Raw genomic sequence first — 71,815 nt, 5'->3', positions numbered from 1 at the left:
TGGTAAACAATGAAAAAGCAGTTTTTTTACATCTGATTCCCTATGATATTCTTCTAAGGTTCTTATCTTTCTCCTACAATCCTTCCTGTCTGTTATATGGCCATTGATGTTTATCCGACGAATAAGTGTGGATGTATTTGTGGAAACGTAGATTATATATATATATATATATGTGTGTGTGTGTGTATTATGCACAAACATACACACATACAGGGTGTCCCAGCTATCGCGCCAAGATTGAAAAAAAGAGCAATGGCGTAACTCGAAGTAAACCTAGTGCATAATGTTTGCAGTATGTGGAGAAGCGGACAGCATTTTTTTGTTAATTAGACGTAGCTAAGGAACTGTAATTATCTAACTCGAGAAGTACTGTCCTAATCACTAAAGTGTCACTGAGCCACTTGTAGATACCTACGAGGGGCATCTAACTGCGGTATTTCCAGCGACGAAATAATTGTGTACTCATTTATTCTGACTGATAAAGAAAACCAAAAAAATATGAAAAATGCCACGTGACGGCGCCTCCGCGCGCATTAGCACGCATCGTAAAGCAATGCCCTCAAACAGGCAGACTCTGAGAGCCTGAATGAAATAAACAAAAGAAAGAAAGAAGAAATCGCGACCTAGTTTGAGCCTCATCTGCACACGCGCCCCGTGAATCTTGCTGTTGCTGCTCCTTCCATGCATGCCTTGGTCAAGGTGATGCGCTGTCTACGCCGCTCCTCACATACGGTGAGATTCTAGCCTGGTACCGCGACACCAGACGAAAGTACCCACCGCCGCACCCCAACCTCCCACGAGCGGAGTCGAAGATACTCCGTCAACTCCAAACGGAAGCGATATGGACCCCCGTATTCGCCAAGCATATCTGCCCCACGGTTTACCCGACCGACCACTGTCAACACTGCAACGCAGCCAGGGCTACAACACCACATCTTTTATGGGACTGCAGGCCCCCAGAAGACACCCAAGACCCAATGCCACCAAGCATGGCACTCGCCATAAGAAGCGACGACATCGGCCATCAACGCGGCACGGTCCGGCAGGTGATGGACATTCTCGCGTGACAACGGCCGAAAACGCCGTCTCCGCTGAGACGCGCAGTGAGTAGGCGGCCGTAAAGGGGACTTTCACCACACACTTCACCGCCCCATCCCTTCTTTCCCCACCCCACTACTGCTGGACATGATGATAAATATTTTATCTCTCTCTCTCTTAGGGCAAGTGACAGGCGAAGCAGTTGCTGTCAATCAGCTTATTTGGGGACGCTGCTTCACAATGCGCGCGGAAGCGCCTTCACGTGGTATTTTTTATATTTCGCGGGTTTTCTTTATCAGTCAGAATAAATGAGTGCGTAACTAGTTCGTCGCTGAAAATACCGCAGTTAGATGCCCCTCGTGGGTACCTACCAGTGCCTCATTGACACTTCAGGGATTAGGACAGTAATCGTAGAGTTAGATAATTAATTACAATTAATTAGTTGGATATCATTAACAAAAAAAAATACTGCCCGCTTCACAACAGTACTGAAACCATTACGCACTACGTTTTCTTGGAGTAACGCGATTGCTCTTTTTTTTTAAATCTTGGTGAATGATAGCTGGGACACCCTGTATATGTGTATGTATATGCATATGTATGTGCATATAAATTATATACAGAAAGATAGGTCGGCAGTCTACAACGCCAAAGGAGGCATAGGGGTGTGGCTAGGCTCTTTTTTTTTTTACTACGGGTAATGAAGTTAACATTTTTTAATATACAGAAGAAAGAAAGAAAGAAAGAAAGAAAGAAAGAAAGAAAGAAAAACACGCGCCCAGAGTAGGGACCGAACCCACGCCTTTCGATTAGATCTCGAATGCCTTACCATAAGGCATAAGGTAGCATAAGAGGGCTTCCCGCCAGTTACCCGCTCATGACCGGCTGTAGACATATGAGTCACGCCCCGCGGGTTGAAAAGAAGGTCCCCTTCTCCCCGTGTAGTCTGAGTGGCGCTGGCCACCACCCTCAAGCGTCAGAAACCCTTCTAGTAAATATAAATAGCCCAGAAAGTGAAGGAGAACACAGTCGCCCAGATAGCCGAATTGGTAAGGCATTCGAGATCTAATCGAAAGGCGTGGGTTCGGTCCCCACTCTGGGGGCGTGTTTTTCTTTCTTTCTTTCTTCTGTATATTAAAAAAATGTGAACTTCATTAACCGTAGTAAAAAAAAAAAAGCCTAACCACACCCCTATACCTCCTTTGGCGTTGTAGACTGCCGACCTATCTTTCTGTATTTTCTCAACGAGTCCCTCATTTCTTTGCTATATTATTCTGCGAAAGCCTAGCGAGGGTCTCGGTTCTGGCAGCCTTGATGCCTAGGTAGCTTAAGAGGGCTTCCCGCCAGTTACCCGCTCATGACAGGCTGTAGACATTTGGGTCACGCCCTGGGGGTTGAAAAGAAGGTCCCCTTCTCCCCGTGTAGTCTGAGTGGCGCTGGCCACCATCCTCAAGCGTCAGATACACTTCTAGTAAATATAAATAGCCCAGAAAGTGAAGGAGAACACAGTCGCCCAGATAGCCGAATTGGTAAGGCATTCGAGATCTAATCGAAAGGCGTGGGTTCGGTCCCCACTCTGGGCGCGTGTTTTTCTTTCTTTCTTTCTTCTGTAAAATAAAAAAATGTTAACTTCATTAACCGTAGTAAAAAAAAAGAGCCTAAACACACCCCTATGCCTCCTTTGGCGTTGTAGACTGCCGACCTATCTTTCTGTATTTTCTCAACGAGCCCCTCATTTCCTTACTATATATTATATATGTATATATATATGTGTGTGTGTGTATATGCGTATACGTATATTGTATTCATTTGTTAGTACGTAGCCCATGTACCTCCGACGGAACAACCTCTATCAAACTATTATTGCAATGTCTGCTATGCGTACACCTGTTCCTTACGGCTCCGTAACCCCACGATTTTCATTATGTATGTGTGACTATATGTGTTATACTATTATTCGCATATTAAAAATGGTCTTTATTACATTTTCTGTTGCTAGTACTATGCCAATCGCTGTAGCCAGGAGGGGGAAGGGGACTTGTCAAGCTGTTCACACGCGTTACTGTGATCGGGGAATACGGCATTATCTCGCTCCATCCACCGGATTGATTTCATTGTAGCAAGAATAGCGATGTGTATTGTCCAAGGAGCGGCGATTTGTAATTAATTATTAGGCGCCTTATAAAAATCTCAGTGGGAGAAAAAATGCAGACGACAACGTATTCGTTGCCGCGCAAGGACCATGCAAATATTGTAACGGATAGCGGAATAGTGTGCCTCTATGAATCAAGAGGGTGGTTCTTCTGTACGAGATGGTAACCAGGCTGCTGCTATTCTTCCACTCTGGAGACGTGTTTGCCTACTTTTACAGTTCGAAACTCGTCTGGTAATGTCACTTTTATGTTGGTTCGCCGGTAACTCGAAAAAGCCACCAAGATGTAGTTTTTAAATTGAGGAATTACAAGAATAAACTTAAAATGTCTGGCTATTACAGGAGATAGAATGGGCAAACTTCTGAAATTCCGTGGAATAGAACGAAAATCAGCTTCGGCATGTTGTTCTAATGTCGTGGAATGAACGGGAAATGCAACGGGGCTTCGCATTGCTTAACACTCGTAGGAGATGCATATTTTCGAATTCGTTAATATATCCTTATCAATATTATTTTTTGTTTTTGTAATTCCCTTCGACAAAAATAGATCCATTAATGCTACCATGATGTTTAGATGTCCTCGATTCGCCTTCGCCAGTTGTGCATTTTTGCGCGAATGAAGGCGGTCTTCATGGCCCTATCATCTCAATATCCTCCCTTCCCATTCTTTCCCTACCCCCATTTTGGCCGCGTCGCCTTCCCTTCATTAATAAAGGACTACAACAACAACAGTAATCGTGTTTCCTTCGTTTTATTTAATTCTCTTAGACAAATTGTCCCCATTTCCACTTTTAAAACGATTAGATGGCTTAACTTTGCGAATTAGGCATTTTTGTGGAGATGCAGGGCCTCGCATTCTCTACAGCAGATTTCTAGACTATGAAAATCCACTTCATTGCGACTTTATGGCAGACACCATGACAAAGTGGTTCCCATTAAACAGGATCACGGAGGCGCTTCTCTTTGTTAGCGTTTGAAGTGCGGTGCCTTGTCGTATGGGTCTAATGATGATCACATGTTCATCCCCGTCTAGTCCCGGCCGCTAAAGATATACGGATTGACAGCGATTTCATCTTAAAGCGGTACATGCTCATTGATTGATTGATTGTAGGGTTTAAGGCGCCGACGCAACGCAGGCGATGACGCGCGCCGTGTTGACTCCGCATTTATTTTGACCACCAGAGGATCTTTAACGTGCGCCGAAATCTCCTACACACAGGCGTTTTTGGTTTTCGCCTTCATCAGAATAGCGGCCGCCATGGCCGGGAATTGAACCTGCGACCTCGTGCTCCTCAGAAGTGGTACATGCGGTGCGCAGATTATTATATTTAATGGCGATTACATTTGCTATAAGTCGCGGATCTTTGCCTATTATGGGTCGTTTGTTTTATAGAATCATTTAGTTACCAACCGTCTATGATCACAAGAACATTGTTAAAGTATCCGAGAGTAAAGAAAAATACTAACTGCCGGAATTAATCGCGGTGAATGCATTTAATCCGTGTTTTACTCACGAGAAAGACTGGCATTTCGGCTTCCACTATATAAAGTCCGATATTTTTCCTATCCCAATGCTGCACTCTCAACGAAAAACCGGAATCGGAAATCACGAACAAAAATAACTCCTGAAATAAAAATCTCTTTATACGGGTGGTAGAAATCATCGTGTACAGGACCATACAAACATATTACTTGTGCAGTCTTTTACGGGAAAGGCCACTGGAGCGAGCTATATTTTCTGCAGTCGCTCCAAAAGATGTCTATGAAAATAGGACCTACTTGGCTTCGTTCGTCCCCTTCTTTCACGTCCTCGTGGCTGCTTCGTTTGGTAAATGCAGCAATGATTCGCGGAGTGCGTGGTGTGTCCTGGTCAGCTTTTTCCTAAAGGTAACAAAATGATTACGGTCAAAATATGTCCCACAATCATAATCTGTTTGCGCATACTCTTGAGTATGCGAGCTATGAACGCAAACGGGCTACAAGCAGGGAAACGTCAACGAGTGAAAATAGAATAGCCTTCTTTCCGGAATCCTATTCTTCGGCCTACAACTAACGCTCACCAGCGCTCGTTGTATTGGCTTGCCACATCTGCTTGAATACTTACAAATATTTAGGTTAAAACCTGCCCTGGAAAGTGAAACGTCCCCTCGCTCCCCGACGCCCCCCCCCCCCCCCCCCCTTCGCCTGAATCGTTTCCCATACCATTCTGCCTCTAGGTCAGCTATCGAGCCAATATACAAATTTTCTTAGGAGAAGAGCCTTATTCTGCAAATAACGTGGCAGCTGTAACCCTCTGTAAAGACATATAGGGGGGGACGTCCGTTCCGTAATTCAGCCTAATTATCGCAATAATTCAAATAACCTGACGGTCTGTACGGGACAAAGGTGACGTAGAGGAGGACGAGGCATTTGTAAGAAATACCAAGTTTTTTAAAGCGAAAGCGTTCTTAGTAGTACCGATGGCATCGTCTGAAAAAACTGATGCGTTTTCCTATAGACCACCGCTTCGTGGAACGAAAAGCTCTTATAAAAACTCCAACCTCCCCTCGCGAGTACCCCTGTGTAGATGCGACGCATAGGCGGAGCGGCGAAGGGACCGCGTTTTATAGCGCGCATAACGTTGAGGGGACTGCGTAAGCCGGTCCCAGTCGATGACGTTGGCGTACTTGCAAAGCGGCGTAGGTGTTTGAGCCAAGCGTGGATGTTGCTTCGCCGGAGAACGGCACACCGGTTATATGCGCAGCGCGACCGAAGGAGAGGAAACCGCGGGAGAGAGAATACTGCACATGCGCCGGCCCCAGCGGTCTGCCGCGGCTATGACGCAACACAATTCAACACAATCCACTTTAATCCAATCCAATCCTAATCCAATCCAATCCAATTCAATCCAAACCAATCCAATCGAATCCAATCCAATGCCCCTCGCCAGAGAGTGTTCGCTAGCGGAGAGGAGAGGGGGTGAGCGGCGGAGAGCGCAGCTGGCGCGGCGAGGAGAATGGGGGAGGGGTGGACAACGCCGACGACGACGCCGGAGGGACAAGGCGAGTGAATGAGATGCTCTGCATCTAAAATCTTTGGACGCAGGGCACGTGCGTGAAACCGGACTTTCGTTGTGTCAAAGCGGTTACTTGAGAATCGCGATAAAAGAACGGTTCTTTAAAAGAAGGAGTGGAATAGTATACTTTTATCACACAAACTACGTATCGGTATAAGTTTAGATCGTTCGCAGATACGTTTACTTATTGCACCAAAAATCGTCAAATGGGTGCGTTCTCCTTTTGTCGTTTGGGACTTTGAATGATCGATGGCATGGACGCACTTTCAGAGAAGGTTGGGCGCACTTTTAGCGATGGTTTCGACGCACTTTTGACGCCGCTTTGATGTCAGAAAGCTTTTGCTCTTCTCTCAACTCTGGAAAGGAATGGTTAACTTTCTTACCAGGCCGGTATCCAGACGGCGTTAAATGCGGTCATACCCTCCACCGTAGCTACTCGCTCGAACCGAGTGGAAAACGTCGTTTTAACAAGGCGGTTGGTGCCTGGTATATTGCCTTCTCGTAAGATGCACATTAGTTTCTCGGATTTATAAACTGACCGTAACGCTTAAAAACACCAAAATAAAATATTTATGATCTCTGTAATGCAATAACAACATTGTAGCAAAAAGGTGCACAACTACAGGCAATCGTCTAGTGATGCGTAAGTATTCTTACGCCGCTTGTCTTCCTCGTGAGTTTTGTATAGGCAGCCAAATACGTCGGGCTGTTTTATTGTTTCATAATTTTTTTGTTTCCTTTCGCCAAGCATTTCCATTCACGTTACTGTCCCGCAATAGAATCTGCGCTGGTACAACAACGCAAGGCCAGCTTGTTTGCTTTCGTTACGGCGCGGATTCTATTTTTCACTATAATTGCATGCTGGCTGTCGGCACACGCCAGATGCGCACATTTCGTCTCGCTGATTGGTTGCTCCGGATCTTCGTCGTGAATCCCGCCTGTGGAAATTCCTTAGAGCGTATTTTTAACACCCTAAGTGCTTTCCGTAGTAGCGAGCGCAGAAATGCGACGAACCACAATTCTATATCTCAGAAATTACGCTGGAAAAGCACATAAAACGAGTTCTTCGCGTTCACTGGTGTCAGTACCAAAACGAAGGTCACACAGTTTTTAGCCAACGGGTACTTGGGATTTTTAGTACACTTGTTTCACCTCATCGGAGCTGTCCTTTGAGGCGGGAGGAGTCACGATCCGCGGCGGGCGGGGTTTGTCTCGGTCTTTTTTCTCCTGGAAGATTGAAAATGGAAACGGTTAACATTTCCTTAAGAGACCCTTCATGTTGTTATGTACGTATGGTACATGATGCATGCTATCGACGAATACCATAAGCCACGTGTAGAAGCATTAGGAAAAATTCAGAAATGCCTCTCTATCCCTAAGACCCCAGCCTTTACCTAAAGCCCCCACCCCACCCTTTAACCAAGTACAGTCAAAACTCGACATAATGAAACCAGATCTTATGAATTTCCCGATCTAACGAACAAATTCCTATCCCCCCGCAGGTGCCTATAGGGCTCAATGCTTTGATGAACTCGATTTAACGAAACGGATTAAGCGCCATTACCGATGTAACGAACTATTTAGAGGAACACGCATATAAACAAAGGAGGAGGTTCGAAAGCGTGCCGTGAGAACACCACCAACAATATTGCGCCGGGTCATCATGAACTGCTTCAAGCACGCTGTCTTTGTAGCCTGCCCTGCTGAGGCTCTATCGAGTTCCGCAAGATCTGAACACGAACGACGACAAATCCCAGCTATTTCCGGGAACAGCTTGGTAGGCTTAACGAGGTGGCCGCAGATCTCAGCTTCCACGATTATCTGAGCGCCGACAGAACAGAAGGTGTTGGGCGATAAAGAAATAGTAGTTAGTTTCGGGCGTACAAGAGGTGTCCGAGGTGGCTGACGACACAGAACACTGCTGAAGCTCCTGCGCCCGCTTCAGGCCAAGTGATGGACGCCATTGAATTGCTCAGGCGCTTTGTTGGTACTCAAAAGCCGAACATGCGTTGAACGCCCTTGCGTGCTATGAAACGTCTGTGCATTCAAGGCTAAGGAAGCGCCCGCAGGCGAAAAGCAGATGATTTTTTACCAGGAAGTAAATTCGTTTCCCCCAGAACTAGTGACGTTTTATTGGTATTATTTTCAGCGCGGACTACTAGTGCACTGATAAATTGTCGTCAAGCGTGCGCCGCACGCAATTACGATTTCATGGTAGGTGCCGGGATGGGCCTCCCTTTAGACATTGAATTTATGGAGTCAACTGCTTGTAAAATAACAGTCCCGACTTTTGAAAGCTCTCGAATTAACGAAATAATACGCGTTTTCGGGTGAGTTCGTTAGACTGGGTGTTAACTGTATCTGGACATGGAGTTCGGGCTTTTAATCATGAGAAGTTGGAACTCCAAAACTCCAGGAACGTCGGCCATATATCTTTCTCGTTCAAGCGTTGCTAGTTACCGAGCACCGTCATTTGGTCGATGTCGGAGTAATTTTAGTCGACCCCAAGCAATGCTGTTGTTACAGCCATCGGGAAGAGCGGATAGAGAATTGAATTGGTCCGTTGCAATATAATACGAATAAACGGACGACAGAAGCCGTCGCGTTGTTCGTGGAAGCTCTCAAAGACAACACGAGGCTTTCTAGCTAGGGAAAATGATTGGTTTTCAGACGACCGGCTAAAATCACTCCTGCGCTGCACTCCCTTGAGCATTTGTGAATAAACTCGTTTGTTCTCGTGCAAAACTACAGTGGGCGAGATATTAAACGCGAACAGGTCTGCCCGTGGATTGACTGATTGGTGTTTTTCTTATCCTCCTTATCGGGCGGAAGGCATGCGCTTATCCCACCATCGCTTGTAGTCAGCTCCCTTACACAACCCTTCGAATTTTAGCTTTGTGAAGAGTAGCGGGCTCGAGGGAATTAAATTTTGTGGTGGCGTTTCTACCACTAAGACGTGGTAGCTGTTCTATGTATTATTCTCCTCGCTGCTTTTACTTCACAACCAGATCTGCGGTACTTTGGTGACCTCCACGGCTTTGTAATTTACTTGCGCTGCGTTATCTCTAAGCCTTATGACACCCGGACTCAACCTATGCTATCAGACCCTTCCAAAATGTGCCGAACCGTGTGTTTCTTTTCTACAGACCGCACATACATCCACAATTTTGAATACACTTCCATAGAAAGTGTATTGTCTTCCCACAACCAACCATACTGGCTGCAAAAGGCGAAACAGCTAAGATTGCACTAATGATGGAAGTTTTCCTTTCTGAGGTCATTCCTTGCCTGGCGCATCACCAAAGTCCTGCTCCCTATTCATTTCTGTCTGTTTCGCCTATTCTTAGTCAGCTTGTGTGCTTTGGCCCTTGCCTCTTCGCACATTTCGCAGTCAACCTTCTAGTTATTTTTTTTGTAGCTAAGCAGCACCTTGGCTATCAGCCAAGCCGTAGTGAGACTGCAACGTAATTTGGACCACCTGTGATTTCAAACGTGCACTCGAGTACATATAAGGTGTGCACTGTTGTTTTCATATTTTGGGCTGAGCCCAAGGACGTGGGTTCGATCCTGGCCGCAGGAACTGTTTTTCTTATGCAGGCGAAAAGCGAATATGAACGTGCGTCGAGATTTCGGCGCACGTTGATGATCCGCAGGTGGTCGGAATTAATCCGGAGCCCTCCACCATGCCCGGTGCCCCTATAGCCCACTGGGCTATAGGGGCGCCGAGGTGGAAGGCTCCTGATTATTGGTTTATTGATTGGTTTATTGCGGGGTTTAACGCGCCGAAGCGTCAAACCCCGCAATAAAGCAATCAATCTGTTTTCATGTTGGGCATTCATCAGATACTCATTCTTCACTGACAGGAATGCAATTCGCGGAATCGGGTACACTGATGCGCTTAAACAGCCCAAAGTCAAAAAAGGTAAGAGACAGAAGAAAGAAATTAAAAAAAGAAATTTAAAGTCGGCTTGGTAGCGCTAGCATTTGAGGATCGTGCTAAAGCAGCGTACACTTCTGCTCATAACGCGCAGAGCAGCGCTAGCTGCACACTCGACAAAGTAAAACGTGGGAAGCTCATGGCAGCCTTAGGTTCAGGTGAATGCAGGACATCAACATCGCAACCTTCACCCTGTCTGGGCCCATCCTCCACTGAACAGTGTCATATCGTGCAGCTTGTACCATAAACCAAGGACTTGCATGCATAGGTTTCTGTTAAGGAAGCAGGCTGAAGCAAATAAAGCTGCGTACTTATTGTTCGTCGACTTTTTTTCTCTTATCGGTTGTCCCCAGCACTTTCCGCAAAGATAGCATCGACTGCGAGTAGCGTCTTCCCAATGAGAAAACTAGGAAGACCAAACTTATTAGAACAGGTGGCTTGCATGAACCGCCATATATCTCCAAAATGTGAGTGCTGTCATAAAACTGGTATACGATCATTAATTAATAATTTAATTTGTTCATAACGGTGCGCATAACTGACACGACAGCTACAACTTCAAGCCTCAAGCGACGCAGGACACGATCGAAAAATGTCTCAAGATTCGGGAAATTTCTCAGCCGAACATCAGAGTACTCTCCGCACATTATAATGATCGACGAGCCACCCTGTCGCACTTCTTGACGCCACTGGACGGCCAGGCGCCAGAAAAGCATGCGCCATGGAGCACACATTTTTGTTTTCGCTTTGCGGGCGCTGTTCATTATGGAATGTGTTAGCCACTAATCTTTCACTGCAGCAACAAAAAAGCGAATACTAGAACAAGAATAATGGTGGGCGCCGTCCCGCCCTGCGTGAGCGGACGTCCAGCGAAGCCGTTGTGAACCACTACAAATGCTGATGAAGGAGGGTATGAAACGTTTCTCGTCGTCTCTACGCGCTTGTCGCTTGCGCTAGGCTTCTCTGCGGCCAATGCTGGGCCTGCCTGTGTGACGCACGTGCTCCGCGTGTTGGTCATCCTGGGCAAGAACTGCTCGGTTTAGTGACACTAGTCCAGGCTAGCCCTCAAACATAATCTGCAAACAATCTTTCCCAGGAAAACTTTTGCGGGTGGGGGACCCCGTTGTTCACGGGTGCTTTATCTATTATGCGGCGTCAATGCTTGTTGAACACCCTCCCGGGGTAACGCATTAATTGGCACTTTAGCCCATGTGCCCTCGCATAAGGACAGAGGTAAACTAAGCTTCAGTGCTGTTTAGCTTAACTCACCTCAAGCTCTGCTTCGTTTCGGGTCTTCGTGGTCCGTAACGTCGTAGTCGAGGGGGTGTCAGAACTCGGGGAATCCGGCGAGGACGTTTTACTGGGCGTCGGTTGTTGACTCTGGGGGAGCCCCTTCATCGTGGCACCTTCAGGACGGGGAGCTTCTGCTTCTTCGAGTGCGGGAGCGTGGCACGTGCGCATTTAGCATTTTATGCTTAGGTTGGAGCATAGCTAATTGATCATATAGGCTGCAATGATTTCACCCTACTAACGGGGAATTATTCCAGCGTCTGGGTAAAACAGAAATATCGAAACAGCGAAGAAAAGTGGGCGAACACTTTGTAAATTCAGAGAGAGAGAGAAATCACTTCATTTTGCAAGCAAGTTATATGCAATGGAATCTGTCGAAATGGGGGAGGTTACTTGATGAAGACGATTGTTACAATGCTGATATTTCTCTGGGAACGACGCATACCCAGAGAGGTGATCGGCCAGCCACCGGGGATTTAACATTGTAGAGGCGGCTACTAGAGCCCAAAGGGCCCGGTGAGGAAAGGACGCCGTGCTGGGGTTGAGGACAAGCAAAGACTCGTTTATTCCACCCAGCGGCCGTCGACGCAGGCTCAGATGCAGCTCCTGACGGCGGGTACTTAAAATCTCCGGATCAGAAAGCCCCCAATTACGGGATACAATTTTAACAGCAGAGGTGTTTAGGACGACACAAATCCGTGCGGCGGATCGAGGCAGAAGAGCCCGAGAGCCCGTGAGCGCGAGCCTCACGGCACCTTCTCCGCGTCCCCGGCGCGAGGCGCCGCGCAAGATCTCCGTGCAGTGGCTTTGGTAAAAAAAATAATAAATACCGAGGGCACGTTAGCGTACCTCGCGGCACCTGCTTGGCGCTGTCCAGTCTTGCGCGGGGGCTGACAACCAATGAGAAGCTCCCGCCTTCGTCGTCGTCGTTGTGTAGCGAAGGACGCGCCAAGGGTTATTCCACCACGCCGAAGACGATGAATGAGTCTGCCAAGCCATTCCTTCACAATCCAGAACACTTTCTTTTAAATTGCTGCAGCTTTTCCTCTTGCATACGCGTTCAATCGGCTTAATCTCATATATCTCCCACCGTTGTTCTGACGCTGGGTGCTTCCATCCAAGAGGTTGCCACGGAGATGTTGCCATCGCATTTCACTCCACTGTTGCGGCGACGGGATGCGTATTTCCAAACGCTTCTCTGCACAGAGCACCCACCTGGGATGTCTGTTCGCGCGATGGAGAACGGGGGTTCAACAACGCCGTTAGCTGCGCCCAAACCTAAAATAACCTAAAGCATACGAAATCACCATTATTAAGAAAAAAGACACGTATATTTAGTGTAGGAAAAAAATGGGCCCATCTCCCCGCGAGGGGGACTCGAGTAAATGCGTCGCAAAGGGGGTGGGTGTATTGCGTTAACGTTTAGTGTTTGGGGGGTTGGTGCTATCACGTGTACACCACGCAGCTATCACGCCGCTAGCACGCCGCTGAGTCGCCAACGCACGCCGCTGACGACGTAGTTTGAATGAGTCAAGGATATAAGGCGCGTTCGTAGCCTTTGATTCTGTGTCGGTTTTGTGGTGCAGTGGGAAGAGCACCATGTACCTCGCGTTCCGCCCACAGGTAGTGAATGCGTTGTATCAGCAGCTTCTTGGCGTAGTTTGAATGAGTCAAGGATATGAGGCGCGTTCGTAGCCTTTCATTCTGTGTCGGCTTTGTGGCGCAGTGGGTAGAGCACCATGTACCTTGCGTTCCGCCCGCAGGGTCGTGGGATCGAAACCAGGCGCCGGTAACTGTTATTTTTTTTTATAGTGGAGGGGGAGGCTGGCTGCTGCGGGCGCCGACGCACGGGTGACATCGTGAGTTATACAAATGCTCTGCATTTAAAAAATTAAATTTAGAAAATTTATAGCAATAATAAAAAAACGAATTAAGAGATGGACCTGCTGGCGCTCTAACCCAAGCCGTCAGCACCTGTACTTAGTGCTTTACATCAAGGCTACAGAGCCAGAACGGTGCGTTCGTTTTAGCGGGTGCTCCAAGGAATAACGCTCGTAGTGACAGCACACATGCCACGTGGATGCTATGTGCAGCGAAGCGTTTGGAAACACGCAGGCCCCGGATGCCATGCTAGACATGTATGTCTTCCTTTGTGATTTTTTACCTGACAATTCTGTTACATCCGAAGATTTCTCTCCCTTCTATAAATATTTTTCTCTTACATTACTCTTGTTTGACTCTAAAATATACCGGGTCACACCGTCATTATTACAGGCAGCTTCTTGGCCATTCCCCCCGCTTGGGTAGGCGCCATAATTTATGGGTCCAACCAACCAACCAAGCAACCACACGTTGCGACGGCCACCGGACCAGCCGACGAAATGGAGGTCTACCTAGGAGTGGACACACTACAAGAGGGTTTGCCCTACGCGGCTGTTTCGTTGGAAGACGACGACGAAAGGGATGACACTATTGCTACTGAATAAAACACTGTACCTACTTTCTTGGTCTTTGCTTTAGAGTGCAGTCCAAAACGGCTTTGAACTGCTGGGTTCCAGCTGCTCTCTTTCTCCTTGGATCCTCTGTCAGTGCGGGGAAAAGCTGAGTCGACCTTCAGCTCTGCTTTTTCTCCAGCCTAGCACCGCTAGCACAAGCTGCGACATTTTTTTGTGCCTTTAGGGCATAACCTAATGGTAATTTAAAAAACGTATGCAAGGAATTGAGAAGTGATAACAGTAATACGCTGGAAAAGTAATACCCAAACACATGGCCAATTTAACATCATTCCCATCGAATGTAATCCGTTCGACTTTATGCCATTTCTTGATGCGCTGCTAGAGGGTAAAAATTAAAGTCCTTTGCAATTCATGGCAGTTTCGGTCGGTAAAAATTTACTTAGAGAAAAAATTTATTTAACGTTTCAATATTTGCGAAAACTGAGCGAAAAGAGCTTGAACACCTTCACTTCACTCTGGAGCAACTTACTGAACACGATTAAGCACTGCCGCCGCCCCAGCATGGAGTATATAAACAAACACGACCGCTGGTGCCAACCACACCGGCTGAGGCTGACCTAATAGCGAGACACGCAGTTTTCTTTTTTACAACCCGTGCTTAACATAAATAAACAAATGACTAGATATTATACGCGTGTAAATATATTATAATACGTGCTGACGCTTCAGTAAGCTGTTTCGGGTGGGCATTCTCACCGATTCTATGGTGACGAAATAAATACATTTTCTGGCGGAACGCAGTCGAATGGGTTCCGCAAACTCTGCAGTGCCCAAATGTCATTCTGTTCAAATTTTATTACATTTTCTTGTGTAGCAGCAAACAAATGTCACCTTGAAAAATTACATACCATGGGAATGACATATTTGCCGTCTGGCAAGGGTATAAAATGAGAATAACATTGTAAAGAATGAAGGACTGCGATTAGGTGAAAGACTGGTAGAGAAAATTTACTGCTGAAATCGTTTAGGATTTCAATTAAGCTTTCATAGTTGGTTCATCGTGTAGGAACATGAGCTGTACCATCGTGAGGAGTCGTTCAAGAAAACAGATATTATCATTTTTTTATCGGAACTGTATTTTGGGGGGGATATGACAAAAAGGATTTCATTAAAACGAACTGCAGGGCGAAAATATATATGTTCATCCTTCCTTCACCTGCCGCTGTGGTTCAGCAACTAAGGGGCTGTGCAGACTAGCCGGAGGACTTGGGTTCGATACCTGACCGCGGCGACCGTGCTAACGACGGTAGCGAAAAAATTGGGCCCATCTCCCCGCGAGGGGGACTCGAGTAAATGCGTCGCATAGGGGGTGGGTGTATTGCGTTAACGTTTAGTGTTTGGGGAGTTGGTGGTAGTGAATGCGTTGTATCAGCAGCTTCTTGACGTAGTTTGAATGAGTCAAGGATATATGGCGCGTTCGTAGCCTCCCATTCTGTGTCGGCTTTGTGGCGCAGTGGGTAGAGCACCATGTACATTGCGTTCCGCCCGCAGGGTCGAGGGATCGAAACCAGGCGCCGGATGGTATTATTTTTTTATATTGTGTAGGGGGAGGGGTGCGGACCTGTTGTTGAGAGCGAGGAGGGTAGCGTGATGCGGGAGAGGAGGAGTGGGGGAGAGGGCGCACCTGCGCGCTGAGCTGTTGCGGACGGACGGCGGACGCTACATGTGAGTTAAAGAAATGCTCAGCATTTCAAAAATTCACTCGGCTGCCGCCTGCTCTCGCCCGCGCCACTACAGCTTCTGGCGTCATTTTTAGAAATCAACCGGCAACAGTTACGAAAGGTTCCACTAGATAGGTTCCACGTTCGGCTTATAACGCACGTGGAGTAGGGCAACGTGGTTCTATCAACGCTGAAGTAGGGCGCGTCGATTAGCGCGTGTCTCCGCCAAACGGCAGCGTTGTTATCGAGACAACCGTCCTGGAGCAGTGGTACGCGGTAAATTTAAAATGAATAAAGCAAACCTTTGGGGTCTTAACCTTGCGAGGAGCGCGGCGCAAGAGGAACAACATAAGAGGTGAGCGGTAAAGCGAAGGGAGGCATTTACTCGGCAAAACGCGATAAAGACTATCGTGTTTTGTCGACATTTGCAACAAAAGGGGCAGATGCGCGGGCAATTTTTTGAAACACTGTCCTAGGACATAGAATTTCTGCATAACCTAGCGCAAACTCTTTTTGTTCATGGCTGTAAGGAGTGAGTGAGCCCTTGTTGATCGAACCGCACCCTTGGAATATACTTAACATTTTCGCGTGGTCTATATTCCTATAAAAGGCCGAAGTATTGTCAGGTATTGGGTAATCACATCCACGAATCAAATTTTTCTACGGCGTATATATTTGAAAGAAAGCTGCATTTGTTGTTCGCGCTCCAAAACGGAACCAACCTCTCACTGTTCCAGTATCAGGTCTAAACGAGACGACAATAGAATTCACTTGTTCGTAAAGTATTCTGAGGTGACAGTGGTTATGTGCTGCGGCCGCCACCGACGCCTGTAAAAGTGGCCTAGAAGCGCGCAGAACCGCGTCCCCGGATAGCTCTTGTTGGCGTTCGAACAGTCCACCAAGACGCAGGCGTTTTTTCAAGAGTCCTAAACGTACTATTTTCTTACAGGCATCACCATAACAAACTGTTTATGGCACGGAAAGGCAAAAATAGGCGCGAGGGAACCAAAACACTGCACGAGCCCCTATCTGCCCTGCAGCGCTCATCCCCTACGCGCCACGGAGAAGCGGCGGCAGGCGGCGCAGAGATCACGAAGCTCGAGGCGTATAGGGGCCCGGCATGTCCTCCGTCCGACGTCGTTGGGCGGAGTCAAATAACGCATACTACCTATGGGGGATTGTCCAAGGAGAACATTTTTAGTCGTAAAAAATTAAGACAAAATAGGGGAGCAGAAGAAATGTTTTAGTCTAAAGACAGGGAAAAATGAAAGAGGAGTTGGGATGAAAGTCAATATGATCCGAATAGTTCCAGCACGGTAGACGAACCGTCTCTGCAACCAATGAGTGGACAGCGTTGCAAGCATCTCTACATTAGTGTCCCAGCTGCTTCGTGCCCTCCGAAAGACAAAAGCACTGGAAGAGACAATGGCAGTCCCGGGCCTCGCAGACGAGTTTCCAGCAGCCTTCTCCGGCGATTGCTGTTCCTCTCTTCGTGGCGCATACCTGCGTGGGAGACCGGCCAGAAATCAGAAATTTGACGGGTTATTGTGCCCCGCTACTGCAGTAATCAAAAAATATAAATAAAAGAAAAACAGAAAAAGAAAACCTTAAAGGAAACGAAACGCAATACACACAAAAACAAAAGCAAAACACAGAAAAAGAACAGAAAACCACATAAAAGCAAAGGCAAAACACAGGCAAGATAAACTCCAGTTACAACAATGACACAAGGCCGACACAGGCGAAATCACTGCTCAGCACTTGCGACAGCTTTCACGTTGAGTGAACTCGTTAATTTTATTTGTCTATCTATGCTGTGCTGTCGGTATATACTCGCCGCTGTAATAGTAGTTGAGGTCCAGCGATCCTTATGTCACATTTGTCTCGTCCTTTGTTGTTTTTACATAAGCAACCACATCTTCACCGCACACCAACAACCCAAACTTTTATGCGTAAACCTCAGGTTATGTTTATGCAATTTTCAATTTCGGTGTTAACGACGCTTTGCACACACAAAAACCGGTTATGTATATTTGGAACACAACAATTACACTTAAATTGTTCTGATACAATTTAACAGAAATAGTGGCAGTATAAAAGGAACATGAAAGACATACCTAAGTCTGATTTAATTAAGCATGAATGTCTGTGTATCCTGGGCTGATTTGTACGAATGCATTTCCTCTCGTAACTTTCGCCGCGAAATAGGGCAAAATCAAGACCGCTTAGAGAGATTACTGACCACAAATTGACTAGCCAGTACCACTATGCGGCTTTAATCCCAAAGTGTACGTATTTCACGGGCGAATAAATATGCTCGTCTCCGTTAAGCAAAGCTGACGGAAATCTTACAAGCTAAGCCAGCCTTCCCAGATTTTTCGTCCCTCGGAAATTTTTCCAAAGCAACAAATTTTATCCAGAAAAAAATGAAAAACTGATATATCTAAAAGTCTCATAGCCAGCAACAGAAAATTGGGGTCGAAGTAAACGTACGCGGGGACTATATGTGTCGTTGAAGCCTTCCCATACCTTTTATATGTAATGAAATCCAAATAGCCACTGGCACATCCATTGCACAGACGCAAAATATTAAACGTAACAGTTCATTCTTGGAGACAGCCGACACCCCTGTATTAAAGAGGAATAAAAATGTGGATGTTTATAATAGGTCATAGCAAACATAAACTGCATTCTCCACTCCACGTTGGGCCGTCACATCAAAGAGCGAGCACTGGCATCAAAGAGCGAGCACTAGTGTCCTGTGGACAGGTGCGCTGCTTTCTGGCATTGAAATGTGTCAGCAAACCGGCCGAACACTATCGACGGTAGGTTGCAGGTTGAGCGCGCGTCGTCCGTACCACAACGATGGAGACACATAAAGTAGAAAAATAGGTGTCCCTCCGTTAGTTTCTCGTGATTGGGAAGGCCTAGAGGTTCTTCGCTTGGCCTCGCAAGCGTGAACGCCTCGTAAACCACGAGGATGGTGGACACTCTCCGCATAAAATCGAGGTCCTCGGCCTGTATCGGCCTCTTGGGTTCAAGCGGACCCTTGTTGTCGAGCGTGCATGGAACACTAAGCGCCGTCCCCGATAGGTCGGCGTCGAGCTCCGCGATTCGGTGAAAAACCATGGAAGACAGCGCCTCCGCGACTTGGCTTCCCACAGCTCCATACTTGATGCCTTTAAAAAATTCACCGGGTGGAAAAAACGGCATTTCGAGCATGAGAGGCAGAAGTTCCAGGCGCCAATCGTGGTTGACGCTGAGAAAGTCCCCTTGACGTTCGAACATGTAGCGCGGCATCCTTGTGTTAGCCTCAGTGAGGCGGCGCGCTCTGACAGCCAGTTCGATGTTCGTGAATATATCGTCCGTCATGTCGGGAAACTGCTCGTACATGGGATCCAGAAACTCGGGGTTCATTTCGCCGATGAGGTGGAGCGAATCATCCAGCCCATTTGTCGAGTTCGTGGAGTCGCGCACGGCGTCGGCGGCGGCACTCCAAGGTGTTTTGGCGACCTTTCTCATGACGGCGACTCGGACGTTATTCACTAGGGTAGAGAGTTCGGTGGTCCTCCTCCACTGATATTCATTTGCCGCGTAGGCAGCGTAAAAAGCCACTCCCATGTACGCGTCCGCCACCAAGACGCAATACCACGCGCGGCCTCGCTTCACGTCGTCGCCGGTATTGAAGAACCACGATATGTCATCCCTTCTGAGCATTGTTAAGCTTTGGGTAAGCACCCACCCGTAGTAGTACGCCATCAAAGCCTCGCCCTTTCTCTCAACGAGACCGAAAAACGCCTTGAACAAGTCGACATTCTCCAGTGCTAACACGCGTGTTTCGTCTACCGAGGCGTTCAGGTGTGAGCGAAGACTGTTGGACCAGGCGTCCATAGGTAGGGCTTGCACCACCGCGCTCAGTACTTCTTCCATGCTCACATTGCGAAGGATCTTTGGCCGTGGTTGCATGTAGGCACGGTGTAACACGGAGACCACTTCTGACTCGTTCTTGAAGAACTCCTCAAACGACAGTGGTTCATCACTTGCACTCTTGAATGTTTTGACCAATTCGTTGAAATAATTGCGGTACTGGTTAGAGTCGACATGCAGCATAAACAATCTTCCTCGCAGGAGCCCTTCAAACAAAGGCGACGGTACGATGGAGAGCAATCCGGGGCGATCCATCAAAAACTCGACCACAGCTCCCCAGTTGTATCGGGCCGTCATTGTGAACACGACGTCGAGGAGCCGGCTGTCATTTGTTAAGAGAGGCCAGCGGACGCCTACATTATGCAGAAGCATTTTCAGCGTGCTGTCGCTTCTCCCGTGTCTGAAGGCTGCCACGCAGGACTTGTAGAACTTGGCGGCCTTTTCTGCGGCATTCTGCCCCGTGGCAGGAATCGCCTTGCGTTCTTGCAGTGAAGAGACGTCCAGGACGAACCTGCAACATAGCAACGCCAATATGGTTATCCGCGGGCTATGAATGTCTAGATTCATGCGTGACCGCACATCAATAGAGCAAAACATAACAAATATCGCCTACCAAACATTAAGTTACAGAGTTCATAAAACCTCAGAATTATCAGGAATACCATTTGATTTAATGCGAAGCTTTGCATGATCAGGCGAAAGAAGAATTCGACCGGACCGTGCACAAAGAAAACACCGACCGCCAACATAGAAACCACATTCCAGCGTTAAATCTCTGGAGGGGAGAAGTATACATTGTATAAGTGTATTCTTGGCGTCTTAGCGCTTTTGCCCACGGGTATCAAACTGTTGGGGACGGACAGGTATACATCTTTACTGTAAGTGTTGTGTCTTTCAAGCACGAAGTGTTCTAGCGTAAGGTGCTGAAGAACGAGTGTCCCGCTGTGTTCTTTTTGGACGCGTTTTTCCACAGAGATTAAACGTTTTAGCACGAGGCGTTGGAAAACGAGTGTACCGGTGTGTTCTTTTAGTACGCTTACGTTCTAGCGCGAGGCGTTGGAAAACGAGTGTCCTGGTGTTTTAGAATCATCACTACATCACACTACGACGACCTGAGACGATGAAAGCCGTAGCACCTACGCGGCTTCGCCATTAAAAACTCCTCAACCGCAACCCTATGCGGCTGTGCGAAAAAGCCAGGTTGGGGGGGATTTAGAAGGGGAAAAAATTGGCCGCGTATCTGCTACTTCCGTTGCAAATGTCGTTAAAAGACGATAGTCTTTGTAGACATTTGCCAAGGAAATGTCCCCCTTTGTTTTCCCGCTCACCTCTCATGCTGTTCCTGTACCGACGCGCTGATTCCAATGTAAACACACTACAGGTTTGCGCAAGGCGATTTGAATTTTCCGCGTTCCACTGCTACAGGCCGGCTTCCTCGATGCCAGCGCTGCATTTCGGCGGAGACGCGCGTGAGTGGAGGCGGCCGACTAGAAGGTTTATAGAGCCGCGTGGCCGTGCTCCACGTGCGTTCCAAGCAGAACGTGGAATCTAACTAGTGGAACCTTTCGTTGCTCTTGTCGCGTGATTTTTCATATGCCGCCAGGAGGCGGCGGCTTTCTCCAGTAGATGTAGAATATCATTTGCTATCGAAAAACCAAGCATCCATAATTTTTTTGATAAAGGAACACTGTAAATATCCCTTCTGTAGTAGTTTCTTGTCTTATATTTGCGTAATGTCTTGTTCTCGTTCAACAAAGTTGACAAGTATGAACATATAAACCCGGCTTAGACGTCTACATGTGGCTTTGAGTATATAAGACTATTGCGCAGTAAGCATTTCACGTTGGCCGGGTGGCTGAATCGAGTCACAGACAGACAGACAGGCAGACAGACATACAGACAGACCAAAATTTCTGAGTTTAAGTAGCCCTAGAAAGACTATCGTCACTAAAAAATTGGCTGGGTTTATCATAGCACAGCGCCCGCGCGCAGCAAGGAAGGGGGCGGTAGCGAAAGCGGAAACGGCAGGAGGGGCCGGCGGTGCGGTCGGGGCAGCGGCAACGTAGCAGTGGCGAACACCCGCCGCAGGTTACTTAGAAATGAACAGGCTTCGCGTCATTCGGAAAATGCGGGTTGCATTTTACACATTCGCTGGTTAACCCAATCCATGGAATGCATGGACGTGTTTTAGATGCGACTGCATCTCATTCACTCGACTTGTCCCGGCATCCGGCGTCGTCGGCGTTGTTGTCGGCGTCCGCCCCTCCTCACCGCGTGAGCTGCGCTCTCCGCCGCTCACCCCCTGTCCTCTCCGATAGCGAACGCTCTCTCGCGAGGGTCATTGGATTGGATTCGAATGGATTGGCTTGGGTTGGATTAAAGTGGATTGTGTTGGATTGTGTTGCGTTATAGCCGCGGCAGACGCACTGGCGCCGGTGCGTCCCCTCACCGTTATGCGCGCTATAAAACGCGGTGCCTGCGCCGCTCCGCTCCATCGTTCCAGCGCCGTTCCTCCGCTGTCCAATGCTGCAACGTGCACCCCCTATGCGTCGCATCTACACAGGGGTTCGCGCAAGGGGAGGTGGTAGTTTTGTTAACTGCGGTGCACTTTAGGGTGTCCGGCTTGCCGTCGTATTTTGTTAGGGGTCCCGTTATCTAGCCACGGTAGTCAAGCGGGGTCGCGTACCCGAAGAGGAGACTCGAACAGGCACAACTAACTCATTGGCGAAGTGTTAAGGGTGATGTTCGCGCAGTGCCGTTGCCACGGAGGATAAGTCAGCAAATAAGTGCAAATTAATACTAAACAAGGAAAAAATCATGAATTAACGCATTAATTACCCCAAAATAATGAAAGTTTCAAAGGAGTCGAGAACTGGGGCCGTTATTACAGATTCACTGTGATGAAACTGCGCGCGAAACCAGGACACAAGAGAAGAAGATAGCGCTCGTGTTGTTTTCTTCTCTTGTGTCCTGGGCTTGTGGGCGGTTTCACCGCCATAAGGAATGTTTAATTCAATGTTTATTTGTATGCCTTTTCAGGGCTGGTGTTCCCCCTCTTGAGTATTTGCGGTGTCAACTATAGGCTGATACTGAAACTAGGCAAGAGAGGGCACTACACCCTTTTGGCGAATCACTGCTCCGTACTCGACAACTTTCCCGTTGAGTGCAAATGCTTAATTTTTTTTTAATTGGCCGCGGCAATTCTCGTGATTCAATCCCGGCAGCTGGCCAGAAGTAGAATCTGCAATACAGTTTTCCGAATGAATTCAGCGAAGGTGCATGCAGTTTCCTTTACGGATGTCGTCCTTCGAATCAAATTACTCCCACGACACAGCGTGCGCCACCTCGCCAGAAAAGAACGTATCTCATGTTCACCTCCAGTACACATCCAGTTTCAGAGAGCTCAGGTTCTTGGTGTCTCTCCGCGAGCAGACGTGTGCATGAAAGTCGTTACACGGGTCTGCCGATGCGTTCAGCGTCTCGTCCAGCAGCTTGCCATAGATAATGCAGTCGTTCGAGTCGCAAGTGGACCTGGGATGCTTGGGGAACGAGCTGATGTACCAGCCGAAGAGGATGAATAGCAGCAGCACGACGACTGGGCCCAGCAGTTGGGCGAGGCGCAGTTTCACCCAGCGCTGAGGCCCCGGGCTTCCAGCGCTATCGGGGATGCAGGGAGAGTTGGCACGCGATGAAGGTATGCTGTTGAGGAGCTCTTGAAGATCCAGCTTGCCGCTCGTGCGTCGAGACTTCTGCATATGAAAGAAAGGCAAGCGGAGTCCGGTGTTTGTGGCCAAACCTTTAGAAGGTTCTTTTGTGCTAAGTAAACGCAAAAAACTTTCGTCAGTGTGTCTGTTTCATTCGAACTACTGAAAAAGGCTACTGGTTGGTCTTCTTATTAGCGGGTGCCTGAATCTTTGACAACTTGTGGGCGATTGGTTAAACACCAGTGAGTCCCAAATAGCGACCAGCCCATGCGTCACGTGACCGGTGCGGGGAGGTAGCCTACCCGTAAGACGTAAACCACAAATTACTTCTGACTCGAAGAAGGGGAAGAAGCTCGGACGGAGCGGAGGTAAATGTAAAGGAAAGATGACGAAAGAAGTAGGTAGGTAGGTAGGTAGGTAGGTAGGTAGGTAGGTAGGTAGGTAGGTAGATAGGTAGGTAGGCAGGCAGGTAAGTAGGCAGGCAGGCAGGCAGGAAGGTAGGTAGGTAGGTAGGTAGGTAGGTAGGTAGGTAGGTAGGTGGGTAGGTAGGTAGGTAGGTAGGTAGGTAGGCAGGCAGGCAGGCAGGAAGGTAGACAGGGATGTGGGTCGGTAAGTGTGTTTGGGCGGAGCGGCGCCGGGTAGATAGATAGATAGATAGATAGATAGATAGATAGATAGATAGATAGATAGATAGATAGATAGATAGATAGATAGATAGATAGATAGATAGATAGATAGATAGATAGATAGATAGATAGATAGATAGATAGATAGATAGATAGATAGATAGATAGATAGATAGATAGATAGATAGATAGATAGATAGATAGATAGATAGATAGATAGATAGATAGACAGACAGACAGACAGACAGACAGACAGACAGACAGACAGACAGACAGACAGACAGATAGATAGATAGATAGATAGATAGATAGATAGATAGATAGATAGATAGATAGATAGATAGATAGATAGATAGATAGATAGATAGATAGATAGATAGAGAAAGAGAGAGAGAGAGAAAAGCTGTTTATTTGAAAATAGTGTTCAAATGGCGTACAAAATGGCGCTCATGCTACTAAGTTAGGCGATACTAATTCACAATAATCCCTAAAGGCCCCCGTGAACAGGCATTGCAATGTTGCATACATAACACACCTATTGTATTAGCGCAATGAAATTAAGGGTAAAGAAAAAAACAAAACGAAACACAAAGGTTCAAATCGAAAAACAAATAAATACACACTCTCAGACAGAAAAGATAGGTAATGCAAAATTCAATATATAATAACAATAAAAAAGGAATGTAACACAAATTGTTCATATTCCAACACTAACGCTATGCACAACCTATCAGCACAACAACAAAAAGAAAAAAAACAGAGCAAACAAGGGAAACAAGGGAAAGGAATACCCAAAATGAGAGCAGTTAGCTTAGCTATGTGTTAGGTTAGGTAGGAATAGATAGGATAGAAAATTATGCAGGTAGGATTAGCCAATTAGCCACAGTGGATAGGCATAGATGCAGTTAGGATTATGGATTCGATCTTTGGAATGGGGAAAGTTACGCACGTAGCAAAAAGGGAATGGGGATGTGAAGGAAGGTTATGAGAGGAGGATGGAGGAAGAGCTGAGGATAGGACTAGGGAATCAAAAGTAGAGAAAGAGTAGGAGAGTATGGGCATTGCCTGGAAGGGAAAGCGGCAACACTACCATCTTTCAAAGCATTTACTATCGAAGCAGACACAGACGCCGCTATTGCCTCAATTTACCTTTTGCTTTTTCACGCCAAAAGTTAGCTACTACCCCAACTCAAGATGTTTCGTGGACCGAAATACAATTTGCTCAATTAGTATGCCTACTGGCTCCGCCCCCCGGCTTTTATATGGCCTCCGTTCTGAACTGCGCGTGGGCAGGCCGCTTCAAAGTCATTCGACGAACAGCAAGTACATACAGGGTTTTAAAAAAGCGCCATGGAGACAAAATGCAAGTTGGTTTCATTAAAATACTGCCGCATAACAGTTACACCAAGCTGATACCAAACTTCAAGCGAATAATCGAGATGTCGAAGAAGACAGATAAAGGAGTGGCCACTTCCCGGCCACTTTCTGGCAATTTTTCTACGTCGTCAAAAAATTTTGTTCGTGCGATTGATGTCCACATGCCTAAGTCACTCCTAAGAAACATGACTGATAAATTGTAGTGGGGCCAGGCACAGGTCTACTACGGCAACGTTTCTCTGGCCAACGAGGCTGTCTTGGACTTACGATTTTTCCCTGACGGAATGGGAAACGCGTTTAGATGCTCGAGCGGCGGGTGTTCCCACATACACCGCCGTCCCAGACCCCATCGAGCCGGCTGCGAGCATTGATGGCTGCAGCGAAGCCGCATTTGAAGCAACAAGCACCGTTTCGAATATCAAGCGCAGCCTCCTGGCCTCGCGGCTGGCGCCGTTCAGGCTGGCGCCTTTACATCACCTTTTATGGCGATCACAGCCACCTCATATTATCTTCCCTCGCGCAACGCGAGCCTAGCGTGAAATGAACCCTCTCCACGGCATCCGTGCCCAGTAGCCGTCATGGCCCGCACAGAGTGGCGCACGCTTTACGGATCATCACTGGCGGCTCGATCTGAACTGGCGGATCGGTTAGCTAACCACTCGCAGTAAGCTAAGTTCATGGGCTATTATGTTCGAACCGGGCGCACGTTACTGACAGCAACATTCTAAATAAAGTGTTACTCCTCCTTCTACTCTTACTCCTTCGCGCGCGGAGGGAGATTAGAAGATCTAGCGGCTCGCTTAACCACCTGCAGTGCAACTTGTTTCTTTTTTTTTTTTGCTGCTTCTAATGAAGGAATGTTAGCTGCTTCCTGCCATATATATCGCTTTCACAATGTCGGGTGCTCACCGTCGTAGGTTATTCACCTCTCAAATTGCTCACCAAAGGCGTTTCAAAAACGAAGCTGAAAGCATAATGGCTGACAATAGTGAGGGGAGCAGACTGTTTCGCATGTGTGCAAAAGCTGTAGTCTGTTTTTTTATATAGGGTGAGCTCACGGAAGGCGTTGATTTATGTATATTTCACGGGCTCAACACCTTAGGAACTATTTATTTCAGGTAAACATTTATACAGGTTTCTAATGAGCTCTCGCCGTTGAGCACTGATGAGACGTCACAAACCGCGTTACCCAAAAGCGAACGGGGCGTCGTTCCCTGTTTTCACGTTTCTGGCATTTTCTCTTTTATTAGGGGTGAATGCCCTTAGGAGCTGGGGCTGTTGGCGTCTCCTGTCGCCGTCCGAAGCGTCGTCTCATGTAGTAATGGTGCTAAAACACCGGAACACTCGTTTATGCCTCGCGCTAGAACGTTTCGTAACGCGTACTAAAAAACACCGGAACACTCGTTTACGCCTCGCGTTGAAACGCTTCGTAACCCGCACTAAAAAAACACAGGTACACTTGTTTGCGCCTCACGCAAGAACGCTTCGTGCTTCGAAGACACAAGAATTTCTTCGAGACGCGAGTTATTGGGCAACGTTAATCCTTGCAAACTTAGCTGCAGCATCGCCTTCTGTAATGAAGTTTTCAGCATAGCCGTGGGTTTATATTATTTGCAAGAAGACCCTCAATGCTTTAGCTGGCACAATTTAGTAGAGCTGGAAGCACCTGCATACTCATGCCCGTTTGTTTGCTTTGATAATTTTGTCCTGTGTTTATGCTTTGCTTCTTGTGCCCTCTTAACCAAACGCTTGCTTCTCGAATGATTAAGGTTTTAGTTTTAAATGCAGAGCATTTCAGTAACTCACGATGTCACCCGCGTTGACGTCCATAGTCCGCACCGTCGTTGTCCCGACTATATAAAAAAAATACTATCCGGCGCCCGGTTTCGATCCCTCGACCCTGCGGGCGGAACGCAATGTACATGGTGCTCTACCCATTGCGCCACAAAGCCGACACAGAATGGGACGCTACGAACGCGCCTGATACCGTTGACTCATTCAAATTACTGCTGACAGGCGCTCTCTCTTCAGCAGTTGCCACAAGTGCAGCAACATTAACGTAACGCAAACTACTTAACGTCGTGCGCCCCCGGAAATGCTCTGCATTTGATCGTTCCCCTCGCGAGGGGGATGTTTCACTGCGTCTTCTCTCGGTCGCGGGACCCGTGGCGCCATCTGGCGGAGGCGCGGCACAACTCGTAGCACTCTGAAAAGATGCGGCGCCAGCCGGCTGTGTGTGTGCGTGCCGCACTTGTACAAATGGCGAGTGCAAAGCATTCGTGCAAGTAAGCCGTTGCAGTCAGTCAGTCAGTCAGTCAGTCAGTCAGTCAGTCAGTCAGTTAGTTAGTTAGTTAGTTAACAACTCCGCAAGCATTTGCGTTTCTTGCTTTGTAAACAAAGCGAAACACGCAAGAATGACGAAATTTCCTTGACTCATTCAAACTACGTCAAGAAGCTGCTGATACAACGCATTCACTACCACCAACTCCCCGAACACTAAACATTAACGCAATACACCCACCCCCTATGCGACGCATTTACTCGAGTCCCCCTCGCGGGGAGATGGGCCCAATTTGTCGTTCGCGCGCTCTCCGGTCGCTAACATCTGTGGCGTGATCGTGACGTCAACATCACGCGTGCGTGTGGTGGCGCGATTTCGGCGCTATAACACTCTCTCGCGAGGGGCTATGGATTGGATTCGATTGGATTGGATTGGATTGGCTTGGCTTGGCTTGGCTTGGCTTGGCTTGGCTTGGCTTGGATTGGATTGAATTGGTTTGGATTTAAATTGGATTGGATTAAAGTGGATTGTGTTGGATTGTGTTTTTTTTATTTGGGGACATTTTTACTCGCTTAAAAATTGAAATGACAAGTTGAACAATCATGACGCAAGCAAGAAATATATCGGTGGGTACCAGAGACGTGGCTATGAGCGCACTGCGAAGATAAACTTCATGAATATAACAAGAGAAGAGCAGACTGACTGCACTGATGGGTAGCATCAGTCGTGCAGACCGCTCTAAATTCCATGCTAGCTAAACGCCAATAACCGAGATGTTCCGATACCAAACTCTGAAACAAACATTCCATATTATCTTGATAAAATTTTCAACTACAACATCTAGACGGCCCACCGGTCAGCTTCTACTAGACATGAAAGCACAGCTCAACGCGTTTCTGCATGGAGTTCTTGACGTCGAAGTCGGTTGCGTCAAGTGTCAATTAAAACCGTAATCTAAAAAACGTTTGCTGCAATCTACTTCTCCCAATGCTCCGATATATATCGGGCGTTTCAGGGAAGACTAAGTAATTTTATAAAATAGGCTTCTGGAGGTTATATTGGCTTTCTTGCGGGAAGTGATCCGAGGCCGTGGCGGACGCAAAAACGCGATTCCAATTGCTATTTATGCCAACAATTACCTATAACTAATTACTTTACTTTTTATTTGTGTAAAATAGGCGTGTGGTTGTCTTTCGGATATTGTAGAGAATCTTTCGTCAATTCGATATCCACCGTTAGATTTGGGAAAATGTAAGTGTGCGCATACCTATCGGCAGTGTTCTTCAGTCCTCTCGACACGCGCATCTGAATCGCGGCGGCTGCAAAGCGCCATAAAACCATGCCTACATGGGTACGTCACTCGGAGCGCGACACCCTACTTTCCGTTCGAGGCTAGATGAGGCCACAGCCTCCCTAGAGCGGAGGTGCTCGCCCACTTTAGTTTGGTCGTGATAAGCACGGCGTGCGTGTGACGTGTGCGTGTGACGTGTGCAGTGATGTGAACACATGGGCGTGGCCTCGTGGCGCTTCGCAGCCGCCGCAATGCAGATACACGCGTCCGGATAACTTAAGTACTCCGCCCATAGGTCTCCGGGCCATTACATTTTCACATGTCCAACGCTGGATATCGGGTTGACTAATGATCCTCTACAATTTCCGCATGACAATCATATGCCTGAATGCGGTTAATAAAAAGTTAGTTAACGAGTAATACCTAATTTTTGGCCTAAATAGCAACTGGAATTCGTTTATTGCAGACAACAGGGCCTCCGATCACTTGCCGCAAGAAAAACAATTTTTCTCCGAAAGCTAATTTTTAAAAACTAAGTTTTCTTCGTCTACCAGCCAGCGGTTCTGTCGTGGCGTGCGGGACAATAAACTCCCAACGCAGAGGAGGAGAAGGCGGGAGGGGGGATGGTTTCACTCACGGAGCACATTGTAGATGGCGCGGGGAATTTACCCAGCGTTCCCCGCGCGGAGGTGCCTCCTCGGCGGCGGGCGCGTCGCTGGTACGACTTTGTCGTCTGCATTAACAACGGTTTTTTGGCCCGGTTTTGGCGCAGCTTCGCGTCTATTGTCCAATTCCTTCGCGCGGTTGATTAACTTGTTCGACACCTCCAGGCTTACCCGCACCCGACGGAATTAAGTGGTCGTGCGGCAGACATACGTTAAGGATTGGTTTGCAGGGCGGGAAAACAAAATGTACAAACCACATACAGACATCTGGCCGCTAGAGAAACGCTACATTTTGCGCAATGCTTGCCACAAATCGGACTCCGTTTTCTAAATTGTGAATACGAATTCGATTGTGTTTTAAGAGGTATTACAAGAGGGGAAATGAGCAAATGGTTTTGATAAAAACGATTATAAAAGTTCCCTCAGCTTTCCCGCAATTTCCAAACTCAGTAAACTAGTTTTAATCTGCATGAATGGGAATGACTAAGCTTACACGCCGAATTGTTTCGCTGTCTGCGCTTGCGTCGCGCGGTGGTGTAACCCTGAGCAAGAACATCAGGATGGGTAAGTTCCGCTGTCTAACCCTTCGATAGACGCTCCTCTCCGTTTTCTTTCTGCCGACGCACGGCTGGGCTACAGCGGCGGCGTCCGCCTGTCTAGCCCGGCCGCGGCCGACGCTGTTGCGTTCGGGACACCGCCCCCGCGAATTCGAGGTAACGGCTGGCAGAATGTCTGGTTTCACTCTTTGATGAGCCACAGCCGTGAATTCAAGTGACGTCGCATGGGCAATTGTTGTGGGCGTTATTTAAAGATTTGCCATACAAGCACCTTCACAGCCTGTATTGAAGCTATTTTTTAAAGGCATTTTTAAACACCCTTTATAGCGCCAAAGACAGGGTGCTTGACACGGATCGCGTTGGTCAAAGGAAGCGTTCACGTTGTGGTACTTACCTTATACTTCACCGAGCGTCGCTGCGGACTCTTGCTCTCCACGGCCGTCACAGTCAGTGTCACGGGAGTTGGAACTGGGGCCATAAAGTCCCAGAAAAACTAAAACACGGCAGTTAAGAAAATTATGATATAATATCTGCCACGAAGAGAAACCGCGCCAAGATCTCAAATCAAGAACCTCCAAGAGCAGAGAAAAACTTTTCATTCATTATTCTTAGTAACTAGAAATTTGTGAGTTTCTATCAAGTAACGTATACAATTTACCGCTGAAGATTTTCTGCCACCAACTCAGCTTTTTATCTCCATCACAGGCAGACCGTAAGATTGGTTCCTCATGCCATCAACGTAAGAAAAAACACGGAATCTCGCCGGCTCACATGTGGGATTCATTTTTTCTTTGACCGGCCTCATAAAACAGACTTGCATCATGCTAGTCAAATCTCGTCAACACTAGCCGCAACAAAGCATTTAATAGTAATTGGTATGCGAAGCTGCCATCTCGCAAAAGATAACTGAGAAATTGTGGCCCTTCTAACGTTGGAAGAAAAAACTTCCGTTTAATGAGCATTACAAACGCAGCGAGTAATTCGGGTGTTATCGTGACCAATTCCTTGTTAAAGAAATTTTAGACAAAATAGGTAGGAACAATGATTACGATGGCATAATGATCTGTGAATCAGTCACACATTACTGCATTAAATTATAACGGCGACGATGATCTTTTGTTGTGAGAAACGTTCGCCAGAACATACATTCCGACCATCATCATCACGGTTGTCAGCGTTAGTTTTTAGTACTAAATATGCTGATGATAGTTCGCAGTCTGTAGACTACGACAGGCATCGTTTTGCTTTAAGGGAGGCATGTACCGTATTCTGCAATGAAAAATATTGTGAAGCTTTGAACGTTTTCCCAGCAGAATGTTTTGTCAATTAGAGATGATTGTATGGACACAACCTCGTCCATTGACATAGCCGGTCAATCACAAACCCTAGTCTACCAAAGAACGCAAAATCCACAGTCATCAAAGAATAATTGGTTTCCACACCTGTTAAAACTTGGTACCTTCGAAACAGGCAGATGTCGTCCGCATAGATAACGCCTTAGCATGTGGCCGATTCACGTGCGGCATACGCCCCGTCAATGATCCTGGCTTAGGTGGGACCGTGGCTAACCCATAGGAATCATAAATTGACGCACGCATCGCGAAACTTACAGCTGGCCGCTATCGTGCCGAAGGGACATCTTTATTCCACTGCGGCAAAACATGACCCGGTCAAAAATTATTATACATACGTTTTAAAAACGCAGAAGCCATGAGCACGCTACACTTTCCTGAACCCCGAGATAACATTGTTATCTAATCAGACCAATTGGGAAGTTCACTATCCCTGCTCGCATTAATCGGGCCTCAAGTAGCCATTCCTGACCAGGAACGAGGCAGTTCATCATCAAGCGCTTCACGGCTCTCAAAACTCTCATGAGATGACTGAACCTCTACCCGTGCAAGTCCGTCAGCATCGCGGTTGAACCGCGCAATCGAAAAAGTTAAAGCCGTTCCACTTGAAGGCTGTCGGAAGTGCGGAACAGTCTAGAGGTGGGGCTCTAGAGCCCGTCATGGGCTCCAGCGCCGTTATTCGCTCACTGCAGCCACTTAATGACTTTCAAACTTTCTGCCTTCGCAGTGGTCGCGCGCCCCCTGCCTCAAACAGCGCCAGCCGGAGTTCTGTTCTTTTTGTGCTTGCCTTATTTTGTATGCTGGAGCTGTTTTGCGTAATTTCGAACGCGTAATTTTTTAAATGCAGAGCATTTCAGTAACTCACGATGTCACCCGCCTTGACGTCCGTAGTCGTAGTCCGCACCCTTCCCCCTACACTATATAAAATAAAATACTATCCGGCGCCAGGTTTCGATCCCTCGACCCTGCGGGTGGAACGCAATGTACGTGGTGCTCTACCCACAGCGCCACAAAGCCGACACAGAATGGGAGGCTACGAACGCGCCTTATATCGTTGACTCATTCAAATTACTGCTGACGAGCGCTCTCTCGTCAGCAGTTGCCACAAGTGCAACAACATTAACGTAACGCAAACTACTTAACGTCGTGCGCCCCCGGAAATGCTCTGCATTTGATCGTGCCCCTCGCGAGGGGGATGTTGCGCACTTGATCGCACTTCCACTGCTCTCTGCGCATGCGCCCCGTCGCTATAGCAACGGAGGCGCGTCGTCTGCTTCCAGGACGCCGCGGCGCCAAATTGAAACGGGTGGTGAGCGGCTGTGCCGCACGCCACTCGTCGAAACGCGCCGTCGGAAGCGAGAAACGTCGTCGCCACATCTACGATCGAGATAAATCAATGCAAACGTAAAGCGCCAGACATTCGGCGCATTTACCTCATCCTAGCCACGAACAGCTGATCCGACAATTCGTGTCTCGATATGCGCTGGCTTTGGCTAGGCTAATCGGCGCTAGCATGAGTTTTAAGTGCGACTTTATAAGCGACCCCAAACCATCCACCGCCGGCGGCGGCGGCGTTGGCGTCCGCAGTGCTCCTCTATATTTAAAAAAGAAACAGCATCCGGCGCCAGGTTTCGATCCGAGGACTTTGCGGCCGCAGCGCGACGCGCTACCGACTAAGCCACGGACGCCACGCTGATATCAGTGAGTAACGCGCCTTATATCTTTAACGCATTCAAACTACGTCGTCAGCGGCGTGCGTTGGCGACTCAGCGGCGTTATAGCGGCTTGATAACTGCGTGGTGTACACGTGATACTACAAACCCGATGGAAGAGATGGAAGAGAAGGCGGCGAGGCGGTGGGCTGCGGGGGCCGAGCGCAAGCGCCGCAAGCGGGCCGACAACCGTGCATTCGCACTTTCACATTCTCCCCCTCGGGGAAAAGCGCGGGAATTTTTTTTCTTCTTTCGCGCTTTGTAAAATAATTACCGATTTTTCAACCGGAAAAACGATTAAAAGTGTGCTAGTTTGAGCCAGTCTACGCAGTGCAAGCAAAAACGGGAGCTTGACAAATTCACTTCAGTGTCCCTTTAAACACAGACAAGAACTAGTAAGCGTTGTCGGAAACCGAATATAGAATAAAATAAAAATAGCGAGTAAGCTCTTTTTACTATGGCGTGTATACTTACGCACTCTTCTAATCAGTATGCATTTTTTGTGGAAATGCAGGGCGTAACACGCGATTGCTCCATTTTCACAATTTTTAGATGCAGAGCATCTGATTCACTCGCCTTGTCCCTCCGGCGTCGTCGTCGGCGTTGTCCGCCCCTCCCCATTCTCCTCGCCGCGCCAGCTGCGCTCTCCGCCGCTCACCCCTTCTCCTCTCCGATAGCGAACGCTCTCTCGCGAGGGGCATCGGATTGCATGGAGGAAGAAAAAGTTAGGAGACGGCATGACGTCACGCAGCTAGCCTTCGCAAGCCCAGCTCTGTTGAAGCCGCTCCCTCCGCCGTTTCCCTTTCTCAAGCCTCCGCAGTCGGCCCAGCACGTGACCTCCATGGTCGGGTGGGCCGGCGGCGGCGGCGGTCTGCGACTCCGGCGCATCTCTCGTGTTTCGTTTGCGGTAGCTTTTCCCCGTCCTTTGTTCATTTGTCTGCTCGGCGATCTCATGCCCGCGTGCGGGCAGGAGTGCCGCGTACGTGCGGAAGACAAAAGCCGTGGGGAAAAAAAAACAACATATAGCAGGCTTCATGACAACAGGCCGCAGAGCAGTTTCGAGCAGACGAAATTGAAGACTGCGCGGCGGCTCATACAGCGGCGGCGCGGTGGGGTCACGTGGTGCAGTGACGCCTGGGCCGACTTCGATTTCACTTTTTGTGTATAGGTTCACGTTTCTCCGGCGGCGCCGTCTCCTAACTTTTTCTTCCTCCATGTTGGATTGGATTCGATTGGATTGGATTGGCTTGGATTGACTTGGATTTGGATTGGATTGGATTAAAGTGGATTGTGTTGGATTTTGTTGCGTCATAGCCGCGGCAGACGGGCTGGGGCCGGCGCATGTGCAGTACTCTCTCTTCCGCGGTTTCTTCTTCTTCGGGCGCGCTGCGCATATAACCGGTGTGCCGTTCTCCGGCGAAGTAACATCCACGCTTGGCTCAAACACCTAGAGTCCACGCCGCTTTACAAGTACGTCAACGTCGTCATCGACTGGGACCGACTTACGCAGTCCCCTCAACGTTATGCGCGCTATAAAACGCGGTCCCTTCGCCGCTCCACCTATGCGTCGAATCTACACAGGGGTTCCCGCGAGGGGAGGTGGGAGTTTTTGCAACTAATTCCAGGATCATCGCGCCGGCGGCAACAATTTACTCAGCGCTGTGTGTTCACAGCGTATGAAAGTAGTATTAACTCTGAAAAAATTCATACAAAAAAATGCTTACGGCCTATATTCTTGCGCGGCTGGAGCCTTTCTGCATCATGCCGAACGCGGCTTTTCTTTTTTTTTTTTCTTGCGTGGCGTCTTTTTTCCTTTGCTATCGCAAAAACCATCCCAACGAGCGGTCTCAACTCAATAAACGCGGGGGCTGCCGGTTATACAGATAGATTTTGCCTGAAATCTACCTGCAGTTTTCTGTGCGCTAAACAACGCGGAGATGTATGACAGGTGCCTGTGGTTCACGAGTTTAGAACAGTTATGACTATTTATACCGCTTGGTTTTCGAAGCCTCTGCGGGAAGCACTATGTCGGTATGCCGGGCTCTACCATGGTCCGTTATCTCGCTGCGACGCCTGATTCCGGCAGTCACTTGACATAAGCGTTACAGCGAGCTACGACGACAAGGCGAGCCGCTAAAATGCTCTGCACCTAAAATGCGGTGACACCTTCTCACGAGCTGCCCCTCACGTAGAACCACCAGTGCTTGGGGACACCCCTGGTGCCGGTGGTCATTGGCAAAGGAGCCCACCTGCATTGTTGCTGACGTTGGTTAAGCCTATATAAGCTTCCGCCTAAACGAGAGAAGGCACTAGAAGAGGTCTCAGCACGCCAGTTTAGAAACCGACCATGCCTACTACATGTTGTCGCTGTCCCAAGTTTTACGCTTCTTTGCAAGTAAATGCCGGCATCAAATATCAAAACGGCAAGGCAAGCTCTCACCGAACTGGCTCTTCTGTATCTCTTATTTGGCTTTATCTCGCCGTCTTTCGCTGGTGCTGGCGTGGGGCCTTCGGTCGTTGAAGCTTTGGCGTCTTCATCCGCATGGCTCTCGACAAAGCGGACGGAGGAAGCCTCCTGCGTTCAGAAAACGTCACGAAATACTACGTTCATTTGGCCCCCACTGTAGCACGGCTGCAGTTCTGGTGGTTTGCGCTACGCTAAGCACTTTCACCCTGCACCAGAAGTTCACATGCCCTGTAAATGTGACGCACCTTCCGGAAAAGAGTAGCTCCGCTTGAACTATGGCCCTCTTAGTAACCACGAAAGGAAAGATTTAAATCTCCCGCCGTATATAAGCGAAAGGTGGATGAAAAATCCTCAGGCAATTGAAGAACAGACAAAGTTGGGTGAATTAGTGAAGGTGGATGACGCACAAGCACTGAACGAAAACAAAAAATTTAGCAGTGGCTTAGCTCGGCTATGCCAGGATACACGTAGCGTGAGCTATGGTTCAGTTGGTTATTCTCAGCTGTCCTCGTTGTCTAGGATTATCTTGATTATCATGCTTACGGCTGCTTCAATGACACACACACGCACACAGTACAGGCATTACGTGACATGTATTTTCATCAAGCGGCTCCGGAGGAGCGTCACCAATCGCCCCAGAGCTAAGCTGGTTCCACAGCCAACGCCGGTATTGCTGGGACGCACGAGCCATCGGTTCCACACACGGCCACCCCTCGCATGATCATGAAGTGGTCCGGGACGCCACGTGCGGAGCGGAGGTCGGCGAAGAAGCTGGGCGCGTTGGGTGAGTAAGAGACGCCGGGCAGCGAGCAACGTTCTGTGCGCCGTGTGACGTCACTGATCCCCGCACATGCGCAGCACTGCGCTCCAGCAGCCACGCGCAACTGCTCAACCTCGGCCAGTGTAGCTCACGCTATAAAAAGCGGGGAGAAGGGCTAAGCCATGTCCATTTTTGTTCTTGCTTAGGCTTTTCGTGCGCTGGTTGTTAATGTTGCGTCATAGGCATGTGTAACCACTAGAAGTTCCCTTGGAAGAAGTCATTGTTTGCGTTTCACTGAAGGGGACCCTTCATCAGCTCTTACACCAAACATCTGCAAGCAGGGACGCTATATTTTCAGTGGTGGTAGTGGTGGGGGGGGGGGGGGGGGGCTAATGGGAAATTTCTTTATTATTTTAAGGTATTTCAAAATTTTGACGCTGTTAAAATATGAGTTTTGCTCGAAAGAAGACATTTTTTCTTCTATAACCACATGAAAAAATGGTTTTTGTTACGCACTGCTTCTTCTTTCAACTTGTTATTCACTATCAGCGCTAACAAACCCAGAAAGTTCGTCGTTTGTAGCACGTTTGTGAAGTAACGAATTCTCTATTTCCAAACAAGCAAAACTTATAAATCTAGTAATAAGTAAAACAATACTACAGAAACGAACGCTTTCTGCCGGCCCGGTAGCTGCACCGGTCCCTTTCGTGCCTTCTCAGCGAAAAGACTAGCACAGCTTCGCACAATCTAAGCTTGGGTATTTATAATGTTTTTACAATTCAGGGTGAGAATAAAGTTGAGAACAAACTCGGCGAGCTGCATCACGGCCTTTATATGCTCGTTTCGTGGTCCGCTACGTCAGGAAGTGTCCTCAAACAAATGTGTCCAATCGGAAAAGGGATCGTTCTCCTCTCTTTAGCACAACGCTCAGAATGGGGACACGCAGAATGGGGACATATAAGCAACAACTAATGTTTACAGGGGTTATTCGACGTCACCGCGGCATCCTGTCCGCTCCAATCATTAACGCTCAAAGCCCTTGTCCATGCACGAACCTTCCCAACCACCACACCTGAAGTCCCCACGTGCACACGCATTTTACGTTGACCCACCCCGTTCCTAGTAAACTTTGGACAGCTCACATGCCTTGCGCGAACGTCAGGATGGCACACACTCTTAGGCAAAAAGGACTAAAAGTTCGTCCTTTCGGGGACTAACGGCCTCTGCCACAACCATTAGTCCCTTTGGGGACTAACTGCGAGGGGACGAACGGTTAGTCCCCCACCCGGATGGTCCGTTCCGATACTCCCCAAGGACGAACTGCGTAGAGTGCAGAAAAAAGAAAAAAACTTCGGCACCAGCAGGGATCGAACCCCTGACGCTAGGAAATATACACAAGGAACCCGACGCGCTATCCGCTCGACCATGCCGCCGGGTGGTACCTACGGCAGATAATATTCACGTGTACAGCGTGTAGTTCTGTGCATAACGCAACAGATCCATTGCAACTGGTGCCCGAATTTCTATCTGTGCAAGTGAACGTGACCGCGTTTTGCGCCTTGCGCTTAGCGCTTTGCTAGGTTTAGGGACTATTGCTCAGTTCGATTCGAAGTAGAGCCTCACAACCATAGTTTTTTCGTAAATAACAATCAACTCGTCGTCGCCTAGTTGAGATCGGTAGCTGGGCGATCGGACGAGTCATTTGTTTCCGCACAAATTAGCGCAAGCTAAGTGCTTTCTTAGTGTTCGATACATATGTTAAGTGCTCTATGTAAAGTATGTGAAAGGTGTCGTCTGTGTGAGTGTCAGAATAAGGAAACATGCCATATTTTCCTGCATCGGCGAAAGTGAATTCGGTGTTGCTTAGCCTGAATTATTCAAATTTGCGTCGCTAGACGATTGCGACTGGAAAATGCAAGCGGGTTTTACAGCATTTGCAGCAGTGTCATAGCTTTGGTGCCCAAGGCAATTATGTACCGAGTGTAAAAGATAACTTCGAGACGCTTACCTGTAGCGAGCATTTTTGTTTTGCAGTTGTCATCAGCAACGTTTTTTCTCGTCTGTTAAACATATACACATTCATTAGGCTCAGGAATCCACTTTTGCTATTATCAGTAATTTTTGCGTTACTGTTAAGGCGCTTGAAAGCTTTCATTGGCCGTTATTACCTCGCACGAATCGTATGCAGCACAGCTTATCAACAAAACCTCGCCGAGAAGCGTATGCCAATCGCGCTTCGCCGCTCCTTGCCATTACCCCCCGCTCTACTAACCCTAGGCGATTTTCTTGTAACTAACATCAATATTTTCTCCGGTGGCACCATCTAAAGCACCCAGTGACTGCAATGGCTTGTGTTTTGGAAATATAAAACTGTTCGCAGACATATGCGCGAAAGGGCAACGACGACGCCATTAGGGGATTAACGACGCAGCAAAGAGACTAACTGCATGCGTTTCGTCTTCCCGTTACTCCTTATAGATCGGCGGGGACGAACAGTTAGTCCGCATTTATGCACACGGCACGTACTCTGCCGCAGATACTCCCCTTGAAGATGAACGGTCGCCCGCGAAGACTAACGGCTGTATTTTAGTCCCTATTTTAGTCCTTTTTGCCTAAGAGTGCAGCTACAACTTACACACAACACCGCTTGCGGGTCCGACAAAGACATGCAAGAGAAGGTAAAAATGGGCGTCGCAGTGCAAAGTGTTGTTACTAGGCAGTGCGGCGTCTTTTGCTGTTCGCTACATTCATTAAAACTGGAGGACCCTGTCCACGCACATGTTGCCGCCAAACCACACATGCCGGTGGCAGCGCTTACCTAAATCTATTCACGCCGTTTTGACTTTCGAACTCCACATTCCTTGTCATCTTGGAGAACTAACTGGTCATGCATCGCGGCGGAGGTTTATCCAGAATTTCCATTTAGGAAGGGAGAGGGGAGGTCGAAATCCTCCTGGTAAGGGTGTTGGAGGGCTATAGTAGAGGGGTTATATAAAAATTCCTGGGCGGGGTTTTCAAGTTTGGGGAACTTTTTTTTTTTTCTTTGGGGGGGGGGGGGGGAGGGGGGTGTTGAAATCCTTCTGGAGTGTGTTGGGGAGGGGGGGGGGGGGGTGTATACATCCCTGCGTCGCAGGCATGTTCATTCGGTTGCCGCCGCCGTTTCTGGGCGTATACAATTGTCCCTTCCGTCGCCCCTTTCGGCAAAAGCACACAAACGAAATACTGGTCAGAATGTCAAAGCTCACCGATCCTCTTTCAGCCTCTACGCTAGCACACTTTGTCTCGTTGACCGCCTACTATTACTGACGACAAGCGCTTGCTTCAAGCGCCTTAGCGTGACGGGTAAATATCCTATACTGACTTGGAGACGCGGGCTCTGCATCTACCGCTTTGTCCTGCGGGGACAGCGACCTTAGCCAAGTTCAGACTGTTGCCGCAACTGTCGTAATAACTTTAAACAATGCGTCGTTTCACGTCTCAGCCAACCGAACTGCACGACACGTCCATAGATCACGATATGGCTTTTCCGGCGGTAGCCTCAACATAGCCCTACCCAGCAATTATCTACCCCGTCGCGACGCCGAGTTGCTACAATGCCTATAGTGGCCTCGCACAAGAAACTTCCCACGGAAATTGACAGACGGCACCTGCGTTCCCAAAACCGCCGCCATGAATATCAGCGTCAGCTTGTCGGTCCGGCAAAGTGTGGCTACCTTATCAAAGTAAAACTGGCTACAATCACGTCGTGTAGCAGCCAAATTTATAGGAACGCGTAGATCGTAAGCTGCGGAAAAAAATGTTAATGGTGCATGGAGTAGGGAGGGGGCCGAGCCGGCACGTAAAAATATTTAGAGCTGCTCTGCACCCCCCCCCCCCCCCCCCCCCACCCCACCTCTGCCTCCCGGTTTTGACATCACAGGCAGCAAGTTTAAGTAAACCCAAATGAACGAGTGCGTTTTCTCTTTCCATGAGCGGAAATTTATATTCGATAAGTCACACCTGCCTCCTCCTGTGATTTGCGTTTATACTGTGCCGCCATTGGCCTCCGCTAGAAACGGCATGGCTAATTAAGTGCGCCGTCGAAGAGTCACCAAGCCCGCCGCTTTGCAGCACAGGAGAGCAGAAGTAAACAAGCAGAAAAAAGGGGATAGTCAAACATGTGCTGGGAACTTGCCGTGGATCCAGGCGTATAGTCTTTTTCCAACGGTCCAATGGTATGGTCTAACTAACGTTTACCAATAAAACTGGTAAGTCAACGGGGAAGAAGGACATTCCACAAAGGTATGCACGAGAATTTAAGGACGCGAAGAATGGACTCACCGATAGTCTTTTCTCTGGGGTGGATTTTCCAGATATTGACCGACTAGTTGGCTTCAGGATACCGGTGTCTTCCCTCACGGTGCCTTTCGGAGAACGTTGGGTTCCGGAACGCTGCAAAACAGGGAAGCACCAATATAGCAGATAACAGCCGACGCTCCGGCCACGGTCACGCGATGACACGTACGTGACCGTGCACCGGCATTTTTGTTATAGAAAACAGAGGAAATTAAAAAAAAAGCGTTAAAATAACGGAGATTTCGTTCCCTGTTTTGTTTCATGCTGTGTTAATCCGGCGAACCTTTTAAAAGTAGCCATGTTGACGAGCACAACCAATATGCGTTTCAGAGGAACTTTAACTTATAATTACGGGTCTGAAACAGAGAACAGGCAATAGGGTTACGACAATTAGGGCTCGAGCAGCCAGTTCCAGCCCTGAGTGCACTACTGCATGCTCGTTCGTGCATGCGGTGCGGTGCCTTGTCGTATGGGACTACTGATGACCACATGTGAATCCACGCCCACCCCGGCCCCTCGGGATATATGGATCGACAATTATTTCATCTCCAAGCGGTACATGCGCTGCGCAGAGTATTATGAGGATGAAATCTCCAATAAGTCCCGGATCTTTGCTTATTATAAATTAATTTAGTTACCAACCTGATACCAGCACAACAACATTGATAAAATATCAAATAGTAAAGAAAAGGAATACGTGCAGCAGGTATCTAATGCTGTGAATACATTTCACCCCTGTTTTATTCACGACGGGGACCCTTATTTCGGCTTACGCCAGATAAAGTACGATATTTTTCCTATCCCAATGCTGCATTCTCTACAAAAAACCCGAATCGAAAATCACATACAAATTAAAAATCCCTTTATACGGCGGTAGAAATCATCGTGTACAGTATCGTACATACATATTACTTGTGCAGTCGTTTACCGGAAAGGCCACTGGAGCGAGCTACATTTTCTGCAGTCGCTCCAAAATATGTCTATGAAAATAGGACCTACTTGGCTTTGTTCGTCCCCTTCTTTCACGTCCTCGTCGCTGCTTCGTTTGGTAAATGCCGCAATGATTCGCGGAGAGCATGGTCTGTCCTGGTCAGCCTTTTTCTAGAAGAAATAAAATGAAAACGGTCAAAAGATATCGTACAGTCATAATCTGTTTGCTTATGCTCTTGAGTATGCGATTTATGAACGCAAACGGGCTATAATCACGGAAAGTTCAACATGTGAAAATAGAAGAACCCTCTCTCCGTAGTCATATTCTACAGCCTACAACTAAGGCTGGCCAGGTTCGAGTGACTACTGGAGTGCGCAGCTTGTCCGCTCACTGAGAACTGCTAAAACACCCAGGTTTTCTGTAGCGCTCATTGTCTTGGCTTTCCGCATCTGCTTGAATACTTAAAAATATTCAGGTTAAAACCTTCCGGGGAAACTCAAACGTTTTCTCACCCCCCCCCCCCCCCCTCCTTCGATGGACACGTTTACCATGCCATTGTACCGCTTCCTCTAGCACTGGTACCGGTACCTTAGAACCGTTTATAGTCGTGTAGATCCTTCGCTGCCGTTTCTAGGTCACCTATTGAGCCAATATGCAAACTTTCTAGGATACGAGCCTTATTCTGCAAATAACGTGGCAGCTGTAACCGTCTGTGTAGAAAGAAAGAAGGGGCGTGGGGGACGTAGTCAGCTTAATTGTCAGCGAAATGATTGAAATAACGCACGTGTGCTGGACACAGGTGAAGTAGAGGAGGCCACGGTCTTTGTGAGTGTCAACAGGATTTTTTAAAGCGAAAACTCTCAATAGGACCGATGGCGTCCTGTTAAAAAACTAATGCATTTTCCCATAGACCGATTCGTCGACCGAAAAGGTCTGATAAGATCTCTGGATACAATGAGTGGGCCTAAAACCTTGCTTCTATTGTTTGAAATCGGTTACTTGAATATCGTGATAAAGGAATGGTTCTAGATGAAGAAGGAGTAGAACAGTATATCTCTATCTCACAAACCGCGTATCGGTATACATTTAGACTGTTCGCATATGCGTTTACTTAAGTGCGCAAAAAATTGGCTCGTGGATGCGTTTTCCGTTTGCAATTTGGGTCTTTGAAGGTTTCATGATGGATTGGAGGCACTTGCAGCGAAGGTTGGATGCAGTTTTGATGCTTCTCAACTTTATTTAGGAAGGAATGGTTAAACGTTCTGTTAAATGGTATTATACCCCCGAAGTAGCTACTCGGTTGAACCGAGAGGAAAAGGTCGTTTTAGCAAGACGGGCGGTTCCTGGTATATTGTCTTCTCGTAAGATGCACATTATTTTTCCTCGAAATTCATTAAACTGGCCCTAACGCATAAACTAACTAAACTAAAACATTTATGGTCTCTTTGGTGTAACAACAACTTTGTAGCAAAAAGGTGCAAAAATACAGCCAATCGTCTTGTGATGCGTACGTATTCTTACGCCGCTTGTTCTCTTAAAAAAAATGTTCCCTAAAACAATTAAAAGAATATAAATGAAATGGGAACAAAACCTGTACCAGCGAAGCTATAACAGGTTACTGCCAATGAGAAAAATAAAAGAACTGGGAGCAATTCTCCAAAACCGGTTGGAAAGAAGAAGCCAATCAATAAAAAAAAAAAAGATAAAAAAAAAGGTTCTCGCTACGGTCGGCGGGAAACAGCACAACACAGAAAAGCCACATTTATTACAATCAAGTGGACAACCCCACAACCCACCAGATAAACACTAGCCCCATCCAATAAGAAGCACAACCAAGACATACCCAGGAATTCCCTACCCAAGTCCCAAAACTAAGTCCCACAACAAACAACCCGGAAACAAGTCACAGTCCCGACGACCCCCACCGGAGTCCCACAATAGCTGCATTTTGGGGGAGAGTTTTAGGCGTATAATCTAATTTCTTGCTGACTGGTTCTGTGGAGGTTTGCTGGGCGGGGAGTTGTTTTGTTTTGTTTTGTTCTTGAATTTTTCAGGGTGATATGCACAACACCGGATAGCTACGATGGAGGTGCTCTTGGCGTTCTTCGCTGGCCTACCACCTGTTCATGTCTGCACCCTTGGAGGTTATTTATAGCCAGGTTGGGCTATGGGCTGCCAAGTACATCGGGCTGTTTTATTGTGTTATAGTTTTCCTTTGTTTCCTTTCGCCAAGCATTTACATTTACGTTACTGTCCCGCAATAGAATCTGCGCTGGGACAACAACGCAAGGCGAGCTTGCGCTTTTTTGTCCCAGCGCAGATCCTATCTTTTACTATAATCGCATGCTGGGCGTTGTCACTCGCCAGATTCACACATTGTTCTGCCCTGATTGGTCGTTCTAAAGCGTTGTCGTGAATCCCACCCGTGAAAATTTCAAAGAGTGTATTTTAAAAGCTCCAAATGCTTTCGCTAGAAGTGGTTGTCCAAATGTGACGGCAATGCTATGTATCAGAAATTATACTGGAAAAGCACATGGAAAGAGTTATTCGTGTTCAGTGATGGTGGTACCAAAACCTAGGTCATACAGTTTTTAGCCGGCACTACTCAAAATTTTTCGGACTCTGTTTCACCTCATCGGGGCTGCCTTTTTTGGAGGGAGAAGGTACGATCCGCGTTGGGCGGCCTGTGGCTTGGTCCGTTTTGTCCTGGAAGATTGAAAATGGAAACGGTTAACATTTCAGTAAGTGACACTTTATGTTATATACGTATGATACACGATATACGAGAGTGACGAATACCAAAAGCCACATATGGAAGCATTAGGATAAATTCAGAAATGCCTCCCTATCCCTAAGACCCCAGCCTTGACGTAAAGCCCCCCCCCCCCCTCTCTCTCTCTATTTTACCCAAGTACATTCAAAACTCGACATAACGAAACCCGATCTTACGAGTTTCCCGATCTAACGAACAAGTTCTCATTTCCCCGCAGGTGTCTATACGGCTCAATGCTTTTAGGAACTCGATCTAACGAAATAGATTCAGCGCCATTCCGATGTGACGAAGTATTTAGAGAAACACATATTTAAAAAAGGAGGGATTTCGAATGCGTTTTTTCAGAACCTCACGAACATTACTGCGCCGAGTCATCATGAACTGCTTGAAGCACGCTGGCTTTGTAGCGTGCCGTGCTGAGGCTGTATCGTGTTCCACAACACCTCAACACGAACATGAAAAAATCCTGCAAATTTCCTGGAACAGCTCGGTAGGTTTAACGAGGTAGTAGCAGATGTGAGCTTCCACGGCTATCTGACGGCCCACACGACGGAGGTTTTACACGCGAGGTTTTAAGCGACGAACCAATAGTACGAGCGTACACGAGTTGTCCGAGGTTGCTGACGACACAGAATACTACTGAAGCTCCTGTTTCCGCTCCAGTCCAAGTGATAGACGCTATTGACGTGCTCAGGCGCTTTGCTGGTACTCACGGAGGAACCGAGCACGCTTTGAACGCGCTTGCGTGCTAAGAAAGGTAAGTGCACTAATTGCTAACTAAGCGCATTCAGGACCAAATCATAGGATTTTTACCAGGAAATAAATTCGTTTCCCACAGAACCAGAGGAGTTTTATTTGTATTATTTCAGCCCGGAATTCTAGCGCATTCCTAAATTATCGTCAAGCGAGCGCCGCACGCAATTACGTTATCATGGTAGATGCCGGGATGCACCTTCCTTTAGAGATCGAATTTATGGAGTCAGCTGGTTGTAAAATAACAGTCCCGATTTTAGGAAGTTTTTGATTTAGTGAAACAATACGCGGTTTACGGCGACTTCGTTAGATTGGGTTATACAGTACCTGAACGTGGAGTTGGTGCTTTTAATCATAAGGGGTTGGAACTCCAAAACTGCAGGAACCACAACCAGATATGTTTCCCGTGAAAGTGTTGCTAGTTACCAAGCACCATCTTTTGGTTGATGTCATAGTAATATTAGTCCTCCCCTAGCGATGCTGTTTTTACGGACTTCGGGAAGAGCAGGATGGAGAATTTAAAGGGTTCGTTGCAATCTCCTACGAGTAAAATGACGACGGAAGCTGTCGCGTTGTTCGTGCAGGCTCTCAAAGACAACGGGATGCGGTCTAGCTAGGGCAAATGATTAGTTTTCAGACGACCTGCTAAAATCACATCCTTTGCTGCAATCCCGAGAGCATTCGTGAATAAACAAACTCGTTTGTTCCCGCGCAAACGTATAGAGTAGGCGAAAAGTTAAACACGAACAAGAACAAGAATGATGATGGACTCCATCCCGCCCCGCGAAAGCGGATGTCCAGCGAAGCTGTTGTAAACCACTACAAATGCTGGTGGGGGAGGGTAGAAAATGTTTCTCGCCGTCTCGGTGGGCTTGTCGCTTGCGCTAGGCTTCTCTGGCGGCGAATGCTTGGTCCTGCCTAGCCTGACGCATGCGCTCGGTGCCATGGGCAAAAACTACTCTATTTAGTGACACTAGTCCCGGCTGGCCTACAAACATAATCTGCAAACAACCTTTCCCAGGGAAACACCTGAAGGAGGGGGAGGCCCCGTTGCTCATAGGTGCCTTATCATCTATAATGCGGCTTCAAAGCTTGTTTGTGGTTTCTTTAAAGGGACCTTGCAACACTTGCCATCGACTACTAGTAATGTATTTTGGGATAAAGTCTATTGTCCCAGAAATATCCTCCCGCAAGAATTATGAAAATCCGTTCACAATTAACGAAACTACGCGCGATGAGAAATCGCGTATAATCGTTCCCTCTCAACTATAATCGTTCCCTCTCGCGACGAAAGCGACCGCGGACAACACGACGAAAGCTGCGCGCTCTCTCCCGGAGAGGGGGGCGGCTCGCGGCGTTCTCTTCGGCGGCCTTCGATATACCACATGCCGGGTAGTTTTCTCCTTTTCTCCGCAACGCGGAGGGGCCTATTTCCGGTCTGGTGCCACAAAAAAGCAGGCATGGGTGCCTGCTCGCAAGTCGCGCCCGGGCTGGTAGGGCGTTTTTGAAGCAATAAACGTTTGTAGTCGAGTGGTCCCGTTGAAAGGGAAGTATTGAGCTCATCACTCAAACTCCGCGCGCACTCAAAACACAAAAGAAACGGCAAAACTGTGCCTACAGGTTCAGGCATAGAAGAGGTTCGTACCCAGCGATGACGACGACGGAAATGGGAGAATCTAGCCGCGAAGTTGACCAGTGACAGCCGATCGGACAGCCATGGCCTATGTGACGTCCCTTAGGCCATGCCAGGGGTTGCATAATGAGGACAACTGAAGAGAGAGCAGTTAGTTTTTCGCGTCTTTCACATCGATTTGCGTGCTCACCGCTTCACGTGCACGTGTAATATTTGGCTCAGGTATTCCTGGCAGTGTAATCTAAACGTCGCGCAGGTTTACTTGCACTGCTCACAGAGTGTTGCAGGGTCCCTTTAAACGAATTCGGAGCTCTATGCTGTATGCCAGATTAGCCTGACGCATGCGCTCATCGTTTTAGGCGAGAACTGCTGGGTCCTGTCTGGGTTTTGTTTAGGACGCAAAATTTTCCGACCAACTTCGCTGTAAAAATCACAAGCCAGTCAACTTTTTGAAGGTGGATGACCACTAAACCTTTTTAGCAAACTACATAAAGGTGACACAAAATTTAGGTGGAATGCATAAGCAAGTTTAAATTTCTCTTGAGGGTCGCGGCAGTCATCTTTAAAGGAAGACACGTATACAGTATACTCGCACACACTGTTAATTTGAGTCTACTGATCTCGAAAACTGGACCTATTGATAACTTCTCTACTGAAAATACATATACATGTGATGAGACGTATAAGCATAATGTCTAAGGCATGTTCTGATCTGGAAAATGATGCCTATTAAACTAATCAAGTGAACATGCACATACAAGTACTGAGATGTATAATCTTCAACTTAACATCCCGTTGTTAATGACGTGCAATTTAGGCGGTGATCGCGTGCTATTAGCACGCGGTTGAACACACAGGAACATTCGTTTTCAAACGTCTCAAGGTATAGCATGCCTGGAACTTAAGGGGTACATGGAGTGTCGGGAGCTTTTTTTTTCGCAGGCATGAAAAATACACAGCACCCTACGCGTATAAGCTTCGCTTGAACATCGGTATTCCTAGGTCGAGCTGTTTGGAGACACAATTCTCCCTACCAATGTAAACGCTCCTATTTCTCTTCCAACATTAGGTATGGATGAGCCACGAAGCTCTCAAAACGGTGTCTCCAGGTCAAGGGACACGCAGTACGAATTGACAAAATAAAGCTGAACCCTGCACGTGCCCAGGGCCTCCTGGACTGAGGACGCCCCCCAGAAGAGAGGAACGGCTCAACTAACTCTGTTCCAGCTCAATAAAACGTTTTCACCACCACCACCCTCCCAGCGTTCCGCATCAACTGCCACTTTAGCCAATGTGCCCCGTGTTAGGGACGAAGGAAAAGGAAGCTTCAGTGATGTTTAGCTTAACTCACCTCAAGCTCTGCTTCGTTTCGGGTCTTCGCGGTCCGTAACGTCGCAGTCGAGGGCGTGTCGCGACTCGGGCAACCTTGCGATTCCGTGTTGCTGGGCGTCGGTTGTGGACTCCGGGGGACCTCGTTCATCGTTGGTTGGTTGGTTGGTTGGATCCGGAACGAGAATGGCGCGTACCCACTCTGGGGGATTGGCCAAGTCTTATTGTGATTTCACTGCTAAAGAAGCTTAGTAATTAGTTTCAAACGAAGGGAAAATAGGGTACAGTGATGCTAACAATTTTGGAACCAAAAGAAATTCAATACTACTGTACCAACAGGTATTTCAATAAACGATTAAAAATGGGTTGAAGCTATTGATTAACAAGGCAAGCGACCTGTTTCGGCAATAAATGAGTGAAGAGCGCGAAAAACATCCCCGTTGCACCGACCAAGCCCGACTGCCCCAAATGACAATAAATTAGGCACCGACAAGGCGAGACCCAGGCGCCGGAGGGGAGCCTCCAGGTAACGATTTCGGAGGGAAGAGAACCGCCGGCAAGACAACAGGAAGTGGTCAAGTGTTTCCTCCTCTTGACAGAAGCTGCAGGTGGCCGATGGCGCTATGCGTGCACGGTGCAGATAAAAATTCAAATTAGGTGTTCGACATCGCAAGCAAGTCAGTGTGACCTCGCACAGCCGAGACTGCGCAAAGTCACACTTCCAAGAGTACCGGAGATGCTCAATGTCTGGGCAGCCAGCGATGCTGTCTGGTGGGAAGCTGTCCAGTGAACTGTACCTTCGAAACCTAGTTCCAACAACATAGGCTACCGGGGGCACAGTATCAACGAGAGGACCATTCAGTGCTACTCCTGCCAGGTAATCAGCAGTTTCGTTAAGTTCAACTCCTCTGTGCCCTGGGACCCAGACCAGCCGGATTTCCCTGACATGTACTGGTATAAGCATCGACAGCGATCGGCGAAGTGGAGAAACGGTTGGGGAAGATAAAGCGGAGCAAACCGAAAAAGAATCCGTCACAATGATCACCTGGGAATGCTCTTCGCTGAGCTTTCGAAGAGCGAGCGCGATTCCCAAAAATTCTGCCAAATATATTGACGTGAAATTCGGAAGACGAAGAGGAAATGCCCAGTCAAGCGCAGGTGAAAAGATACCTACACCAGCTTTTTTGTCTCGGACAGAAGCATCTGTGGCTATAACCACATGTGTCGGGAACTCTTCTAGGTAGTTTTCTAAAAGGCCAGATATCGTTCTCTCCGGCAAGCATTTGGCATTGGAGGGAAAAATGTTGACGAAGTCAATGTCCACACTCGCAGTGCGATATTCAAACGTAGGTACAGATAATATGTTGATATTTAAAGGGGCGAGCAAGGACTGGACGAACACTACCTGTGGACGCTTGTACATGGGCCATGATTGGGCAAAAAAGGACGCTGGGGAGTGTACAAAAACCATTTGCGATCGTGATATAGGCAATTCCATTGCACGAAGGTATGCTTCTACTGTCAACACCTTGAAACGAGATATCAGAGGAAGGATTCGAGCCTCCCAGTACAATACCCGAATGGGGACGTACCTTGGCAATCCCAAACACAATCGCAAAGCTTGCCTTTCTAATGTAATCAATGGTCGGAGCTTGTAGAACGGATAACTAGAAAAAAGGATACAGCCGAATTCCAGAATAGGGCGCACGTACATGCGATAGAGCATAAGGAGGACGTCTCTGCGCATACCCGATTTCTTATTACAATATCTCTTCAACACGGAAACCGCTCTCCCCCCTTTCACCGCAATGAAGTCAATGTGAGGACGCCAATTCAGAGTGCTCTCATACAACACTCCTAGATATTTCAGAGAGGTAACCTGCGGTATTGATTTCTGTCTGTATATCAGATCAATCGAAATTGGGTCTTTCACTGGGAATGCCAAGAGTGCGCACTTGTCGACATTTAGGGATAGGTAGAGGCCATCCAGCCATGACTCTAAGGTCGACATATAAAGCTGCAGTGACTGAAACAAGACATGTACATTGCTTGAAGAGCTAAAAAACGCCAGGTCGTCAGCATACAAGTACGACTGTACGCCCGCAATAACGGGAACCTCGCTGAGTAAGACATTAAATAAAACCGGAGAAAGAACGGATCCTTGAGGTAAGCCTCGCGTTTGATTGTAATGTGAGGAGGTAACGCCGCTCTGAGCAATAAAGAATTTGCGACCGGTTAAAAACATCCTAACCCACGAAGTAATATATTCGGGAAAACATAATCGATGCATCTTTTCTAAAAGTATGCCATGTTCCACGCAATCATAAGCTTTGGCCACATCCAATGTCACAAGCGCTGCGGCCTCTTTGGAACGACGAGCCAGATGAAGGCGGCTCTCTAGGTCTATGTGCGCCGACCATATCGAGCAGCCTGGCCTGAAGCCCACCTGTCGAGGACTCAAGATGTTAGCACTATTTAAAAACTTTTCGATTCTGGCCAATAAAACCCTCTCAACAATTTTTACAAGATTAGACGTTAAGCTTATCGGCCTAATGTTATCCAATGAAAGACCTAACCCAGGTTTTTTAGGCAAGGGAACAACTTTCGACAGACGCCAATCGAGAGGCACCCAGGAAGCGCGCAGAGAGTGGTTCACAATATGCAGGAGGTCTTCAGGCGACTCCGTAAACACCATCTTTATCATTGGGACAGTAATACCATCTGGGCCTGGTGCTGCATCGGATACACGCTGTAACACATCGTATAACTCTCCCTTCGTAGCCTCTTCAAAGTTAAGAGGAGCCGGGCCCAGGACAGGGGAGCCATGGGCCGGTGGGGCCAGTACCGGGTAGCGGGAAGTGAAACGAGCCTGCAGTCCTACAGCCAACTGATCAAGAAGAATTTTTAAGGCTGTTGGCGTGTGCATGAAGGAATCAAGGTTTGGTGAGCTGTGGCCGTTTTTTCTAATCCGCAAGAACGAGAAGAGCGCACGCCTATTACTAGTTTTCGAGAGGAAAGAGAAGCGGCTTGTGTTATATATCTCTTTTGCCCGTGCAACAGTACGTTTGAACACAGCGCGAAAATACTTAAAATTGCTCCAATTTTCGGGACACTGGTTATACTGTAACTTTTTCCACGCTGCTTGTCTTCGACGGAAATCCCTCGTGCATTCCTCATTCCACCAAGGACTGCTTGGCTTCCCTTTAACCGAAGAAATCGTAAATTTAGCTCGACTGGCCGAATCCTGAATTACTGATATAAGCTCCTTGGCACGAGCGTCAATTTCTTGAGTTGGTAACGAAGCTAATGCTGAACGCATTAAATTTTCATACCGATTCATATTCACAAAGGAGTGCTTCGTACGGGTAACGTGTTTCCTTGCGCGAATATCAAAAACCACGGGGATGTGGTCACTAGATGTAGCACAGTCTGCCGTAGACCACGCAGCAACAAGACCCGGCTTCGCAAAAGTCAAGTCCAATACCGACTTACTCTGGCCGCGCAGGCATGTAGCCGCTTTTGAGTTCTCACAGGAGAGAGAGTGGTCGCTAATCCACCCCCATAAACGCCTCCCGCAAGCATCGGTACGATATCCCCAGTCCACATGATGAGAATTGAAATCCCCTGCTAATATGACATGATTTTTACAAGCCGCCAAAGCTGCATCCAGTGAACCAGTCGATGTCACCCCATATGGAAAGTATGCATTTACAAGGGAGAATGAAACATTTCCTGGTAATTCAAAGTCAACTGCAAGAATTTCACTCTCAGATGAGAGAGAAACAAATGACATGTGTGCACTATGGCAGAATTTTTGCGATACTGGCACCTTCAAAACGGGGGAGCTTCTGCTTCTTCGAGTTCGGGAGCGTGGCACGTGCGCAGGAAACGTTTTATGCTTAGGTTGGAGCATAGCTAATTGACCACATAAGCTCCAATGATTTCACCGTACTGGCCGGTAATTATTCTAGCGTCTGGGTAAAACAGCGTACTGTTTGACAATTTAGACAGATACACTGTAATCTATCCAATTGGAGAGAAGTTAATCGATGAAGATGATTGTTGCGATGCTAATGTTTCTCTGGGAACGGCACATACCCATAGAGGAGATCGGCCAGCCACAAGGGCCAGAATGGCTCGGGGAGAGAAAGACGCCGTGCTGGAATTGTGGACAACCAAAGACAGGTTTATTCCACCGGGTGGCCGTCGGCATAGCCTCAGATGCAGCTCCTGGCGGCGGGTAACCAAAACCTTCGGATCAGAAAACCCCGAATTACAAAGTACAATTTTAACAGCAAAGCTGTTTAGGACGCCACAAATCCATCCGGCAGCCCGAGAGCACGTAAGCGCGTGACACGCGGCGTCTTCTCAGTGTCCCCGGCGCCAAGCGCCGCGCACGATCTTCGTGCAGTGGCTTTTGTAAAAAAACCAGAAACGACCTCTGTAAAACAAAACTGTTAAGACGCCGATAGAAAGCGTCATCCGTACTCTAGAACCACAAAATAGAATAAAAAAACTGTGGTTGATTCCTCGGTCATAGGAATCGGCAAAACATGAAAGTGAAATGTGCAGCGAAATCTGCAGCTGAGCATGATTTGCGGGTCGGCGGCTGTCTTGTGGGTGTGCTTGGCGAGTGACGTCCTGCTGGCGGGTCGCTTCGGCAAAGGTGTACTGGCGTCAGTTCTGCGATGGATATGAAGTCAGTGAAATCTTGGTGCATCCTGGCATAAAACGCTTTCGTATTAAAATATAAAACCTGAAAACGAACAACCCGAAGTATAATGTACTCTTTAGTACTAAATGTTGCTTTCCCACAAGAAGACCCTGTGTGCAGGGATGCACCCTTTACAGGTCGCTTGCCGTGACGGATATGACATAAGTGAAATCTTTGTGAATCCCGGAATAAAACACTTTTGTGTTAAACAGGGAAATGCCGAGCGCACGTGAACGCGTACCTCGCGGCACGTGTACGGCGCCGTCCACGCTTGCGCGTTGGCTTACACCCCATTAGGAGCTCCCGCCCTTCGTCGTCGTCGTCGTGTAGCGCCCGACGCGCCACGGGTCCGCTCCGCCACGCCGATGACGATTACGACAAATCTGTCAAGTCATTCCTTCCCAATCCACACGTGGCGACGGCCACCGGACCAGCTGATGCAGAAGTAGAGCTCGGCCTGGGCGAGGATGCGCTACAAGAGGATTTGCCCTGGGCGGCTGTTTTAAGTGCGAATGCACTTCTTAAGCGACCCTGAACCTGCGTCCACCGGCGATGTCCGCGCACGTGGAGATGGGCGCGCGCAGCCTGGCCGCTGACATGGCACATACCCACGTGGGGGATTGGCCAGGAATCTCCTCGTCTTCCTTGGAAACGGGGGGAGATGGGCGCGCGCTGCCTGGCCGCTGACATGGCACATACCCACGTGGGGGATTGGCCAAGAATCGGGCGTGAGAAGGGCTAATGCACCTGCTTAAAGGAGTACTGACACGAAATTTCAAAGCTGAGATCCGCTCTAGCAATCAAGTACAACAACACAAATAGGTGTCTGTGAATAAATGCATCTTTCTTTCTTTGTAGTTGTGTGTGTGTGTGTGATCTCTCTTTCGCGAACATTACTACCAAACCGCGCAAATTCAACTCGTGCATTCGCACTTTTACATTCTTCCCCTCGGGGAAATGCGGGGAATTTTTATCGGAAGACGACGATGAAAGGGGGGACCGCGACTGCTACGGAATAAAAGACTGTACAGGTGCCGTCATAAGTAACTAAAACAACGATTGGTGAACATCATAAAATATTTGTTTTGCTGGCTTTATGGCAGCCATTATTGGTCTCCCGGAAGCTTTTTTATTAGGGTGGACTTTTTTAAACGCACACCAGTCCATCCAGGGAGTTTCCGGAATAAATTCCTGTAAATTTACAGGATCGTGTTCCAATTACTTTTGATGGCACCTGTACATACTTTAATGGTCTTTGCTTTACAGTGCCATCCAAAACGGCTTTGAACTGCTGAGGTCCAGCTGCTCCCTCTTTCTGGGAATCCGCTGTCAGTGTGGGCAGAAGATAGGTCGCAGAGTGGAAAGCCGGGCTAGTTGAAAATGGTTCATGACTGGAACTGCGCACAAAAAACTGGACCAAGGGAAGAGAGTTTTTTTTTTTTGTGCGCAGTTCCAGTCATGAAGATAGGTCGACCCCCAGCTCTGTTGTTTCTCCAGCTTTGCGCCAGTAGTGCAGGCTGCGCCAATTTTTTAAGTACCTGCAGGGTACAACTTAATGATAATTTAAAAGACGCATAGAATGAATGAAGGTGTCATAATAGAGAGGGAAAGTAAAATAAGAATAATAGTGTAAAGAATGAAGGATTAGGTGAAAGACTGATAGAGAACAGTTACTGCTGAAATCGATTAGATGGTTTTTGAAGCTTGCATGGCTGGTTCGTCGAGTAGGTAAATAAGCTGCACCATCATGAGGAATTGCTCGAGAAACCAGACATTATTAATTGTTATCGGAAATTAATTTTTTTTTGGGGGGGGGGGGCTAGGACAAAAACATTTCATAAAAGAAACGACAGGATGAAAGTATATGTTCATTCTTCCTTGCAATAAGTTGTCCACCTGCCGCGGTGGCTGAGCTACTAAGGGGGGTGTGCAGATTAGCCGGAGATCTTGAGTTCGATACCTGGCCGCGGCGACCGTTCTTACGACGGAAGCGAAAAACAAGAACGCACGTGTGCTGAGATTTGCGCGCATAACATTCCCAGGTGGTACAAACTTACCTGCACGTTTCAATTGGGGGCCCATTAGAATTGTGCAAATGAGCATGTTTAGCCACTATAAGATCCAATTCTCGTTTTTTTCCTCTTCCTTTGCGAACTGATGATGATGACGCGGATGATAATTCGTCGCCTACGTATGCAGGGCATATTCTTGCTTGCAGCAGAACCGACATCGTATTATGTTAACAGGAACTACCGGAATAACCGTCTAGTAGCCTCCACATGAAGGTGGGCAGCCAGCGTTACGCTCTCGCAGCGGAAGTCCATTACTGTGGCGCCAACATAGCGAATTTGCAGAGCGGGAAATGGTAAATGGAAGCCACGGACTTCAGTTTCAAAACAAGTTTGACACGTCCAGGAAAGCGTCAAGTAAAACAAAAACTCCCACCTCCCCTCGCGGGAACCCCTGTGTAGATGCGACGCATAGGGGGCTCACGTTGCAGCGTTGCACAGCGGAGGAACGGCGCTGGAACGATGGAGCGGAGCGGCGCAGGCACCGCGTTTTATAGCGCGCATAACGGTGAGGGGACGCGCCGGCGCCAGTGCGTCTGCCGCGGCTATGACGCAACACAATCCAACACAATCCACTTTAATCCAATCCAATCCAAATCCAATCCAAGCCAAGCCAAGCCAATCCAACCAATTTAATCCAATCCAATCCAATCCAATCCAAGCCAAGCCAATCCAATCCAATCCAATGCCCCTCGCGAGAGAGTGTTCGCTATCGGAGAGGAGAGGGGGTGAGTGGCGGAGAGCGCAGCTGGCGCGGCGAGGAGAATGGGGGAGGGGTGGACGCCGACAACGCCGACAACGCCGGATAGATGCAGGGACAAGGCGAGTGATTCGAATGAGATGCGTTCGCATCTAACAAATGCAAGTAGTCACCTGTTTGCGACACATGGCGGAAAGAGCGCTGGCAGTAGGAAGATTCGGGTCAAAAAAATGTAGCATACCTATGCTTCGACGAATTATTTTTGATTATGTTCAAAAAGTGAGTGTTCCAGTTATGTGTAGGGCTGTCCAAAGCCGAAAATTAGAGGAAGGTGATTGGTTGTTTACATTGTAGTCGTTCAAAACGACGAGACCTTGTGTATAAAGAAAACTAACCAAGATACAAGACACTCAACGACCCCTCAACCACTCAACGATGGGGGAACGCGGATATTTTCAGAATCAAGTCCAACACCAAACAAACCAACCCAGAAGCGAGTGGACCCCTATAGGGGTTGTTTATGCACTGCGATTGTGCTCTCTAGTGCCTTACTGATACGGGTGCTCCATGGCTTTCCCTAGCGTTCAACCATCGTCTTGGTTAGATAGAAAGGTGAATTTTCTGTCTAATTTTGCACGTCCATGCACCTCTCTCCAAATCCGAACTGCTTCGACTGGGACGGAATGGTGAAGTCGTGTAGACGTCGGCTTTATAACGCGATTGACCCAGGTTCAATGCCGGGCAGGTTTAGTATTTCTTTTTTCACTTCACCCACGATCATAATCACCGTCAGAGAAAGTTGGCTTTCCTGCAGTCAGTTTTGGATGGACTACAGACGACATCGGTGAGAGGATGAAAGCTTCCCTTTAAAAAAATTGGTGCAGCTTGCACTATTGGGGAAAGGCTGGAGAAGCAGCAGAGCTGGCGGCCCCTCTCCCTTCGTCGGAGACCCGGCTGTTCAAAGCCAACGTTACGAATAACGCAAAGGAAATAATGCTCTGTGCCCGGAATGCGATGATAGCTTAATAACTTCCACAAAGTTACCTACGCTCTCTCTGAAATGCTGCTTTGCAGAAAGGGCATCAACTTCGCTCTACAGTCTTACTGGGCAAGAGCGCCATATGCTGTGGAGGCCCAGCGCCTTGACTAAGTCATAAGGCATTCCATCTTCTCTCAAGAGGTATCGCCCGTGTGGTTTCCAGAAATAGAGCAGCTCCCGGCATTGAAAATGTAGTAAATGACACCGCTAGCCCTTAGTTGGGCAACTTCGCCGCGTTATTGTATGACTATTTACGCTGTTCACCGGTTGATGTGATGTGTATTGTCAGTCGTGCAATAAATACGAAAAACGATCATAGCTCAATGTGTTAGACGCCGGTTGGATAACGGGAGGGACCGAGGTTTGATTCCCACCGCGGGAAGCGTTTTTTTTTCTGCGATCAGTATACCTTTAACTAGCCGAGGAAGTTTTCCTGTCCGCGTCGACAGAAAGCTCCCAGGCTACTACTGGCTACACAAACAAACATCCCAGGCTACTACTGGCTGCACCCAGGCTACACAAACTACCGGCACCGCCAGGGATCGAGCCTGGAACCAAATGTAAATGCGAAGCGAGAGCCCGTCGTCTTGACGAATAAGCTACGCCCATTTCTTTTCTTTAGTACATGCATTCACAACACTCATTACAAATCAACCTTTGAGGTTGAGAAAAACAAGAACGTTAACCAAACTTTTAGTTGGCATTTACATGTTTATGTACTTTCAATGCACTCAACTCATTTCAAAAATCAAAAACTCTTCGTCACAATCACCATTGTTCAACACTCACGAAGGCTACAGACATGTTCAAGAAAATAACTACAGCAATCCCACGTTATAACGAAATCGCTTTACTCGAAATATCGCTTCATTCGAAATTTCCTCTGGTCCCAACCCAAACACATGCATTTTGGGCCGCATTACTCGAAGCGCACGAAGCGCGCAACCCGCTTAGAGCGAAGAGGCGAGCGGTGGCGTCGCCGAGCAGCGGCAACACAGCGGCAAGCCAGGCTGTCAACATGGCGGGTCAACACAAGCTGGTGTTTCCCTGGCAATTTTCTCGAGCTGGCCATGCTCGATTCGCCCCATTCTTCTTTAGAAAAACGATCCAAATGCGTGGTATGGCCATTGAATTTTGTTCCTAGACATTGGTCAATGGCATGGACGCGACTGTACGCGTACAACGGCACTCGAACCGTAGACTTAGTAGCGTCATCGACAACGGGGCGCCGAAAAAATCTTGTTTTGCAAAGATCACGGCTGCAAACCTCGGGAAAAAACTTTTTCAGTGATCACGCCAAGTCCCTAGTGCAAAACCGGTCGGTTTTCATGATTGCGCTCTCACCCAGAATGAGCGGGTAGTCGTTTTTTCAGCTCACAAACACAACCTCGGACTCAAGCCACGGTATTTGCGGCCTGTCCCAGAACGAAAATCTCATAGTGTTCCATGACAGCCGCGCGCCCCTATAAATGTTGCCACTGCCTTTCATCCTTATTCGCTCTACGGTCTGCGAGGCATTCCGACGCAAGTCACAGCTCTTCAAGGCGCCCAATCACGGCGACCAAAGCCTTATGCAAGGCGTCATTAAAACTGCAGGAGGAGTTGCTCGTGCCCGGCAAGAACTTAGCCCTTTCGGTCCTGGTGGTGTCAATTGACTCCATCACCTAATAGCTCCTCTTGAGCGTAGAGAACGAAACCAAGACTGCAAGTATCCCGGGGAATTGTTCTCCAAAGATGTCAACTGTGATAGATATCCCTGTTGTTTCCTTTTAGTGGAGCTGGACGCTACAAAAAAGAAGCAGCTCCGGAGATGACAAATTTGCACTCGAATTAAAGTTTTGCTTCTCTGAATACATTATGTTTTTACTCCTCGCAGTTGGGGTGCAAGTAAAGCTTAACTACTTTAGTTTTTCTTGTCTGGACGCTTATATCAAAATACCGCTTATAACGAAGTTTTTCACCGCCCCGCTGACTTCGTTATAACGAGGGATTACTGTATTTACAGAACGCGCGTTAGTGTCATTGCGACGAATGTCCATTCTGCTACGCCAGATTGAGTGCGAACCGTAAAGAAAAAGCAGGTCATATGGAATGCCGTCAGATGTCACAGAAAGATATCGTATTCCTCTGTGAATGGCAAGTCTAGTCCTTTGAAGAACGTCCGAAAACAAAAACAGCATCCCAGAAATCTACGAAAACGTGCTCCACAGTCTTTGGCTTCTTGCACACAAAAAATCTGACCCCCAGGGCAAAAAAACCGTTTTGCTCTTCCCACGTCATTACTGGCAGGGTGTCCAAGAAAAACGTTTTTACTGCTTCTCGTACAGACATTTTTTTACACGTTTTAAAACATCGCGTCCGGCACTGTCACGGCATCTTAAACGGTACATTGGTTCCGGAAAACAAGATTCTATTATGTCTGTGGTTAAGCGCTTTTGTGTAACATTAGATAGGTATTCCATTGAAAAACGTGCCCTTAAAAATTTAAAGACGAGACTACTTCTTGCAGAAAACTACTGACACTGGGCCTTAAGTAACAACCGGACGAAACAATGAAATTCGGCACCGTCGCTTAAGTCAACCGCAAGCAGGTACGCACAAAAGGGCCTATCTGGTATCTCAAAAAGAAAAACTTCGTGATAACCTTCTTTACAAAAAGATGCGGTAATGCCATACCCCCATCCCTTAGTCCCCAAACAAATTGCTGCGGCTTGTTCGCTCGAAAGACGATTGCCAAACGAAAACAGCAAACAACCGGTGAAACGTTTGCACATTCATCCTGGAACACGCCAGCACCTGCATGACGTACCGCACTCTGGCCACAAGGAACACGTTGCATACAGTTGCTCGCGCAAAGATTGACAATTTTTTCACCGCCCCGTGTTTCTGTCTGCGCTCGCATTTCTTGCACTCTTTCGCTCCAGTACGCCGTGTTTTCACGATACCAATCCAGCGGAATCCCCAAATACTTTGACGGTGTTGTGAACCACTGCACCATTTCAAAAACGTCAGGCGGCTCTTCCCACTACCCGTGCCACAACCCGACAGATTTATTGACGTTTAATATGCTACCCGTGACATCACAGTACCGTTGCGTGAGGGCAACTGTATTACTCACGCTTATTTTCTCCGCACAGAGAATAGCCACATCGTCTGCGAAGGCCAAAACCTTCAGTTGACACGACTGAAGGCAAAAACCACGCACGCTGCTACTCGCAATTATCTTTGCACGCAAGGGTTCTAGGTACAGGGCGGAAGGTAACGGGCTCAGTGGACACCCCTGCCGTACTGACGTTTTAACGCATGTCTTATCGGTTAGTTTTTTATTACCAATGATTCTAGTATTGCAGTCGCTGTAGGCCATTTTAACTCCATCTTTAATTACAGCGCCTAATTTGACATACTCCAGTATTTTGAACAGTATTTCATTGCCCACACGGTGAAAAGCCTTTTCCAAGTCTATTTGTACCATGGCTACCTTTCTAAAGTCAGCGTCGCAGTACTCTAGCACCCACCGTGCAGGATGAATGTTCGTAAAAATATTTCTCCCTTTGATACCACATGTTTGGTTAGGCCCCATCAATTATTTTATGACACTTTGCATTCTTTTCGCAAGCACTTTCATTAGAATGTTGTAGTTTGTGTTCGGGAGCGTGATAGGCTTATCTATAGCCAGTAACTTTAATCAGCTGATCGGGGTCCTCCCCCTTCGGAATGAGCGCCGTATGGGCACTTGCACACGACGCCGGCAAACTCCCACGCTCGTAAGATTCTTAAAAAACACCGTGTAGTAGTACCGCCATTTCGGGTTTGAACTTCTTGTAAAACGCTGCGCCAGTGCCGTAAGGCCCGGGTTATTTTCCACTATTCAACTTATTTATGATTTCTTCGATTTCTTATAACATGATATATTTGTCGAAAATTTCTGTCTCCTCACTTTCCAACTGCGGCAAGGAATGTAAGAACTCTGTTTCAAAGCCCACATCTTCCGGGTTTCGCATTGCAAAAACATCGCGATAGTACCCTGTGAAAGAAAGAGCTATCTCATCCTTGTTTTGTGTCACAATGCCCCCTCTTTCGATTTCTACGATATCATGTTTAGGTGCATGTCTTTTTAAGTGCGAATGCACTTTATAAGCGACCCCAAACCATCCACCGCCGGCGGCGGCGGCGTCCGCAGTGCTCCTCTATATTTAAAAAAGAAACAGCATCCGGCGGCAGGTTTCGATCCGAGGACTTTGCGGCCGCAGCGCGACGCTCTACCGACCAAGCCACGGACGCGACGCTGATATCAGTGTTAGTGACGCGCCTTATATCTTTAACGCATTCAAACTACCTCGTCAGCGGCGTGCGTTGGCGACTCAGCGGCGTTATAGCGGCTTGATAACTGCGTGGTGTACACGTGATACTACAAACCCGATGGAAGAGATGGAAGAGAAGGCGGCGAGGCGGTGGGCTGCGGGGGCCGAGCGCAAGCGCCGCAAGCGGGCCGACAACCGTGCATTCGCACTTTCACATTCTCCCCCTCGGGGAAATGCGGGGGAATTTTGTTTAAAATTTTCCCACGCTTCGCATCTGCTGTTACATCCCATCCCGTACTTACTTTCAAAGAAATGTTTAACGTTTTCAGTAAACACGCTATCGTCAAGCAGTTTTGCATTGATTTCCCAGAGAGACCAGTTAAAATTAGACTTTAATTTTGATTTTTTCCCCTAAGCTACGCCCACACGTGGAGACGGGGAGACAAATGGGGGTTTGTATTCAGCCTATGGGAGGGGGAGGACGCTTTTTGGAGGCGACACATGAAACAAGAGTGAGGGGGAGGCAGTGTGAGACATGGCGCCATAGCTGCGCGTGCTGCCATCCTCCTCACCCTTCGAAAGATACTCCTCTCCGCTCTCTTTCTGCCGACGCTGTGCGTTGGGACGCTGCCCCGGCGAACTCCAGGTAACGGCTGGTAGACTCTCTGGTTTCACTCTTTGTAGAGCCACGTGCGTGAATTCAATGACGCCGTACGGGTAATCGTTGAGGGTGTCATTTACAGCTTCGCAGTGCAACCACCTTCATAGCGTTGATTGGAGCCAATCCTTTTTTTTTTTTATTCTAATCTGAGGTTTTCTGTTCCCGTTGGACAACTTACGGCCGAGTTAAATAGATCCACCGTTAAAACATGAAATCAAAGGCCGGGCCATAGAAGGCCAAAAAGGGAAGCGAAACAGCCCTCTCTATTAAACGAAGCCCGTGCGTGCCCTGGAACCAAAAGGAGGAAAGCTCACCCCATGTTGCGGCACAAAAATACCCTAAAGGTCCTGTGAATGGATGAGACATTTCGAGATCAAAGGGTGGCACAGGCAGAAAGAATTTTCAGGAATCTACGTATCGGCTATGTCGTTTTTCAAGCGCCACAACTAACAGCAATGATTAAGCCCACAGAACTGATGAATATATGACTAATTGAAAGGCGAACAACGCCAGAGAGTGCGAATAAACACCAAAGGCAGCCGTCGGTCACTTCGCTGGCCCCTTGTAGCACTTGCAGTGAGGGTCTACAAACGCTTGAAATCATCCTTAAACGGTCATAACCAACATGGGTATGCAGCAGAACTACCGCCATTGCAGAGATACTGTGGCCACAGGTCGAGTGTAAAGTTGAGTGCAGTCGAGAGTAAAGTTGAAGATTAAAGGTGTACGTAGCCTTGTTTTAAACGAAACATATTGGTGAGGCTGACATTAGTGCACGACGATGGTTTGAAGCAAATGAGATGTGTGAGTTGTGTGTAACCGATTATAACTATTTTGGTATGGTGGCAGGGTAACGAAGCGAAAGCGGTGCATACATGCTTGGTTGCAGTCAAGCCTGCATCCATAATTTCAAACTATCGAACTCCACTTTATGATCCGCCGCTTTATCGATAGGCGTTTCACTGGAGCCGTTTTATTGAATGGTGCTTTACCGCGGCACTTGCATTTTTATGTATTTACAAGTCTTTTCCGATCTATGCAAAATGCGTATCTCGGGACCTTCCATCCTTCCAGAACTTGTGAAACATCTCCACTTTCACCATTATTCAAGAAAAAAAAAACAGCAGTCTCCCGCAAAGTATAAGCACACACGGTGCGGCGTATTATGCATAAGGAAGGACCCTCCCGTCCATCTTTATCTCACCGCCGCTTGTGATTGCGGTTTTTGTGCCTACCGGCTTTTATTGGTTTTTCCTAGGTTGTATTTCCTCGCGCGAGAAGATTTAACATGCACCCCATACCGCAGCACATTTTTCTTATGCAGGTCGAGAAAATGTGCGGGATTCCTGGTGGGGTTCGCAAGAATTATGGCTGCGCTGCCTTCAAAAACGTTGACAAGTATTTTCCGTACAGTATACCTTTACTGACGCAAGACGTGGCAGTCAGTCGAAAAGTTATGCTTTGAGGAGTTCCCACATGCAAGATTAAAAAACAGCCCCCCCCCCCCCGCTTCAGCGTATTAGTGATTTCAGCATAACTTTTTAGACATCCTGCACTCAAATATTTGTTGGATTTTCTTTTGTGCAACCTTCTCAACTATAAAAAATTAGGAGAACGTTGCACGGTGCTCTCGCAATGACGCTAAATATTTGGTAAAGTAGAGAATTTAGCATTCGCACGCCTTAATTAACCAGCCAACGTATCAACTAAGCTCTAGAGAGCGCACCAAAGAAAGAAAAACTGCGTCACGCAAAATACTGCAGAACCAGGTAGAATAAACAGGGGAAAAAAGTTTTAAAAAGTACGCACATATCTTTGCAAACTTTTCATAATGATATAAAACAGCAAGCTATGAAGCAGAAACACGTTATAGTCGCCTTATTCTTTTTGTCACACTAAGCGTTTTAAACAGTTGGGTGAATGTCCAATTAAAAAATAAATTAGCCATGAATTAAAAAGATGTTTTCATCAAACGCCCACAGGCGATTCGGTAAACTGCCCTTCGAGGAATGCTTTTCGGCGAATCGGGCACCGCTTCGATTAAACGGCGCTCTATATCGACGGTCCGGGAATGTTTAGTTATTGTGAACGTCTAGTTATTCGTAGCTTTTCGAGGCCCCCTATTCACTTACCTCAAGCCTGTTTTTTTTTTTTTTTTTTTTCCTTAAAGCGCAGAAGTTTTCTCGACTTTTTTTAAAGGGTCCATTATCAAGCAAGTAAAAGTTACGATGCTCGTATGTAAAACGTCCAGACGGCAGCGCTATGAAGTGGCTTGGAGCGTAAGAATGTTGGCAGTTAAACTGACCAGGATGGCATTTGATTTGATTGATTGTGAAGTTTAACAGGCCGAAGCTACATTTGAGCTATTATGTGCGCCGTAGTGGAGGGCTGCGTATTAATTTTCACTAACGTGCGCCGGAATCTCGACACATGGACGTTTTCGCGATTCGCCTCCATTAGAAAAGCGGCCACCGCGGCTGGGATCGAACCCGCGTCATTTGGTTCAGCAGTACAAAGCATTCAACCACTTAGTCACCGCGGCTGGTCAGCGGGATTGGAAAGAAAGTGCATTTGTGCGTGCGCAGCAGGTGAATCTACCCAAAGAGCACCTCCTATTCATGCCGTTATGTTGCACAGATTATTAGGGTGGTGAGGGTGGTGAGTGATATGGCCATACATAGATCGCTAACCTCGCACACCGTCATCTCGGATGCTAGGAGAGATGGCACTTGCGGGGCCAATGGCACACAATAACGAAAAAGATGAAGCGGGGCACCTGCCACAGCTGCTTGACAAGGTCAAAGGTCTTCTTGGCAAATTTTCCTTCAAGGAGTACTACTCTCCACACGATGGTATAAAAAAAAACATCGACACCAGCTTCTGATGCTAAATGCCGTTGTCATAACAAGTTCTGAACCTAATGATCTTCGTCACAGGAACCGAGCCGAGTTTAATTCACAAGGGGTACTCCTAAAAACGTAATATCTTAATTACGTGAGCCAGCAGTACATATTGCATACAAACTTCAACGTCTAGGCAAAGTGCGGCCTCAGTCTGCTGTTACTCAAGAAACAGCAATTAAGTAAAACAGTGCGTTAAATCTTTTGTACAAAACAGTTGTACTTAGCGCGTTGGGAAGTCAGCAAGTCGAATCGTAAAGCAAAAAATAAGTAGGCTTAACAGAACATCCGCAGTCAATAGGGTAGCGTTAAGCAAGAGAGCTGCATCACCGGACTAAGAACGGTGAATTTACACACACGGAGTTTTAGCGACACCTTCAGTGTTGTCGCCAAGCGCACTTAATAAAATGAACGCAGTTCGCAAGGTGCACGACACGAGTTTACTATCGCTTTTTACACGTAGTTTTCCGAGTTGCATTGTATACATAAAAGTTACAGTCACACTATTTTGTTGGCATCCTCATCAACCAGTAAACGTGTTCTAACAACGAAAGGAAATTAGACCTTCCTCTCTTTGGAAAAATCAATCACAGGCACGTAGAAAAGATATTTCCTGCGCAGTCGCGCAGTCAAGATATGCTGAGGCTCCGAGCATCGAGCGTGCAAACGTAACAAAAAAAAAAAAAACGCACACCAAAAAGTACTTCGCAGTTCTTCATCACAGGAACACTTAATAGTAGATATCCGTCCAGGTTATGGGAGCGAGTGCGTAGCAGTAGGTGCTAAAAATCCACATCCAGTATCCATCTTTAGGCAGCCTCGCCGGGAACAAGGTTCTCGTTCTCCGACGGCCTGAAGATCGAGCGACCGCGGGGCCTGCCGGAGGCTCCGAAGAAGTCCAGCAGCAGACCACGGGCCCCACCTCTGTTCCTGTCCAGCTGAAGGTTGAAGATCTCAGGAATGTTGATGCCAAGGTCCGTTCCGCCGCGCCCGGTGAGCAGCTTCATGTCGAAGATACGGGGTATGTTGATGCCCAGGTCAAACGGTCTCCTCACGCCTAACACAGGTCCCTCAGCCGACTTCTCGCCGTCGTCCTGAGGGGCCGGAGCCGCAGAAAGAGTTCCGAAGGCGAACGTAAACACTAAGACGGTCACGGAGATCCGAGCCATTCCAAACGAGCGCATCTTTTCAGGAAGCTTTGAACAGTGGTTGTTTTTCAAGCGTAGCTGCTTCGAAATGTACCACCGCGGACTGAAGTTGATGGAGCGCGCCTACTTCGAATGACGGATGGAGTCGTCGGTGCGAATCTTCACGACAAGTGTGGGCTTAAGTAGCCTCACGTCTTAGAGAAGGAAATTCTACAGGAAGGCGAGGAGACCAACTGCCCCGGGAGGGAAAGTGTCTATTACAAAAATCGCTGAAGAGGGGGTAGGGAGGGGTGGCTTCTAGTGACGTCAACTTGGTAGCCCTTTTTAGTTGTCCAGTAATCAGCAGCAGGTTTGGTTCTGAGAAGCCCGCGGCGGCGCACGCACAACGACGGCTTTACGGCGTGGTTCACCGTATAGCGACCTTGATCGAGAACTTTCTCCCCCTGAAGCCGCAAGGGTTTTCTGAAACGGTTGTGACTGCGCCGCAATCTTTCCTGGACCGCCGCCGCTGTTGGTGCAGCTGCGAGGGCAGCTAGCCGCAGGCCATGGTAATTTCTACACCGCCTATTTCTTTTCCCCTTTCTACGCCCAGCACGCGCATTCAAACACGAAGATAGGAGCGTCCGACTTCCGTGAAACGCTTGTGCGCCTCAGAACACGCTCGGCTGCCCGTGGCTGGCGCTTGAAAGAACCCCCGATGTGGCGACAAAGCCGCCTTTAGAGCTTTGCTTTCCTTTGCACGATTCGAAGCCGTTTACTCCTCCTTGTTACACGAGGAAAGGTGGGAGATTACGACACAAGGCAAATCGATTAAGCACTCCTCCTGTACTTGCGCACCTTCAATCGTTGGAGGCCCTCAAAAAAAAAAAAAAAAGGAAGCTGACGCAACTTGCACGTGGCCATATTGTCTTTTCATTCGTACCCGTTGTGTAAACGTATAATTGAATGCTTTCAAGGAATTGCGTTGCACTTCGAGCATGTCCACGAAGCGTGCAATAGTTAGGATGACGCAACAGCCACTACATGTCATTACAGCCGTAATGACACTGATTACTCCTTCAATGATGGGATGGAAGGCTGACATTTACATTCAAGACGCAGTGATTCAATCTCAATCCTTTGTTTCTTGAGCGCGATGAAAGGGCCGAGAAAGTTTGCTTATGAGCTTAGCCCACGTCACAGGGCATGCGGGAGACCAGTATTTTCTGTTGTTTTATGATGTATTTATTTATTTGGCTCAAAAACAATTATTTACCTCGAGAACAAGACGAAACTCCATTTCTGGCAATTAAAATGTCAAGGCCTTGTTCTTCACAGGAAAGGGAGTTGTTTTTGTTTTTGTTTTGTTTTTTGTAGGTAAACTAAAGATTTCTCAATTGCGACTCGGGGCATGGCTGTTGGCTAAACCTGTTAATTCAGTGTTTTGTTAAACCTAAATCATAGTTTTCTGTTGGGGCTTTTATGCATTTTAATTTATGTTATTAGCGCGTTTTCAATACGCTGAAATGCCCGATTCTCGAACACCACTGTGCACGGTCATACCTAATTACCTGCTTTTCGTCTTGTGGGAAACATTTTTCGTCCCCCTCCTCCTCCCATGAAGCCGTTTTCCACACGGCTAGGAGCAGTGAATTCGTTAACTACAGCACTGACGCACGGGTTTATTCCTGACCGGGGTAAAGCGCCTGTGGTACACCCTTTCCCTTTTTTTCTTTCTTAGGGCAGAGTGCCGGGCTGTGGTGAAGTTACTCGTCTGGGCCGCCGCGCACATCGCAAAGTCGGGAATGTTTTGTTACCCGTGACCCCAATGCTACTTCACCGTTGCCTGCGTGCTCAAGTAGACGCAGATTACCTCGCGGCGTTTGTACTTCCCTTTTATCATTTTTGTTGAAGGCAAAAAAAATGAAAAGCAGACGTTTGCACCAATAATTTTCTGAGAAAGCCAATGTCCGTAAAGGAGAAGGGACGATGTTGGAGGACGAAGGTCTGACGTAAATACAATTATAACTTCTCTTTCTCTTACAAGCCACCAGACGTTTATGGGAAGCATACCAACGAAATAGCCTGTAGCTAACACTTCGAAAGGTCCGTTTTATTCTGACGTGAACAGTTGGACGACACCAACACTGTGTACCCTTAACCGCAGTATGGTGTGGTTAGATGTTTCTTCTGTCGTCGCTGTGCGCTGGTGTAGTACCGTGATTGATTATAGGGTTTAACGTGTGGAATCATCGCAGGCGATGAGGCACGCTGTAGTGCAGGGCTCCGGATTAACTTTGACCCCATGGAGATATTTAACCTGCGCCGAAATTTCGTACACACAGGCGTTTTTGCTTTTCGCCTCCATCAGAAAAGCGGCCACTGCTCTATTGTCTGAAAACATTGTTTGCTTGTGCCCGGCTATTTTTTCTAAACAAACGAGCTTTCTTGGATTTGTTGAGTAGCTCTGACAAAATATAACAAGCCACTTCTTCAGCTCCACGAATGAGGCGGACTTAAATTATGGAAAACGTTTTTTCGGGATAAAGCTCCTTTAACGCGCCTGCGGCTTATTAGGAAAACTGATTGTCTAGGAAATGGACTGGCGTTCGTGTTCACAATTTACCCGTGGCTTCGCATTTCTGCGAGTATATTGTGAACTGCACTGAAAATATGGAGAACTCGGACCATTTTAGAACCTTTCTGCTCTATTAAAAAAAAGTAATCAGAAACCAATTAATTAGGAGACGTCTTCTTTCTCGCTGGCGTAGACGGCATTTAAAATTTCGTGCTTGTCTTGAAAAGACAAACCTTCTCGTTTTTCGGCAGTAGAACTCATCACCGAAAAACCAATACCACAGATAGCAATTCAGATGCGCGACTGCACGCCTACAGGTTGGCCTAGCCCCTCAAAAGTGTATACCCGACACCGCCCTCAGACGTTGAAACGCACGGTAGTTTGTGGCGCGGGCGAAAATAGCTAAATTCGGGCATTTCGCCAGCCGATTTTCCGAAAAAGTGAAAGAAACAAGTACTCAACTGCGTAGCAAATTCATCACGTCAAGGTTAACCATACCAACGCCTTGGTCACATAGAAGTCGCGACCACCTGGGTTTCAATGGGGTTGGCAATGGGGAATTGAAAAACTTCGTTCAATCCAGTATTTCGTTGCGTAGAGGTTTGGTACATCCAGCTTTAACTGTAGTCACAGGGAGCGCGGATCCCACCGTTGTAACCATCACCTTGAGCGTTTGTGTGTTGTGTCGCCTTGTGACTGCGACAGTTTTCTACCCACATTTATAAGGTGCCGTTGGTCTGGTGGCGGCCCGGCATCCAGGGCAGTTGATGTCGTTCAACTGGGCGTAGTCTGGGGGGTCGTAAAGGGCCTGGCGCTGAAGTCAACGTTCGCGAATTCGCCAATCTTCTAAAATATCGGGGGTGAGCTTGATTGGAGCGGGTGTGGGGAAAGGAGGAGCGGCGCTTGATTAGAATGCAGGTTGTGAGCAATGTATAGGCCTGTACGTGATACCCAGGACAGAAAAAGATCTGAGTTTGACGGTATGAGTAGGTGACCTCGCACTAGCTTTTCATATATCTTCGAGACTCATCGGGTTGCTGTTTGAAAGGCCTCGGGGTATTTCCACAGAATGGGGTAGGCCAGCAGCTTCGTTTCCCTGCCAGATGCTTGTTCTCGGGCAGCTTGACCGGCCAACTCGTTCCCTGGAATTCCCTGTGGTGCGACATCCAGTTGAGCGCTAACTTGGTGCCAACTTCGAGCGCGAAGCCACAGGAATAATTCATGTGCTGCATAGTCGGATAGCTATAGTGCCCTGAATTGTAGGCCTGCGGTTCTGTGCATACGTAAATGGGTCGCAGCGAGCTGTCTGTTTAGGCTGCAGTTGAGCCGCCCATGCAATCGCAAGAATTTCGTGGCCTCAAGGCTACTGTTCTTCAGGGGGGGATGGCAAGTTGCATGAGGGCTGGGTTAGTTGTGCTGCTGTGGTACTGTGGTACACCGGGAATAAATGAGCAATCCGATACAGCAAAGCCCGTGCACGCGAGCTGCGCGCCGTAGTGCGATCCGACTGCGCCAATATGTTCTGGTGTTGCTAGACTTGACTGACTGCGACGGTGGGAGACGTCTGACTGCATATTGCAGTTTTCAGTCAGGAAGCTACTGTACGGATATAATCCAAAAGGGGAACCGCTAGAGGAAGAGGGGACAGCGCGTTTGTGTGAATAGTGCCCTGTAGCTGAAGAGAGCTCTCTCTAGAGAAGGAGCTGTACTCCAGCTGCCGGGCACCGTTGATCAAGCTGAAAAGAGAGACAAAAGGAGGACCCAGGTTAGAGAGAAGAGGCGAAAAGAAATGTACGCGCTCTGCTGTTCTGCGCAACCAATGTCCTCTCAGTAATATTACATACAGCAACAAGTGTAGGAGACGAAGACGGATTAACAACAAACCATTAAGAATAAATAATGCACATGAAATGATTACCGTGTTCATACGAAAGGCGCGTAGTTGGCGCCTATCTGAAAAGAAATCAGCGTGAAGTTCAAACTTCAATAGTGGATGGCGTTGTACGGATCATTGACGTGAACAAAGATTTTTTTCATTTTTACTGCGAAGAGGTGTTGCTTTTTTTTAGATGCAAGGCATCTCTTCCTCTCGGCTCTGTAGTCCGTCGTCCGTCCATCGTCCGTCCGCTCCTCTCCCCCTCTCCCCACCAGCTGTGCGATAGCGCGTGCGCTTCTCCTCCTCTCACTCTCTCCACGCCAGCTGTGCCACATCACCGCAGCTGCGCGATAAGCGCGCATGCGCGTCTCCTCTGTCATCTCCTCCTCTCCACTCCATCTGCTCTATATAATAAACCCGGTCCGCGCGCCGCTCCCTCAGTTGCTGTTTCGGTTGAGTCACGCTGCGCCGTCCGATGAGCTGAATGGACGCCAACAATGCTGTCATTTTCCGTTATTTCGATACCCAATCTCGTGAACGTTTCGGAACCTCCGAGATGGTTTCTTGGGCGAGTTGGTCATTCATCGTGTAAGTAAGCGCAAAATGGACAAGGACGAACGAAGTGAACGGGACACGGCGCTTTGTCCCGTGTCCCGTTCACTTCGCCGTGTCCCGTTCACTTCGTTCGTCCTTGTCCATTTTGCGCTCCGAGATGCTTCGCATCAACTCAGGGTTCCCTCGCGAGAAGGTGGTGTCATTTTTTTTTTCTGAAAAAAAAAGATTATCTTTAAGCGTTTTTGTTGGGTAGTAACCGGCTGTCATTAGTGCACGGACGGGGTCAGTAGACTAAAATGGCTAAAGTACAGTAGATTCCACTGCGCGCACCATTTGACCGCATTTACTTGCAGTACCCACGCACAGCATAAAATACCCTCCTTGTTAGAATTGTTCATATCATAACTGCCGTTAATTAGGCCACAATGTCGGATTCGATTTTTTTTTTTTTTTTTTTCAGTGGCGCGACTTCTTAGAAAGCTGTTGGCTTGCTTTTGCCGCAACACGGGGTGATGCGTTTTCCTTCGGAAGAATATGTCTTGAAGGCAGTGCCTTACATCATCCTCTTGGGGTTACTCTTGCCCTTTTCACTCCTTTGAGTCATGCAATCGCTTCGTCAGTGCCCCTTCATCATCTTACTTTCCATCGCAGAAAACAAAGTAATTGCAGACGCTTGTAAGAACGCAGCACCACATTAAAGAGTTCGAAGGATGATTCACGGCGCCTTTCGACGACACGTTGCAAGCGCAACCCGCTACACGCCTCTGCACCGTCTCTCGTCTTGTTACTCTCACGCTATCTCCTCGTGTCGTTCGGAGGGGATCATTAAAGCTGCAAAGGAAAATATTTAAGAAAGAAAAGGAAACGAACAATTGAAAAGATGTTTTGGGGAAACTTCGGTCGAGAAGGCAGGAAACCGCTGGGCGTGGAGACACAGAGGGGCTTGGTAGCATCAGTTCGAGAGCTCCTGTTTTCGGAAAGGGAAAAGTTCGGGCGTGTTCGTTCATACTTTTCGCCAAGAATGCACAGCTCACAAAGTACGTAGGACAAGGCAAAGGCGGGACGAGTGCTCGTCCCGTCCTTTACTTTGTCTTAAGTACTTTCTGAGCCGTGTATTTCTCGTGAAATCGCGTTTTCGGACTACAAAGATAAGCAGTGCACATTTACACTCAT

General features: G+C 47.8%; 2 protein-coding genes and 1 long non-coding RNA gene across 3 annotated transcripts; all 3 read right to left on the bottom strand.

The window, feature by feature from the left end:
- Positions 1 to 16,889: 16,889 nt before the first annotated feature.
- LOC144180479 (uncharacterized) lies at positions 16,890 to 30,568 on the bottom strand. The gene is made up of 3 exons (XM_077708818.1): positions 30,472 to 30,568; positions 22,952 to 23,325; positions 16,890 to 20,087 (listed from the first exon to the last, which is right to left on the bottom strand). Exons 1-3 carry the CDS (start codon positions 30,553 to 30,555, stop codon positions 18,401 to 18,403), a joined length of 2,145 nt encoding a protein of 714 aa, XP_077564944.1. The 5' UTR covers positions 30,556 to 30,568; the 3' UTR covers positions 16,890 to 18,400.
- An 11,134-nt stretch (positions 30,569 to 41,702) lies between these two features.
- On the bottom strand, positions 41,703 to 48,276 carry LOC144179247 (uncharacterized). The gene is made up of 3 exons (XR_013324188.1): positions 48,145 to 48,276; positions 44,266 to 44,340; positions 41,703 to 41,804 (listed from the first exon to the last, which is right to left on the bottom strand). It is a non-coding gene; the product is annotated as an uncharacterized LOC144179247 (long non-coding RNA).
- Positions 48,277 to 64,923: 16,647 nt separating this feature from the next.
- Positions 64,924 to 65,884, bottom strand: LOC144179245 (uncharacterized). Its single transcript, XM_077707534.1, has one exon. It carries the CDS (start codon positions 65,688 to 65,690, stop codon positions 65,316 to 65,318), a length of 375 nt encoding a protein of 124 aa, XP_077563660.1. The 5' UTR covers positions 65,691 to 65,884; the 3' UTR covers positions 64,924 to 65,315.
- Between the last annotated feature and the right edge of the window lie 5,931 nt (positions 65,885 to 71,815).

This window comes from Haemaphysalis longicornis, unplaced genomic scaffold (assembly GCF_048455015.1).
Source record: "Haemaphysalis longicornis isolate Haplotype H1 unplaced genomic scaffold, Haemaphysalis longicornis Haplotype H1 scaffold_4, whole genome shotgun sequence".
Taxonomy (NCBI): Eukaryota; Metazoa; Arthropoda; class Arachnida; order Ixodida; family Ixodidae; genus Haemaphysalis; species Haemaphysalis longicornis.
Note: the sequence above shows the minus strand (reverse complement) of the source record. Positions and strands in the feature narration are given on the sequence as shown.

Bases quoted from the DNA above. Each gene is read 5' to 3' on its own strand.
- LOC144180479 (XM_077708818.1), bottom strand. From the start codon at position 30,555: ATGGCCCCAGTTCCAACTCCCGTGACACTGACTGTGACGGCCGTGGAG. The intron at 23,326-30,471 runs GTAAGTACCACA...TTTCATATGCAG, and splicing joins GACGCTCGGTGAAGTATAAG to AAGTCTCGACGCACGAGCGG. The intron at 20,088-22,951 runs GTGAACATGAGA...GCTATGTTGCAG, and splicing joins AAACTGGATGTGTACTGGAG to GTTCGTCCTGGACGTCTCTT.
- LOC144179245 (XM_077707534.1), bottom strand. From the start codon at position 65,690: ATGCGCTCGTTTGGAATGGCTCGGATCTCCGTGACCGTCTTAGTGTTT.